We start from the raw sequence: 54,619 nt of genomic DNA, 5'->3' as shown, positions 1-54,619 counted from the left end.
GAGCCAGTGGGTGGACAAGGGGTCCACGTGGCCCGGGAGAAGTCCTGTGCTCCCCACAGATCACCAGACTCAGCCTCCCAAGTCTGCTCCCAGGGTCCCCGCACCTTTTCAAAAGGCACAGAGCCCGCTCCCCTCCCTCTGGCTGATGGGGTGGCCTGGGACATAGCCTCTATACCCTGAGAGTCTCCTCACCTACCTCCAGGTCTGGCCTCATGGGCTTACCGTCAGGGCTGTGATCCCTGCTGTGCTTGGGAACCGCTGCCATGGTGGGGGTGGAGGGTACACTTGGTTTCCAGGCTCTTTTGAACAAGGAACCTGGCATTGTCCTTTCACGCTGGGCCCCACAAATCGGGAGCCTGTCCCCCCCACTTCCCCTAGCTCTCCCAGTCAGGTGGCAGTCAGGACACATTCCCTGCTCCTCTCTCACTAGCACCTCCCATTTGTATAGCTCTGCATTATCCATTCCCCCTCCTCCCCCCATCATCCGTACCTGTCACTACAGCTTGTGACAGCTAAGACCACCAACTCACCGCTGAGGAAAAGGCCTTATGGGAGTATTTGTCCCTTCACCATAGGCTCCTTGATGCCACCCCTTTGTTCTCCTTGAGAAACAAAAGTGCTACCTGCTGGCATTATCTGTGACCCCCCTCCTGCTTAAGGGTGGGTAATTTGCAAGTCCAAAGCTGATCCTGCTCTTTGCTCTAAAGAGCTACCAAACCCTTTGAGGGCCCTTAATAAATACTGACTAGTGAGCCTCAGCTGCTGCTCCTTTGGCTAATTAAATCTAAATAAGTCACAGACTTTAAATTATGCAACAAGGCTTGGCCAAAACAGCTGAAAAAATGCGGGAGCCCTAGCTTTGCTGCTGTGCCCTGTGGAAAAATCCCATCTTTTAATCATGCTTAACCTTCCTGAAGGAACAGTGGCAACCTTTAAATAATGAATGAATGCATATTAGCAAGATTTTCCCAAGCTACACGTGTAGAAGCTAGATCAAAAAAGGGACAGAGGCAGAGACAGGCCTGGGGGGATTCCGGAAGTTTCTGGTAAATCCCTGAGTGCTGGGATAAATCATTTGGTTCCTCAGAAGCCCAGAGCCAGGGCTCATGAAAAGGCACAGAGGGAGGAGGGGCGGACACAAGGCCAGATGTTGGTGGCCTGCCCCGCTCCCCCTCAGCACTTCTAGGGGCTACAGGCTCAGCCGTCCTCTTTCTCCTTCCCATCTTGCCTCCACATCCCCTTCTGGAAGATCCTCCAGGCCAAGAGCAGTATCTTCATAACAGAGGACAGGTTGAATTGAATTGAATTGCATCACCTACAGTAATACTTCCCCTGAGAATCCCTGGGGATATTGTCAAATGGAGCAGTTAACAGTGGGGTCTGGGCAGCTGGGGCTGGGATGCTGCATTTTTACGATGCCCCAGGCAATGCTGAAGCTGCCCATCTTCAGATCACAGGTAGAGCAGCCAGAAGTTGGCTTTTACAATACGGCTGCACATTGCAATCAACTGGAGCACTTTTGAAGCGACTGAACCCAGATCGTTTCAGTTAAATCAGAATTCTGAAGTCAGACCCTAGGATTTGGTCCTTTTCTCCCTCACTAAGAGTTTCGGTAATTTACAGGTCATCCAAATGAAGCCTAGAAACCTTAACCAGCTTGCTTGCAGTCACCTGCTCAAGTGAGATTAGAAAAAGAGGCCAGGAAGTGGCCTTTGGAACCAAGCCTGTTCCCTCTTCCCTCCTGCAGATTCCAGCTGTCTTCAGGATTCTGCTTTTGTCCTTGGGCTTGGGGTAGTGACTTGTGTGATTCCATCTGGGGAGCAGGAAAGATTCTTCTATCTTTCCCTCCGGAAGCCTGCCTGAAAGTTAACTATTAGTGTTTGATTGTTTGGACTAAAGCTGAGTGGCCCTTTATAAGGCGTAGGATCTGTCATACCCTCAGTCTTTGGCAGCTTGGAGTGAGGGGACTGACCGGAGAGACGAGACGGGGAGTGGGGGCACTGGGCTCAGTTCTGTGGAATCTGGGACTTGGGGGGGGAATCTAGGAGCAAACTTGCATCTTGTAGCTGTGCTGAGGGCACTCAGCACAGAGGGGTGTACCGTCTAGTGCCCCGGCCCCAGTCAGGGCTGCTGTCCTGGATGTGTAGGGCTTTGAGGCCTCAGGCAGAGGTCAGGAAGATGAAGGCAGAGCTGCTCCAGCCGCCCGTCCAGAGGAGAGGTCTGTGACCTTCCTGCTGTGGTATGTGAATGCCGCCTTAGGGCAGTAGTGCTGCAGTGCGCCAGGCCCGGACTGGCCACAACTGTGCCCCCAACCCATGTCTCAACCCCACTAAGACCAGCGCAGGGCTGGGAATGGAAGCTGGGTCTAAGAAAGCAGACTATGCTAGACATAGTTATTTGATTCTTCAATATCCATCTCTCCCTCCCCCACACTAATTCTCCCTCCCCAGAATCCTAATTTTGTTCAAGGCTGCAACGGTGCACAGGTAAGAAACTTCCCATCTCAGAAAACATGCAGCTAAGAGCAGCCACATGACCCAGTCTGACCAATGAGACGTAAACAGAAGTCTCTGGGTGAGTCTTTCTAGAAAGCTTTTAAAAGCTGCCCCTTTTCTTTCCTCTCTTTTCTGAACTGGAGTTGTGGATGTGGTACTTGGGGCAGCCGCAACCATTTTATAATCATGGGGCTGAAGGCCATAGGGTGAGGAGGATAAAAGCTGAGTGCTAAGGATGGGGGAGGAAAAAGCAGCCTGGGTCCCCTCTGATTTCCTAGAGCAATTTCACCAGTCACAGACTGTCTTACCTGGGACTTCTGAGTATGTGAGAAATATAAGTCACTATATGGTTAAGCCACTTTGGTTGAGTTTCTTTTACAGCTGAATGCAGTCCTCCATGTGGTCAAGGCAAGAACACAGGAGAGAGGGGGAAAGGAAGTCTTTTTTTTTTTTTTTTTTTTTTTTTTTTTTTTTTTTTTTGAGGGAGGTTTCTATCTCACACTACACTCTTCAGGGATTCTCTGTTTCCCAAGGGATTAAGTTCATATTCCTCAGACCAACATTCAAGACCATAACATTTGGCCTCCTATCAATTTTCTAGGCCTCTTACCCTTCACACCATTTATTGGAGCAGAATGAGCCTTCTCTTTCTTCTGTACACTGTGTATACACTCCCGTCCTGACCTTAGTTTGTGTGAATTCCCTCTCCTCCTTTCTGCCTATCCCGGGCTTACCTGCTCTTGTGGGCTGCTCTTTTGAGAGGTCTTCCTATCACCCTGGGTTCCAGGAAACTCTCCTTTGATTTCCTTCACCACTAAGGTCTGTGTGCGACATTTTCATGTATGTTAACCTCATCCTGCCAGCAAGGCTGTGAAATCCTTCAAGGCAGGATCATGGGAGCATAGTCATGTAGGAAGATCACGTGTTTAGGAGTCAGACTTGAGATCTAAGACGATTTCGGGTAAGTTATTTAACCTCTCTGAGCCTCAGTATCCTTATCTGTGAAATGGAGGTAGTAAACCCTTCCAGGGTTTGAAGAGCGTCTCCATAAAGCATTTAGCAAAGTGCCTGGCACGTTGGAGGTGTTCGAGATATTCTTGGATGTTGTCTGTTTGCAACCCCTTGACTGTGCCTTCTTCCTATGTTGTACAGCTCTCTCCACGTTCATCTCTCTCCCTTCTGATTTTCTGCTCTGAATTTGAACCAGGAGAACTTTACCACGTTTGGGGAGTGACCATGAGCTGTTCTCATTTTCCCAGAGGGCAGATCTGACACTACCAGCTTCAGTCTTCAGTCACAGGACGAGGAATAGAGGGGAGATTTCATGCCTCTTCTAAGGATGGGATGCTAACTTAACTGTTCGAGGGAGTTAATTAAGTCTTTCTCTGAAGATTTGCAAGGAAAATGGATGTATTTAAGTCCAATTTACCTGGCAACAGGGCAAAGAACTAAATGGCCTTTTAGCACTTGGTATTTTTCTTTCTTTTTTTTTTTTCAAATGTTTATTTATTTTTGAGAGAGAGAGAGACAGACCATGAGCAGGGGAGGGGCAGAGAGAGAGGGAGACACAGAATCCGAAGCAGGCTCCAGGCTCCGAGCTGTCAGCACGGAGCCCAACACGGGGCTCGAACTCACAAACTGTGAGATCATGACCTGAGCCGAAGTCAGACACTCAACTGACTGAGCCACCCAGGCACCCCAGCACTTGGTATTTTTCACAAACTCCCAGTTCCGTCTGCTATAACAAATACCTGGACCTTAAATCTTTTTGATACCCTGATTTCCTTCTCCTCTTACTTCAGTTCCACCCCAGATCAAATAAGATGAGTGTGAGAGAGGACCCATAGCAAAAACACCTATCATTCGAAGTTTAATGAGAAAGGAGAGTTTTCCTACTTTCAGGTAAATACGTGGCACATGCAACTATGAATGGGAGTGGTACCCCGAGCTGGGCGGGAAATGATGAGTCACTGCAGACTCACGTGGCTCGATAATGTGTTCGGACATCGAGTCCCAGGGCAGTGCTCTTTTTTTCATGTGTCTTCACTGAGTATCTCTCACAGAGCCCGATGAGACAGAACCGTATTCTTTCGTCCGTCTCAAGGCTGAGATCTATGCCCCAGAAAAAGCGGGGTTATGACAGACTTGACTGATTACAGAACTGTCCACCCTCGTTCAGTTTGCTGCATTTTCCTGAGGGCCTCCTGTGCCTTAGCCAGGTGCCAGTCCTCCCCGGGTAGGGCTGGTGGGGCCGGAGCAGCTGATGGCCTGCTAGCAGTGTGGTGTGTGTGTGTGTGTGTGTGTGTGTGTGTGTGAGAGAGAGAGGGGGGGGTAGGGTATTGGCGATGGGGGAGTTGAACTCTTTGTTACATACATACCGGGAACCCCATTTTGTGCCTACTCTGGACCCTCTAATGTTCAAAGTCGGCTCCTTTTCATTGCTGTTGCCTGTTTATTTGGGGGTGGGGGGACTGTGTGTGTCGCTGTTATGGACAACTGCTTATTTGCTATGCATCTGCGTGTGTGTATATGTGTGCGTGTGTGTGTTTGGGATTTGAGGGTTGAGCTGTGTGGCCTGTTTTTTTTTTTCTCCTCCTACTTTTCACTAATGAGCACTGTGGACTTGCTGTGGGCCCTGTCAGGCATTAGAGCCTCCCTTCCCCAGTCCCCTGGGAGCAGGCAGGGACTATGCTCTCGAAGTCTCACCCAGGCAAGCACTGCTCAGAGGTAGGGATAGCCTTTGCCTATCAGATTCTGACAGGCCTGTCCTGGGCTCCCTGGGGCTTCAGAGGCTTTCTCTGAACTGCCTGTTGCCTGAGGGTAGGGTTCGCCTACGTGACTGACTGTACAGTCCTGCTCATGCCCAGTGTTAAACCAACTCTTGCCCATGGCCTGGCGCTGCTCTCCTGACATGTGTGCGGAGCTGGAAAGAGCTCGGGGAGTCTTGGCTCCTGTATTAGTTCTGTGTTGCTGCTGTAACACTGTACTACCCACTTAGTGGCTTAAAGCAACTCAGATTTATTCTCTTTACAGTTATGGCGGTCTACAGGTCTGTCTAAAATGGGTTGGCAGAGTTATGTTCTTTCTGGCGGCTCTCAGAGAAAATTCATTTTTGTGCTTCTTCTAGTTTCTAAAGGGTTCTTGCATTCCTTGGCTCGTTCCAACCTCCACTTCTCCGAGGTCACATCCCCTTCTCTCTCACCCTCCTGTCTCCCTCTTGCAAAACCCTTGTGATTACGTTGGACCCGTGGAATAGTCCAGGCTTATCTCCCCATTGGGAGGCCTTTAATCACATCCCAGAGCCTCTTTTACTCTGTTAAGGTGAATTCACAGGTTCTGAGGATTGGGACAGGCACATCTTTGGGGGGGCTTATCCCCGAGCCTACCACAGCATCCTCCACCTCAGAGAAGATCTGTGCAAATGAATAGATGTGGTGGATCCCGAACCAATCTGGTCATAGTATGATTCCTGTGATTCTAACAAGGCTTTCCAAACCCCTTCTCCCTCTAGAAACCTCCCTAGCTTGATAACTTCTGAAGTCCTCCTCTTAGGGCGTAAAGTATCCTCAACCACACTCTCAGTGTTAGAACGAGGCCTGAACGCGTTTCTTCACACTAATATGTAAATGGTTGACAACAGAGCCTTTCCTAACAGCCAGTTCTGATTGGAGGGAGGCTCGTATGAGGGAAGGAGGAGGCAGGGAGGCCACAGGCCGACTTGGATCATGTCCTAATTACCCATGGAGGTTCCCAGTGATGGAGGGAGCGAAAGCACCTAGAAGTATGACCATAAAGTTTTAATCAAACAGAGCAGAATGGCCGCGATGCAGAACAGGTAGTGCTTGGAGAAGAGGAAGAAGACCATCTCCTTGGTGACATAGATTATGTGTATAAAGATGAAGCAGTACAGGAACATGGCAAACTGGTTCTGGGGGAGCAGGAGATCCTGGAGGCCTCCGGAGAACTGTGGGGGAAAGAAGAGAGTGGAGCTGGCCAACCCGGGCTCGGGTGCCAGGCAGGTCTGTGTGTCAGTCCTGCTCTTGTCCCCTCCAGAATGGGACCTGGGGCAGGTTGTCTTCCTCATCCCCCGGTCACAAGACCGCAAGAGGAAGAGCGGACCGAGAACCGAAACATTCCTAGTCAGGTCACTGGCACGTGGAGGAACTCATGGGTTTTCACTTCTTGAGTCTGCCTTTAGCCTTCCTGAGCCAGGCTCCAGGTGACACCTTCCCTTCTCTGTGCGTTCTGTGCTGTGTCTGAGTCACACAGGTGGCAGTCTCTCTCTGACTCTGAGGTCCCCAGATCTGGATGCTGGGTTCTTGGGAATGTTCTCTGTATGGTTTGCCCTGACACTCAGCCTTGTTTTCTGGACAGCGGCACAATGAGAGGATGTCCCTTGGGCGCAAGTGACTGTTTCTGACCTCTTGTACTGGCATATGTCTCACAGGGTCAGTCTGTGGTCTATCAGTCTAAGGTTGGGTCTCCCTGGGGGATAGGTGGTGAGAGACAGGTGATAGAGCCTCCCTAAACCCTCACGGTATTGAGGAGGAGGAAAGCAGCTCAAGTTAGTTCTGGCTGATTCTGCCTGTGTTCTTGCTGCTCATTTCTGGAATCTATAGAATTGAGATCCAACAAGCCTCCATTTTAACTGTAGAAAGCATCAACATCGAAGTACAGCAAAAAAGCTGATATAACTATTTTGATCTGTAGTTAAGAAGGCATCACCCATGGTTTATTCTTTAAAATATCTTTTAAAATCATGCCATGTTTTTTTGTAAGCAGGCAGATGGCAGGAGCTGTGATACCCCAAGCTGGCTAGAAACAGACAGAGATACTTTTCAATACAATGAAATCGATCTACCCACCCATTCATCCAGAAAAAGAGAGTGGGGAGGGGCTTAAAAATCAAGTCAGCTCTCTACCTGTCAATAAATGCACAACACGTTAAATACTTTTGTAAACGATTATGAAAGACAGCAGTTTCGGACACACCATTGTTGGAGTAACCACATACAATGTGAGGGCAAATAAATAAACCCGAGGGGGCAGAAAATGACTCCAGGAATGCCATTTCCAAAATGAATAGCAAGGCAGGTTGAAGAGCAGAGGAAGAAACCCAGTGTTCTAGAGGGAGGGGTGGCTGCATGGGCCCTACTGGGCACCTATGGACCTGCTATGGCTCTGGGTCCATGGATTTCCAGCGGCCCCAAAGCAGCCAGCATATGCTTTCAGTCTAAAATGCTGATGGGTGATAATTATGATATTGACAACCAGACATGCATTTGTGAAACCTTTTAGACTTTTCACAACACTTTCCACGGTCTATCTTTTGAGCAGAAGACAGACAGCAGATAGGACCATACACCCAGGGTTTCAGCTCATCCAACAAGAGTAAGCTTTTCAAACTAAAAAAAGGGAAAACAAATATGGTTAGAAGGAAGCATAGAGCAAAGGCACAGTACCTTAACCACAGGTGCTTTAAGTAGTTTCAGTGTCCAACTCGGGACACATTTTATCCCAGGATACTGAGAATAAAACCCCAAGCCTGGACATGGAACTTACCTGTGAGAAATCAAAAATCTGAGGAATGTGCCAGAATCTTAGAGACAAGCAAATGTTTGTTCTATTTTTTCTTTAAAGAGGGAGTAAAAAAGATGGGATTCTGGAGATCCCACTTCCATCAGCTTGACTTGGCTTAGCAAAACTATTCGGTGTATAATTAAGCAGGCATTTTGTGAGCAAGAAAAAAATGATTAATTGTTAAAAGCCAGCATGTGTTCATTGAAAACAAATCATGCAAAACCAATCTCATTTTCTTAGGGAAAAAAAATTGACCCGTCAATTAGGGAAATTCTATAGGTAGTGTAATAACAATTATGGGAAACTGTTTGACAGTGTGTCTGTCTCAAGATAGTTTTTCTGGACAAGGTAGAGAAATGTGAGCTGGATAAAATGTGACGCAAGGGTGGTGATTAATGGAACATTGCTAACCTGTAGGGAGATCTTTTAGTGGTATTTACTTTAGGTCATATCCTCCTCAACAATTACAGTGATGACTTGGATAAAGACAGAAGGCAAGTTTCTCAGAATTGAGGATGACCCAGAGCTGGGAAGCATGGCTCATACATTACATCCCAATAAAATTGCCAAGTGATGAATGTAAGTTGTTGCATTTGGGTCAAGAAGTGAATTGCGTGAGTGCATAAAAACGGTAATAGCTAACATTTATTGAGCGCTTACCTAATCTGCCAGGCTCATTGCAAGGCACCTCACATGCAGCCTATCACTGAATTCTCACGGCAACCCTATGAGGTAGGTACTGCTTTCCAGATGCGCAGAGCGAGGCTCGAGGAGGATTCGTAACTCACCCAACGCCATGCAGTTCATACACGGGAGAAACAGAGTTTTAACCAATCCTGTCTGATTTTAAAGCCCGGGCAACCTGCTTTAAACAATGGTGTCTTGTGTAATTTAGGACTTATGGTGGCCCAATCACACAGTGCTAAGTCCTTCACATCCCATTTAATCAAGAATAGGCTTTTTTATCCCCATTGAGTACAGGTTAGGGGAGAGCAGCCCATTTCTTGCCACAAGACGTCTCAGCCTTCGATGGCAACAAGGCAGAGCGAACAGAACCAATGCAGCTCTGATAAGGGGAAGGTGATGGTTTTATCAAAATCCACTGGCCAGACTGCAGGAGGGCTCACATCTCTTACACAACAGGCAGAGAGGAATAGAGAGTGGTGAAAAGATGTTGAAGACTTTTCCCTGAGGAGGGAAGCTGCGGACAGGTGGGTGGACAGGTGGTTCTGGGGCCCCCTCCAGGGTCAGGGTCAACTCTCCTTAAAGAGTTGATCTCAGCCGAGCAGGGCAGCTCTAAAGCAGCCGGCAACCCATCTCTAGACCCGGGGCAGGGTGCAGGGGTGAAGCAGGTCAGGCGGGCTCCCCATGCAGGCAGCCCCCAGCCCTCGGGCGGGGGGCACCTGAGGGCCTCTGGCCAGCGCCCCCACCCTCCCGGCACCTACCAGGCGGGGCATGGCCTGCTGCTGCAACTGCTCCATCACCTCCTCGTGCTGCCGCTGGCGCTCGTTCTCGTCATGCAGGTACCTGAGCCGCGTCAGCTCAAACTCCATGCGCACCTTCTCCAGCTCCATCTCGGCGTTGCGCTCGGTCCCCGGGGTCCCGGGGGTGGCCGGGGCCGGAGGCAGCTCTTCGAGTTCGGGTGCGTCGCCCGCCTGGCCCTTGGCGGTGGGACCGGCCTTGGAGCACAGTGACTTGGGCGGCCCTGGACAGCCTCCGTCCTCGCGAGCTTCCATCTCCTCCAGGTAGTGGTAGGAAGAGTCTGGCTTCGGGGACTCCGCCTCCTGGAGCAGCAGCGAAGGGGCAATTCAGGGGCCTGGGGCTGCCCACATTCCCCCACAGCACATCTACAGCCCCAGGCCACAGTGGGCGGGTGGGGGGGGGGGCGTGTGAAAGAGGGCTATGACCTGTAAGGATCTAGAGTTCTAACCAGAGGAGCACTTACCTGGAGTTACACGGAAGGACAGGGCACACTGACGGGAAGGAATGGCACCCTGGAGTTGCAGGGGGAGGCTTGGGGCGTTGAGGTAGAAGTCTGACTTCCTGATGACTTTCCAATCACCACTGGTGAAACTTTCCCACCCCCCACTCTATGTAACTCTGAGGCCAGTTATACACCCGGTCCTCTCTGGGCTACAGAGAGAGGAACCTCCACATAGAGGACCAACAAAAAAGGGCTACGGGGGAGCCAGATCCCAGTCATAGAGGGAGGAAAAGGCCCTGAATGGGGCGCTAGACGGGAGAGACCAAAGCCAGCTTCCAGTGACTTCACAATCTCATCAAGGACTACCTGGTCCCTGGTGACAGCTGGGGGCCAGTTGTGGGGGTGGGGTGCACATCACCTGCTCTTGTTAGCAGCTCTCTGGGATCCCCTAGCACTTAGCTCCGATCCTATGTTCCCTCAACACTGTCCTCCCTGTGTAGGGACAGGCTGGGGCAGTGAAATGAGGCACCCCCCCCCCCTTACCAAAGAAGGCCTTGACTTCCCTTCAGACATGGGGTCATCAGGCACCACCTTGGGGAAGGCTGGGCCGCTTTCTCCTGCTCCCCGGGCTTCCACTGATTCCCTGTCCTCTGCTGCCATCCAGAAAACTACAATGCTGTCAACCGCAGCCAAAGGACATCTTTTGAGGTGCTGACATTTGGTCTCGCTGGATTCCACAGGTGGGCCACCATCACAATCCCCTGCCCTCATAATAACCCACATTCTATTAGTTGCTAGGGCCCCTTTGGCAGAGGGTGTGACACACCTTTGAGGTCCAGTATGAAGAACTGCAGGATGAGTCTTTGCCACCCTAGGGACTGCTTTAGAAACTAGAATTCCACCACTTGAAACCCAGAGTTCCATCATTTGAAATGTCTTCCCTTGGGTCCCTCTTTTATTTGTATGTATGTATGTGTGGCTATTGATTGAGGAGGGGAGGGGAGAGGGAGAGAGAATCCTAAACAGGCTCCATGCTCATCACAGAGCCCAACGCAGGGCTCGAGCTCACAAACCATAAGATCGTGACTTGAGCCGAAATCAAGAGTCAGACGCTTAACTGACTGAGCCACACAGGCGGCCCCCCATCCCCCGCTAGGGTCCCTCTTTTAAAAGCAGACTGTATTGGGATGAGTTACAGTTGGTTCCACAAACCCTGTTATAGGCTGAATTGTGTCTCCCCTCCAAATTCATATGTTGAAGCCCTACCCCTCAGTTCCTTAGAATGTGCCCTTATTTAGAGATAGGGCCTTTAAAGAAGTGATTATGTTAACATGAGGTCATTAGGGTAGGTTCTAATCCAGTATGACTGATGTCCTTATATGAAGAGGAGATCTGGGCACAGACACGCACAGAAGGAAGGTGGTGTGAACGTAAGGGAGAAGAAGCCCATCTACAAGCCAAGAAGAGAGGCCTTGTGTTAGTAGTCAGTGTTCTCCAGAGAAACAGAACCAATAGGGGCCATACATATATATGATCTATTATAAGGAATTGGCTCACGTGAAGAAGTGGCATGATCTGCTGGCTGCCAGTGGGACCTCCAGGAAAGCTGGTGGTGTGAATTCCAGTCCCAGTCCATGGCCAGGAGAAGACCGATGTCTCAGCTCAAGCATTCAGGCAGAGAGAACCAATTTAGTTTTCTCCCACTTTTTTCTACTCAGGCCCTCAAAGGATGAGATGATGCCCATGCACAACGGGTAGGGCCTTCTGCTTTACTCAGCCCTCCAATTTAAATGCTAATCTCTTCCAGAAATACCCTCACACACACTGAGAAGTTGGGTATCCCACGGCCCAGTCAGGTGCAGACAAAATTAGCCACTACAGGGCTGGAACAGACCCTTTCCTTACAGCCTTCAGAAGGAACCAGCCCTGCTGGCACCTTGATCTTGGACTTCCAGCCTCCAGAAGTGAGAAAATACATTTCTGTTGTTCAGGTCACCCAGTGACTTTGCACTTTGTCGTGGGAGACCTAGCACACTGGTACAACTCCCATTATTCATAGAATGGATTGAGGGAGACCAGCAAAGAAACTGGGGGACTGGGTAATGTACTTTGCCCTCTTCAGTTTTGTGAAAATGACAAAAAGCATTTTTGGTAGCTGGAGGCAAAATTGCATTAAGGAAAGAGAAAGGATTGTGTTTGAGTTTTAGCTTTACTACTCTCCCTAGCTGTTGTCCAAGGGAAAGTTATTTTATCTGTCTGTTGCTCGGTGTACTCATTTAGAAATGGGGGTAAGATTTAGCCACTTCCCTACACTGTGGCACTGACATGAAGACAAGAAAGTATATTTGCCCACTACCTGCCTCTATAGGGGCTAAGGCAATGGTCATCATCATCACCATGATCATAGTGGGTTTGTCACTGGAGAGGAGAAAGTGCTTAAGTTCTGCCATCTTGCAAATCTTACAGTTTGAAAGCCATGGCTCTTCCCTCCCAGCACTTTAATGGTGACCAGGAGAACTATGTCAAGATTATTGTGTAAGATGTTGATACTGCCTTAAGCACTAGAAGTAGGATTGCTAGATAAATAGAGGATGCCCAGTTAAATTTGAATTTTAGATAGTTTTTAGTATCAATATGTTCTAAAAATTACATGGGACACCCTTATATTAAAAAATGATTCCTTGTTTTTCTGAACTTCAAATTTAACTGGGGATCCTGCAGTTTTATTTGCTAAATCTGGCGATCTTAACTAGGAGAGAGCTACCCAAAGAAACAATTATGTGTGACCAAATAATGAACTGTCATTAAAAGTCACCAAGTACTGGGGTGCCTGGGTGGCTCAGTCAGTTAAGTGTCTGACTCTAGATTTCAGCTCAGGTCATGATCTCATAGTTCATGAGTTCGAGCCCCATATCAGGCTCCATGCTAGCAGTGTGAGCCTGCTTGGGATTCTTTCTCTCTCTCTCTCTCTCTCTCTCTCTCTCTCTGCCCCTCCCCAGCTCTCTCTCTGTCTCTCAAATAAATTTTTTAAAAATCACCAAGTACTAAAAAGCATAATAAGGGTTATGGGTAGTTGTATTAGCTATCTATCAAAGAACCATAGAATCTCAGTGGTATAAAACAATAAACATGCATTTAGCTCAGGCATCTAAGAATTGGCTGATCTAGGCTGGGCTCAACCAGGGGGCTTGCCCAAGGCAACTTGCTTCCACATGTCCCTCATCCTCTTCTTGGGAACAGTGGGTTAGCCTGTGCATGCTCGTTTCATGGCAATGGAAGAAGCACAAGGGTCCTTGGAACTGGCACATCATCACCTCCATCTTGAGCTATTGGCATTGGCCAATAATATAAGGTGGTCATATGGCCAAACCCATGTGGTTTGCCCACTACCTGCAAAGGTGGGAGTCAAAGGTGGGAGAAATGTACTCTGCCTTTTTAGTGGGAAGAACTGGAAAGACATACAGTAAAAGGTATGGTAAAAAACATATGCGGTATGGCTAGAGGGCAAGATGAAGAGTTGGGGCCCTTAAGGCAATGTAGTCATGTTAGTAAGAAGACCAATGCTAATATGGTTGGAGCGGCTAGGGAGGGCTTAGTGGAAGAGGTGACATGAAGGGTGGGTGGAATTCAGGCAAGAGGGAAGGATCTGCATGAGCAAAATCTCAATTGCTAATTATTATCCATTTTCCTCTCCATTTCTGCTCTCTGCCCCTCTCCACTCTGACCTTTTCCCAGGAGGCTGACTTCCATGTAGCTGCATCAATTTCAGCAAAGCAGTATATTCTAAAGCAAAATGGAATCTATGACTCCCATTTCCCCTGCCCTGAGGTAAGATCTTCACACACCTGTCCTTTAGGGGACTCTGCAGGAAGCTGGGGTATGGGTCTCACAAGCCTTGGCCTGGTTTCACACTCCTGGCAGCACGAAGAGGGTCTTTCCTCCTCTGCTGTGCCCAGGGAAAGGCAGGGTATGGTAAAGTCACATGAGGGAGCAAGGGAGACAGGATCATACGGGAGCTCAACAGGGACTTGGATGACGGGGCCTCACCAGGGCCTTGTCATGTTGGCTTCAGCAGCTGAGCTGGTCACTGTTAGAATGCTTTGGTTCTGGTGGTTCTGCTTCTCTGTGTCCTCTTTTTACCAGCATTCTCCACTTTTTTCCTACCTCATAGCTTCCGCATATTCAGCTAACTCGTTTCAGGAACTGTGGCCCTCCAGGGCCCTGACTGCACGGCCTCTCACTGTGTATTCTGTCTTATGTTTGTCCTAACTATCTTAGTCACTCATGACTTCCTAGTAGACTTTTCCAAAGACAAGAGTCAGAATGAGTTGGGTTGTCTGGGCACCGCTTCTCATTGTAGCCACTGGGGAGCCTGTGGTCAGTGTGCCTCAGCCGCGTTCAGTCCCGAGGTGAAGTGGAAGCTTGGGGAGAGCAGGGACACACAGTGCACAGCAGCCTAGGGTTGTCCGTAAGCAGGAGCTGTGTGTGGGGGGGTGGGGTGGGGTGGGAGGGTACGTTTCCTTTAGAGGGAGCACTGGGTGCCCCAGGCAGCATGTTGAGGATTTATGGGCACAGTCCTCCAGCAACATATCAACTGTAGGTTTGGCCAATAACCTGGTTAGAGGCTTGTGGATTAGCACAGTGCTTACCAGCTTTCATGCACCTTGTCTCATTTGGTCCTCAGAATGCCCTTGTGAGGCCATTGAACGCAGGTACCACTATTGCCTGACAAGCAAGGAACCTGAGTGACACAGGGAGGTGAAGAAATTGGTGCCCGGGTGTGAAGGACATGATTAGTTGAGATGGGTCTGGAATGCAGGTTCTCAGCTCCTAACATGGTCATGTTAGACCATAAGGATGGCCTTTGGATCTCCAACTCTAAGAGGTGAGATGATATTTCTACCTCATAAAAATAAAGAAGTCATTATGTACAGTAGATAACTTTTGACAACATTGTTTATGACGGGAAAAGACCGGGGAGAAATAAAATTTCCACCAGAAGGGCTCTGGTTAAATACTTAGTGCTGTATCCATATCAAGAATACTATGCACATTTAAAAAAGAATAAGATGAAAGAAAAAAATGAATAAGGGAGCTGCATCAGTGCAAATATGGAATGCTCTCCAAGATATCTTATTCAGTGGAAAAGCAAAAATGGTGTTCCCGTATGTATTAAAATATGAAAACATATTATATTTGTATATGCCTAAAATATGCCTGGAAATACACATAGTAAATTGGCTCATGGTGACTGTCTCTGAGGTGGGAGAGATGACGGACTGGGGGTTTGGTGTGGGAGGGAGACATTCTTGACTGCATAGCATTTTGTACTCTGACGTTTAAAAAAATCATATGCATATATTACATTTTCAATTAAAAATTTAAAAAGGAATCTGGGTGACAGAGCTGTGCTCAGTGTATGTGAAGGAAGTTTAGGGTATAAAACTCGTTCTGGTTGAGGACAGGCAGGGATTGGAGCCAATGGGGCATATCCAGGCTACACATCATCCTCTTACCCTCTGACTCCCTCCCCAGTCTTTACTTCAACTGGGGATGGAAGTCTTACTGCTGAAATGTCTTCTTCCCTTCTTGGCTGCCTCAGATACAGTGATGTGGCTTTGGGACCCTTCAGCTCAGATGTGCTGGAACATTTAGAGGATTATAATAGTGACACTAATAATAGCTTATAGTTCTTGGGCACTAACCATGTACCAGGCCCTGGGAGTTTTTCATGGACTATTTTACATAAGTTTTCAGAGGTACCATATGAGTTAGGTGTTATTTTTATCTCTATCCTTATAGAAGTGGTAACTGAGTTTCAGAGAGGCCAAGTCACCTGCCCACAGGGACAGTTAGGAACAGGCGGAGACTGTTAAGCACCAGAGTCCCTGTATTAAATTCCTTCCTGCTTGAAATACTTGGGATGGTTCCTGTCTTCCTGGTGGAAGCCTGATTGATACCAGGGATATTCAAGAGGAGGAGGTGACTCAAGATGCTCAGAGGATTTACGAGGGGGGAGAATCCATCTGAGGAGGGAGCAAGGAGCCCCTCCAAAGAGTCTGTATATATGTGTGTGAGTGTTTTATCCATCGGGGCCTAATCAGGAGACAGAAACCACATGGTAATTCCAACAGGGAAGGTAGACTATCAAGAATTATTACCTAGTGACAGGAGATTGACTACTTAGAGCTAAAAAGAACTCTAAACATATAGGAAGGAATAAAATGGGAGAGGTGTCTCTCTAAAGCTGAGATTCAGGTCTCATTGGAGAGGGTGTGGCTGGTGCCACTGAACAGTATAAAAGTTCACTAAAGCCAAGGTCAAGTAGGTCAAGGCTGGTAAGCAGGAAACTGCCTAGTGGGGGGCCAACAAAACTCACCACTCACCTAGGGTTCAGTGTTGCACTCACCAGGATGTCACTGGAGAGAACCTCAGCTTGTTGTGAAGCTGTCCCTTAGGTGCCTCTGAGACTCTCGAGAGGTTAGTGTCACCGGATGTGCCCACGAGCGAGCATTGCAGCATTGAGGGATCAAGAAAAGAGAAGACTCACCTTTTCCTGTGACGTCTCTCCGTCGCCCTCTACTGACAAAGCATAACATCGCGCACGGGCAAGAGGAATGTTTATAAACTCTGGCTTCATTGCCAAGACCAAGGCAATGAAGAGTAGAATTGCAGCCCAGAGGCAGTAACACTGCAGTGTGTGCAGTTCCAGGAATTCAGTTCCCTTTCAACATAGCTACTCCAATGCCCTGGGGGAATGTCCTGTCTTTTGAGAAGTTCACCCAAAACAATAACTGGCCCCTTCCAGGTTCCTGACCCTGTGCTAGTTACTGATGGGAGCACTAAAGATCATCATATGCAGTTCTTATCTTTGTGGAATACATAATCTGGATGGAGACAGAAGGGGTGCTTCTCTCTCTTCCCTAAAAACACCCTAGCCTTCCTACCTTCCAGGCTTTTTGCTGGCACTTTTGTCAGCCTATAAAATGCTCTCTCCTTTATCTCTGACTATGAAAGTCCCTGCAACCTTTGGGGTCCATCCCAGCCACTGCCACCTGTGAAACTGTGTGCTTTGTGTCTCTGGCTGCTTGGTGTTAACATGATCTGGTGTTTGTTTCACCTCTCCCCCTAGATTAGAGGCTTGGTGAGGGCAGGGCATACTGCTTCACTCACGGTAGGCACCGAATGGGTTAGTGTGGCCCCTGGCCCCTGGCCAGGCTGTGGCTCCCTTCTGGCTAGTGAGCGTAACATAGACAGGCAGACCAGAAGGTCAAGGAACTATATCATTTCCTGTTTGTCTCTACACGCCCAGTCGAACCAGAGGCCTCACTTCCTACCCACTTTTCCTGTTTGATCCCTCGACTTTGATGTGGGTGAGTTAGCAATCGAGGGATTCACACACAGCTGGGTGTAAATTAAACCCTTGTCCCTTTAACTCTATTTTAAATGCTTGGGAAGTAGGATGATGGGTGCAGGAACTGTGCCATTTCAAGGAATTTTGTGCATCATTTCACAAAGCTCCTTTCCCCCAATCTACAACATATGCAAATCCAATGGCCATTCATATACTGGGCTTGTTCAAGCAAAGCCCACCTGTGGTGACCTCAGAGAAACCAAAATATAGGTGCTCTTGTGCTCTAACCAGGTTCGAGCTCTTGATGGGAGGAATATTCCAATGGAGAACCTTCTTAAGGCTGAGATTCTGGATTTTCATCATTCAGAGCTGAAAGGGCTATGGAGACCCTACAGCCTGGGCCACAGTGGCTCTCAATAACAACGAGAATCCATTTGGGGTCAGAGAAGAGGACCAGTGGAGTGCAGTGGAAAATGTTCTGCACTGGTGAATAGGGGTCCTGGGGTTCTGGCCCAAGCTGTGCCACTGGCTAAGCCACGATCTCAGTAAGTCATTGAAACACTCCAAAGATGCAGCTTCTGTGTGTAAAAACGGGGGCAATTTAGGCCTGCCCTGCTTCCTACAGGCCCATTATCCTTGTTTCCACTTGACGACAGGTGGGCTTGCAGGTGGTGGTGCCTCTGCTATTAGAACTGCCCCCAGCTGGCCTTTTGGAGCATGCCGAATGAGGTGATGGAAGGTCTCCCCTCACATTGTTGAAGTTGCTCTCAAAAATCCTCCTTGAATGTTTCATCTGATACTCTTCTTTAGTTTCACGTAAGTTAACATAAAACAAATTTATTCCGGGAAAGACCTTTACTCTCCTCATCTTTGTCCCCCTCCATCCTCCTCCTCCCTGGCGACAAGAGGTGGGGAACCAACTCTGTGAAGCAGGGGTTGGCCAATACTGCCCCCTTGTGGTCCAGCTTGTCCTCACTGGGTGGCTTTCAGCTAGCTCCGTTCTCCAGAGATTCCTAATTCTGACCATTTGCAGAATTATCAGAAGGCCACCCAGAAAAGCTGACCCACAAGACCCTTGGAAGGGGTTCCAGATCCAGAGAATTCCTGGTGGCAACCCAAATGTCTACACTGGCTTTGTGGATGTCTGTGTTCCAGGGAGGACTTTGGGGGTGGAGAGGGAAGGAATACATCATAAATATCTGGCAGGTGTAAGGGTGCCTCTGGGAACAATTGAGCACAGAGCTCTACAGAGCCATACTAGGACCTTGGCACTATGCCCTGCCACCACCACAGCCAGTCATTTATGAAGGGCTGTGTGTGCTAGGCCTGGGCTGGGGCTCCGCATGTGTGCATTGCCACATTTAATTCCCCTCTGGAGGGATTATTATCATCACCCCTATTTGTGTGGGAGGCAACTGTGGCTCACAGAAGTTCAGCGATTTGCCCATGTTGCGGCTATGAAGTGGTAAACTGATGACCAAAGCCAATCTGGTGTCTTACTTCCTCTTGGCCCTAGGGCTCACTGTCCCACACCCGCGGGCTGAGCCGGGGGCCTAATAGCCCCCCCAAGTCATCTCCAACCCGACCCCATAACTTTCCATCTCTCCCCTTCTCTAGACACCCTGCAAGGGTCCCGGTCACCAGGGTCCTACTAACAGTGCTGCCTACCATGATGGGGAGTGAAGGCAGTGGTAGGACTCAGCAAGACATGCTTGAGCCCTCTCTGCCCTCCCTTTCTGCTGACCACCCCCAAGTGTCACCTTCTCTGTTCCCATGGGAACATTTCCTCTCTCTGCTCCCAGAAGATTTTTCTCTTTTGAGTATTGTGTCCCGTGGTACATCTCCCTCATGACACTAATCACAGTGAAATGTTACTATTGGCTCTCGTGTTTCTGGACTTCTGAAACTCAGGCTTTTTTATTTTTTATTTTTTTAACTTAATTTTTTAAGAGACATTTTACGTTCATAGAAAAAGACTTTAGGTTTTTTTTTTTTTTCTTTTCTAGGACAGAAACTATCCAACTTATCTCCACCCCATCACCTAGCATGGAATCTGGCACATAGTAGGTGCTCAACTATGAGCTTGTTGAGCGATGAGTAAGGGCAAAACACACGGGACATGGGTAAAAAACAACAGCGAAGTGTATCATTCAATGCATCTTTGCTGTAGCACGTGAAATCAATTACTGGTTTCTTGGCAGTTAAAAGTGATTTTTTTTTCACGGCCCTCCCCTGGTTGATTTTCAAGTTTGCTCCAGAAGCTGCTGTGACCAAGGAGAGGCCTCTCCCTGGCGGCAGTACCACCTTTGTCCAGAAGATGGCGGTCAAGGCCAGGAGAACACACCTTGCAGCCCTCCAGAGCCAGGCCTGCGCAGGTGTGACCCCTTTTTGTAAAAGATGCGGGGATCTGAACCTAGTTGCCAACCCTATAAATGCGCATGGGCGATAAGAATTGGCTTTCGAGGTGGGTTCTCTGGCTGATCCCTGTGAAAAGGAGCTTTTTTTTGAAGACGTCTTTAAAGGGAAAATGTGGAAACTGGCTGTGAGGGGACTGCTCCTCATAAACCCTCTTTCAGTAGTTTCTTGAAACACTGTGGAAAATGAACATAAAGCAGACACAGTCCTCAAACTCTAAATGACTCAGGACAGCATCTTTTTTTTTGCCTCTTAGAGCTCATTTCTTTGGAGATCCTTCCCAGCTCTGTGGCCACCTCTCCAGTTGACTGGAAGCTTCTCTCCTGCCACGTCTCGGCAAGTCTTCACCCTTAAGAGAGGTAAGTAAAGGCTTTCTGACTCGAACTGACTGAAAAGAGGTTAACAGCCTAACAAAACAGCCTCGGTCTTTCTAGCACGATGGGAGGTTGCCAAACAGCTTTTTGGCAGAATTAATAAGACCTACCAATATTTTCTCCTCAGATTCAGCATAATTACTAAGGTAAGGCCAGGCCTCCCCTTCCCCCTGCTCCAGGGGACATGGGTGTGACCGTGGGAAGAGGGAAACATCTCCCTAATCTTGTGCTAAAACAGATTTTAAGTCTGCGGCCACCCCCACCCCCATTTTCCTTCTGACCTAAATCCTCCCCTGAATCTGAGCTGGGCTCTGGGCCAGGGTGTCAGCTGTGGACAAAGGCGCCCTGTTTGGGAGGCCTGGCTACTGTGTTTTCCTACCCAGTCTAACAAACGGTGTTGAACTCCCCCAAGTCAATGTGATAACACAGAGACATGCAAAGATAGGCAGTGGCCTCAGTGCTACCTCCCAGGAAACCAGAAACACTGTCCCCTCATATTTCTACCACCTGGCAACAGGGCTGTTCCTATGAAGCCGCCCACTCCTCTGCCCTGGGTGTGGCTGCTTACATGGAGGGCGCTGTGCTGGAGGCCTCCTCAGGCCAAGCTTGCCCTATTTTTTCTGGCTGACTGGGGAGCCAACGGTTACTCATTGCTTCTCCTCAGGGTCTTTGGAGCGTGAGTGCTGTCCCCCCTCCTCCCCATCTCTTTCTCTTTTCAGCACCCTGGCTCCTCTGCCTCTGGTATTGCAGGAGTGGTTGGGGAGGGCTGGGCTGGGCACCGGGACCAGCTCTGCTCAAACAACCCATTGCCTTGCAAACTTGAGGGGACAGATCTTTTACTTCTGTAGGCATCGCTCCTGCTTCGGCAACGTGGGCATAACACACAGGCCCTAACTTGCCAGTTGGCCAGATGCCACTTTCATGTAGATGGTGCCGATGACAAATGGGGTGTTCGTTCGAGATGGACAGGGCTCTCTGTGGGCCTGGAAGGAAGACCAAGATGGAAGGAGGAGGGAGGGTCAGAAGGATGAGAGGGATTTTGACCTGTGTTCGTTTGGTGGGACGGTATGCCAGGTGGGGAAATGGTGGGAACGGCGGCACAGTGGCAGGAATCCACGGGACACTTCCTAGGAACAGGGACCACATCATTCTGGCTTAATCAGAAGTTGTGTGTGTACACGCATGCAAGTCTGCCCGTGGTGGGAACTTGGTGTGAGATCCAATTATGGAAGGCCTTGAGGTCCTGGCTCAATACTTTGGGGAATATTGCAAGTTTATGAGCAAGGTTCACCTGTCAAGTAGCATGAGGAAGATGAATGTGGCCATTTATGTATGAGAGAGGGTTGGAGAGACCGAAGGTAGCCGTTTGGGACAGAGAGGAGAGTGTGTGAGACCAAGATGGCACCCAAGGGACCATTATAAGGGCCATTATGCACGAAGATCAGTAGGACTTGAGTCCAGGCCTGAGACGAGAGGCTGGTGGTACCCTGGCAGAAACTGGCAAGGCCAAGGAAGAAAGCCTGGTGTGGGCAGAAAGTTCAGCTTTCAGGTCTTCCACCTGAGGGGACTGGGTTCCTTTGGCCAAATAGAAGTGGTGACCGTGAGAAGGAGGGCAGAAGCTTCCAATGGCCCTGCTTGAATGAGCTCTCTCTACCACTCTGGGTGCCTTGTCCTTTCAGAACGTGCTCTCCACCCTGACCCTGTGTCTGGACTTGGCCTCTACCAACAATCAGTTTAAGAAACTGGGCCTGCTGACCTCTGACCTGGGCCTAGGTGGAAAGATCTTTGGCTATGGCTGGGCTTAGCGTCACTAAGGAGCTGGTGTCCTCTCCCTGCAAAGCCAGGCTTCAGCTGTTTTTTTCTGGGTCTAGCCACATTTGGCAGGCTCTATATGGGAAATAGAGGCTAGGAGTTCTGCCGAAGAAGGAGGAGAGAAACAACAATGATCATTTTCTGGGAAAGAGCAAAAGGCAGAAGGGGGCATTTTGTTTCTCCAATTCAGGCCCTTTAGGACAGCCGCTCATATGATTGATGGAGACATTTATTTGCAGCAGTTTTCTTGGAATCCCTAATCTCTAGTAAATGCTCAGCACCGTGCAGGAGAACACTGGTAGTTTTGTAAGGTATGCATTTCAATTCTGAGGGAGTCACAGATGCAGTCAGGACATGGACAGAGCAGTGGCAGTAGAAGGTAGGTGTGAGCACCCACAAGGAGGAGTCTGGTGGAGAGGGAGAGCCCGCCCAGCTCTGCGGCAGACTAGTCCCTCCCTCCCTCCTGACCTCCATCTTCTCATCTGTAAAGTGACGGCACTGGGCTGGAGGACCTCCAAGCCCCTTCTGTACCCTGACATTTTGTGACTTCTTTTGTGTCGCGGTCTCAGCCTGGACCTGGGCTCTGTGGGCAGTGCTGGAGAACAATGCACCGACTGTGCTATCTGGAAAAGACCCCATCAAAACTGGCCGTCTCCAGCCTCTCAAAAGCTTTTGAATCAGTCTTGATCAGCTGAACAGAATTCTGGTCTTGTGAGCCAGTATCAAAGCTCACTCTGCCCATGGTGTGGCCCCTCCCACAAGCTGACCATAAGAAATAATTTTTATGACAGATGGTCAAAGACTAATTTTCAAACATTTTAAAAAGCAATTAAATCCTTGTTTTCAAAGGACTTGTTTTATGTGGACTCGAGACAAGAAGATAAAACTCTGGCTGCTCTAGTGGCAAGAACTTGCGGTCCCCAGGCCTCTGCAAACCCACAGGCTCTGAGCAGTGTGGTTTGAAAGGGGCCGACCGAGGGGGCAATCTAATGACAGATACGGGGACAAGCAAGGTCCTCATCCATGTTCATGTCCTGCCTTTGCATTTTAGCAAAAGCCGCTTTGAGGACCAGCCATGAATGCTCCCCTGCTTTAGAATGCTCTAAAGCTTTCATTGAAGACACTGCACGTATAACATCACACGATGTCCACTAAGGAATGCCACCACGTGAGAAATGGCTTTCAGCAGTTCAGAGTAGGAAAAACTTTATCTTTTCCCCAGGAACTCCGATGTCCTTTAGTTCTTTGTTCTAAAACAAACAACCAACAGGCAAACAATCACTTTGTCTCCCCTGAGAGGAACTTCGCCATAATAAGATATGTATCATTTATTGCATCCCCCCCCCCCCCGTGCTGTCTGGTGGATATGGTAGATGGGCACTTGGCATCCATCTCCAACTCCTTCCCTGTGCCTTCCTGTACCTGAGGGGCTGGAAAGCTAACAATGGCATTTCCCGGATTCCCCTGCTCTGAGGGTTCTGGATTTAAAGCAGTTTCTGTCCGTAGGGCACTAATGCACTCTCTGGACGTGAAAGTGGAGGGGAGACCATTTTCACTCTGTTCTGGCTCTTGCTGGGAACCAGCATGGTTTTGGGGTGTGGACGTTCCTGCAGTCGTGACTTGACGTCCAGCCACAACCTCCAAGAGTGGTCTTGGCACATTGGTGGGGTGGCAGTGCCTCCCTGATCCTGGGGTTGGAGGTTAGATGGTGTGTTCTTGACTTCAATAATTCTGTGTGATGGTCTTTGGTTCTCTGTCATCCTGATGACGGCAGAGGTGGGAGCTCCCTTGGCAGGCAGGTTGCATGGCGAGATTCTGATCATCCTGTCTGACAGCCCAGCCTGGAGCCTTTTTATCCCCCGCTCTTTCCATGACCCATTCTGTAAGCACAAATTCCTTGTGTTACACTGTCTTTGTTTAATAAACAAATGAGCAAGAAGGGATTGTTTCCTTTTTTAAAAAATTCTTTTTTAATGTTTATTTCTGACAGAGCGCACATGAGTGTGCGCGCACCAGCAGGGGAAGGGCAGAGAGAGCGAGGGAGACACAGACTCTGAGGCAGGCTCCAGGCTCTGAGCTGTTGGCACAGAACCCAACACAGGGCTTGAACTCACGAACTGTGAGATTGTGACCTGAGCTGAAGTCAGATGCCCAACTGACTGAGCCACCCAGGCGCCCCTTCCTATTCTTGATCTCTGACTAATACTCCTCGGTTACCAGCATATGCTTGGATCCAAGTCATCTTGCCCTTTGCTCCTCAGTGAAGCTTGAAGGGTCTGAGCCTCAGTTTCCACATGTATAGCTCTGTGATAGTAGTAATCTCATTGTATTGTATCCTTGAATCCCTCACTATGGGCTCCAGTCTCCTTCCATGACTAACATCTGTTTGAGGTTTTACAGCTTGTCAAGCCTTTCCCCTGTTATCACTTGACCCTCACAACCACCCTAGGAGGTCAATAGGGAATGTTGTTAGAATTACAAGACTACAAGGTAATTGCCAAGGCAGAGAGAGGCATGTGCAAAATGTGGCCAGAGAATGGGTGGAATGCTTCGGGTTGCTTGGGGCAATCAGACAAGGCTTTAGGAGGACCTGGTGCCTGAGCAAACTTTGAAGAATGAGATGTCTAAAGGGAGATAGGCAGGGGAAGACTTTACCAGCAGAGGGAAAGCATGTGCAAAGGCCGGTGGGGTGCACATTCAGGGGAGTCTGTGAGTGTGAGTTCAGGGCTGTTGGAGTGGAGAGTAGGAGGGATGGGCTAGAGGCGAGGCAGGTGTGGAGGACCCATGTGAAGTCCTGGCATTCCTGACTGAAAGGGCTCAGATTTGCCCTGTAGATGGCTGAGAAGCAGGGGAACAACCTGATGGAGCAACCATGTTGGGACAGCATCGAGGGTGGGCTAGAGGGGTGAGACCAGTATGGGTGGAAACAAGGGGGCTGGTGAATGATCTGATGTGGAGCATGAGAGAGGGAGGGGTGATGTGGGTTCCTCCCTGTTTCTGGCTTTGATGGTTGGGCAGGTAGTGCTCACTGAGAAAGGGAACTCTGGAAGAGGAGCAGATTTGGACATATTGAATTTGAGATTATCTGGTAACTAGCTAGCTACATGGCTCTGAAACTTGGGGGAGAGAGTTCTGTCTGAATGTATGAAGTTTAGGTAAGTCTATGTTCAGGTGGTGGTCAGAGCCTTGAGTGGATGACCTTGTTTAAGGAGAGTGAGAGGACAAGGGAAGAGGGGGAATTAAAGATAGAGCTGGGAGGACCATCCGTACTTAATGGGAGAGAAACCTGTAAATAAGCAGGGATGAGTGGCCAGAGATGAAGAGGGGAGAAAACTGAAGGAGAGAGGTTCAAGGAAGATGCAGTGGTCAGCAGTGTCCCAGTTGCAGAGAGATCCAAAAAGGTGAAGACTAGAATGTTCCCTTTGGACCTGGCAGAAATTCACTGGTGACCTTGGTGATTCAATTCATTTGTAACAAATACTTACTGAATGCTTACTATGTGGCAGGCACTGTTCTTAGACTTTGGGGTATTATCAGTAAATGATCTCATTCTAGTGAGGGGAGATAGCTAATAAAGAACGAACATAACAAATAAGTATTTTTATAGCATGCCAAGAAGGTGGTAAGTGCTATAAAGGAAAAAAAAAAAAAGCTGAAAATATAAGGGGAAAATCAGGAATGTTGGACAGAGGCTGCAATTTTAAATATGGTGGTCAGAAAGTTACATGTGAGCAAAGACTTGAAAGTGGTGAAAAGTTGACCATGTAACGATCTGGGGGAAAAGTATTTCAGATGAAAGGCATAGCCAGTGAATAGGCCTTAAGGTGGGATGTGCCTGACATGTTCTAGGAATAGCGTAGAAGCCAGCATGGCTGGAGGGAAGGGAGTGAGGGGAAAATAGTGGGAGATAACATCAAGGAGATAAGGTGTAGGGTGGAGGCCTCTTTCAGGACTTAGCAGACGTGGGGAGGACTTTGACTTTGAGGAGCCACTGGGGGCTTTTGAGCCAAAGAATGACACAGTCTAACTTACACTTTTAAAAAGATAATTCTGGGGTGCCTGGGTGGCTCATTCGGTTAAAGCGTCCGACTTCGGCTCAGGTCATCATCTCACAATCTGTGAGTTCAAGCCCCATGTTGAGCTCTATGCTCACAGCTCAGAGCCTGGAGCCTGCTTTGGATTCTGTGTCTCCCCCTCTCTGACTCTGCCCTGCTCATGCTCTGTCTCTCTCAGAAAGCGAATAAACGTTAAAAAAAATTAAAAAATTTCTGGCTACTGCATTGACAACAAACTATAGGGAGGGTAGGGTAGCAGCAGGGAAACCTGTTGCAATGACCCAGGCAAGAGACGATGGTATCTTAAGTCAGGATGGTGGCACTGGCAGTGGTCAAATGGGTCATATTCTGGATATATGTTGAAGGTAGAGCCAACGGAATGCCTGATAAATTGGGCCGTGGGGTATGGGAGAAAGAAAAGGATTACTTCAAATCTCTCGTCATGTTACCAGTTCCTCATGCTGTTTCCCTCAACTGAGATGGTGGGAATCATAGGGGAAGAAGGTTTGGGTTCAAAGATCGGAAGTTTAATTTGGGGCATGTTGAGTTTGAACTGCCCACTACACACTTGAATGTGGATATTGACTAGGCATTTTCAGTGGTGTGGGAGGACGTGGAAGCCAGATTATCCCCCTTGGGGGAGTGGATTGGAGTTGTGTAAGTGGAGGCTGAAATAGAGACTGTATGTCCTAGAAACCTGGGTATGGGAGGAAAGTGTATTGTATGTGAACGTGAGGGGATGGATAGGTAGAAGAATTTTTTTTTTCTTTTAAGAGGTGTAAGTGTGTTCACAGAAGTGAAGAATCGAGTGAGAACCCATAGGTTTTTGATCCTAGAAGAGAAATTGTTCCTGATGGCTCCAACTCCTTAAAGAAGTCAGTGATAATGGGTACATCTGGGCATCAGGAATACCTTTTCTTCTGAGAAGGGGTAATGCTGAGCACAGATGTAGATAGATAGGTTTCTTGGTAGTAGCAAGGAAGCTGAGAGATTTTAATTTACGTTTCTGCAAAAGAAGAATTTGGTTCAACAAGGAGAGAAGGGAGTGGAGCTGGGGACTGGGGGGTGGGGGGGAACAGGAAGTCGGAAGAGACCCTGAGGGGAGAAGTTGGGGAGGGGGTTGCTGACAGTGGTGAGGGTGTAGCTGAGGCTATTGCCAGAAAGACAAACAGATGATTGAGCTGAGGTAGTTGAAGTGAAGCTCTGGAGGGTCCCCGCTAGATGGGGGAGGAAGCGAAGTCAGGAGATGCTGATAGATAGGGAGGACCAGGTGGAATCAGGAACTCAGAGGTCAAGGTGAGGTCAGAGAGTAGGTGTGGTGGGAGGACCTGAGTGAGAGCTGGAGGAATTGATTGTGACCTGGGAGTGGGGTATTGAGGTTAAAGTGGGGTATTGGGGTCAAAGATGAAATGGTTCTGGGTGGCTGTAATCAAGAAGGTGGGACCTCCAGGGGGATGGGCAGTTCAACCTAGACAGGAGATGAAGGTCACTGGAGCTGAGAATGTTAAGGACCTGGAGACTGGGATGTTAGATATCATTCACACATATGTGAAATTCTCTTGAGATGATTCTGGGAATTGGGGTGAAAAGGAAGTCAGTGGGTCTGGATGATAAACTTTTCAATCTAAGTTGGGGGAAGTTCAGGCGGTACCTAAAAAATCATGATAATGGGGAGTTGGGGACAATGAGATGCTTGGCTTAGTACCAAGGAGAGGGGGATGTTGCCCAAAAGCTGAAGAGGAATTTGTTTCTCTTTCTGAAGTTTCTCTGCACATTTTCGGCACCTGTATAGATAGGCTATGTTTCATATGGCCTCCTGCTATAACTGACCTCTTTTCAGTGTCTTTGTTTTACAACATTGTTAGGTCCTTGGGGACAGGTATAATATACTCTCACATTGAAGGTACTTAATAAATGCTGGTCTAAAAATGGAGAGTTGGACAGATTGGGACTTGTGTTGGGTGCATTACCTGAAACAAATTGGTGAGAGCTGTATTTTTTTCTCCACCAGTTTGTGTTTTCAATGGGAATACCCCATCCCCTAAATTCAAGGTCTGAGGATGGCTGGCCTCACCTGGAAAATACCAGAAATGTTAGATTCCCATATGTATCACTGCCTGGGACCTTGGGGTCTGGAAGTGTCCCTGAAACCTGAGTGTGTTCAGGCTCTTGGTGACCTGACACCTGATGGGGAAACACAAGGAAGTGGAAAAGAAGCCAAACCCAGAAGTGGCTGCTGAAAACCAGAGACTCCAACAGAAGATGAGTTGTACAATGAACAGCAAACTGTATACAAAGGCAAATATTTAATTTGAGGCGGAGCCTTATTTTCCTTACATCAAAATAATACAGACCTTGGATCAAAGCTTCTGGGATTAATGACAAAAAAATTAAATTAAGTGTAATTATATGCCACTCAAAGACTCCTGGGAAGCCATTCAAATATGCAAGAGTCCTTTGTGAAAGGTGGTGTTAGTTCTTCCTGATTGGGAAGGGCAAACTGAGGAGGAGGTTGGTTGAGTAGAGGTAATTATGTTTGATAAACTCAATTACCACTTCTCAGCAGCTGTAATGGGTTCTGCTCAAACAATGGAAAAATGATTATGTACCCTGTCCCTTTGATGATCCAAGTGAATAAAAGAAGAAATCACAGAGTTTCTAGAACCTGGCAACTTCAAGGCAAGACCAGATCTTAAATTTTGAAAGCTACTTCAGGACTCGTTAGTACACAGGGGACTGACCCATTTAGCCAGCTGGTGGATAGCAGGTATTGGATGCCAGGGATGTTGGTAGCCCCATGTAGGCAGGTACTATGTTTAACACTCTTTGGTATTCTGCACATGGCGTGGGCATTGGCCACAGTTGGTTTGGGAATGCTCTGTTTTGCTCCCCTGAATAAGGAGGGATGGATGTTTTGTTTGTTTTTTGATATAGTTGGTTGCACATTTTTCCCTTTGTGGTGGCTGTAAGAGGCAGCTTTAGTTCACACCTTGATTCTATGGTTAGCCCTTAGAGAATTAGGTCTGTAAAAATAAAAACAAAAGCTAGCTTTAGCCATGAACGAGTTAAGAGTTGCCTGGATTCATAGTAGTCTTTTCGTATCACTATGAGTGAGTGCCCCAAAATGTTTTGCCTTCCCGATTTGTTTACCCCATCTTTCTTTTAACCTTCTGACCCACATGTCCAGTGGTTTACGGACACCTTACACAGGTATTTGAGATTCAATCCTCCCCTTCTCTACCCTGTGCCTAGCTATCCTCCCCTGGCACCCCTGCCCAAGCCCTCAGGGTGACCTAGGGACCCCTTTCTCTCTCTCAGTTCGATTGTGACTTTCCAAGTTGTCTTCTGCCAACTTCCCTCTAAAGTCTGTCCTCTTTCCTCCAACCCCCTTGACACAGTCCTAACTCCTGCCCTTGGTACTTGTCACATTGATGGGGGCAGCCCATCTCTAGCTGTCCTCCCTGACTGTCCTCCTGCTGAACTATCCTCTGTGATGTTGCTGGAATACTCTTTGAAAACAAAGGGGAACAAAAGACAAATGGATCACACTGCTCATGGCCTATTGGTGGAGGATGCAGACTCTGGATTAAGAGGCCCGCTCCACCATGTCCTGGTTGCAAAACCTACTTGTAAAGCCAGGCTCAAAAACGATCCCGACTTACTGTGACAGTTCAGTGAACAAACCTTTCTTGGCTAAGAAAATGAAGCTTGAGACGTTGCCATTTTATGAAGTTTCTCACATGCATATAACCCTCGGAGCAAGCTGTGGCAGCTTCAGATAAAAATCAGGTGAGCCAAACCAGCCACAGTTTATACATGAGTATGTCTTGGGGGAAGGAAACTGGCCTTCAAAAGGTAAGGGGGAAAAAAAAGATGATGTTAAAATGATTGTTTGCATGGCAAGTAATAACTTAAATAATTTTAAGTTATTAATGAAAATTTTGTTTTTTAAATGTTTACTATTTATTTAGAGAGAGAGCAAGCGAGTATGGGGGAGGGGTGGAGAGAGAGAATTCAAAGCAGACTTTGTGCTGTCAGTGCAGAGCCTGACGCAGGGCTTGATCTCAGGTACCAGGAGATCATGACCTGAGCCAAAATCAAGAGTCGGACTTTTAACTGACTGAGCCACCCAGGCACCCCTGCTGTGACATCTTTACATGTAGCTTCATGGATTTAATGATTCTTGCTCAGGGCTGTGTAATATTGCAATGAACGGGCAGCTCATAGTTTAACAAAATAGTCCCCTTTCATTGGAAAGCTAGGTTGTCTCTGTTTAAATTTGACATGGCAACACTGGTGATAATGAGTTTCTGAAAAAGAAATGTCTTGAGGGCTAACTAGGGAACAGTTTACGAAGGGAAAACTAAGCTGAGGACCCCAAAGGTGGTCAAGAAAATGACACCGGCATAAGAGTGGACCATTGTCCGTCTGTCTCCCCAGATGATGCTTGAGGTGTTATGTTCTTCTGGATGCGGTGGAGTTCTGAATACCTGTCACTGTACTGTGTTAGGTCCACTCAGATGCTGTGTAGAAGTGACTGTATTTTATCAATCTCTGCACAGCAGGAGAAGGGTGGGCCTTTCTCTATATAATAGTCTGATCCTAAAAATCCAAGCACCACATTTTTGCTTTGCATAAGGATAATTCCCTTTACAAGACCTGTACCTAATTATCTCTAACTAAAATGTTTTATTCCTGATTACATTGGTGGGGCTTCTGATTGGGAAAGGAGATGGAAAGTAGGGAGACTTTAAGCTAAAAGCCTGGGATTCCCTGTCTCCTTAAAGATTGATGGAAAAACAGTAAATTAAAAACAAACAAACAGCTAGAAAGTAAGGTGAACCACATTTACTAAACTTCAGAGTCCACTGTGGTAGATTCTGAGAATCTCAGCCTTGGAAAGGACACTTGGTCCCTCACTCTGCTGAGTGTATGCTCTCTGAGGTCTCTTGAAGGATGGCATGGAGCCTTTGGGGCTAGAACATTTGCTGGGGTGGGGAGGTCACTACCTCCATGAGATGCTCTAATTGCAGGCAGGCTCTTCTTCCAGTGGTGATGTCTTCTGCCTCCCTTGGAGCTTCCTGTGGTGGTCCTTGGTTCTGCCCTGTGTGGCGGCCCCAAGCAAACCTGTTTCCTCTCTCCACCTTCCAGCTGTTTGTGGCAGCTATTATGCCTGTCTGGAGTCAGCTCCTGTCCAGTCTAAATACCCTCATTCCTACTTGTTCTTCAGCAGATGAGGTTCCCAGCTTGCCATTCTGCTCTGTCTCCTCAGGGAAAAGGCCATCCCGTCAATGTCTAGCAAAGGAGTGGTACTCATGAGGTTTCTGGGACTTGGACTTGAGTAATCCCACCCGATGAGAGTAAAGCCTCATTGGATAGAAGAAACCTTCCTGCAGTGATTTTTTTTTTTCTTCTTTGTGGGACAGTGAGAGTAAGAAACAGGAAAAACAGACCTACTGATTCCACCCAAATTTAGTTATTCATGGGCTCTCTCCAATGATGAGGCCAGTTACTTCTCTGGGTCACTAGAGGTCATGAGGGGGAGGATGGATAAAGGTGTATCAGAAAAGAAGAGGTAGACTTGATCCATTTCTTCCCAGAACAGAAAAAAGAATCTCTTTTATTTGTGGTCCTAGAACATAAGAGCTGGAAAATTCTTAGACGCCATATCCACCAATCTCTAGATGTTCATACAACAAAACTGATACCAGACTGATCTGCCCAAGGTCACAGAGAGATTTAACAACAGGCCTGAAACTATAGCCCAAATCTCTAGGGTACTTTCCATCAATTTCTGCTGCCTCTTCATCTCTCCTCTACCTGCTCTCAGATTGTACCTTTGTGGGCAATCCCCCAGTCCCCAAACCTCTTTGTCCCTCTGACCATTATTTTTATCTGAAAACTTCATTGTGAAAACACAAGCACCAAAGTAAAAAGATGCCTTGGCACCTCCCCCCCCCCCCCATGAGAATCTTTTGCACTGTGGTTTGTGGAGGAAGCTGACGTTAGCAATGTAGGTGACGTGGTGGTTATCAAGAGAGAACAGTGGCCGTTGAGATAATGTATGTGTCTAAATATGTCAGCAGGTGCAAGAGCTGTCTTGTCCCACTGGGGCTACAGGAAATGTATACACCCAAATATTCGGGTCACAGATAGGTCAGAGAGATAGCATAGTACCAGGGGTCAAACCAACCACAGTGTGGTTTTGATAGACACATAGCCTTCCCAGAGCCAGGGAAACAGAAATGCCCATCTCTAGAAAATGTCTTGAGTGTTCATATGGGCACCCAGAAGGAGAAAACTCATTTAAATGGGAATTTTTGCAGAGTCAAGGTCCATGTTTAATTTTAATCTGTGGTCTACTCACTGCCGCTAGAATATATCTTGGACATTACAATTTGTTCTTTTGTTTCTCCAGGCTTTGCATTCATTCTCTTATCCAATAATTATTTCAAGTGAACCCTTTAAGATTCACCTGGAATTCTAAGTCCTTTGGGATGCCTCTGTTGTCCACCCCAGCCCTCAGGGTTCTCTCTCTGCTCTTCACACTGCCTATACTCCCATCTGCTTTGGACACTTACTGCTCTCATGGGTAGGCTTGAACTCACTAACTGGATAACCAAACCAAACATTTGTTTAGCCATTGGTAGCCAATCAAGTTCATGTCTATCTTCATATTTCATTGCCAGAGCATTAGGTAGATATTATTATCATTCTCATTGCAAAAGTGACAACATTGAGGGCTCCGAGAGATCGAGAAACTTGCTGGTCACATGGCTGGAAGTGATGGTGCAAGACTCAAAACTCAGCTTTGTCTGGCTGAAATCTTCTACTTTTTCTTCTTTTTTAAAAATTTTTTTAAATGTTTTTATTTATTTTTGAGACAGAGAGAGACAGAGCATGAGCAGGGGAGGGGCAGAGAGAGAGGGAGACACAGAATCTGAAACGGGCTCCAGGCTCTGAGCTGTCAGCACAGAGCCTGATGCGGGGCTCAAACTCATGAATCGCGAGATCATGACCTGAGCCAAAGTCAGATGCTTAACTGACTGAGCCACCCAGGCGCCCCTACGTTTTCTTCTTAACCACATTATACTTGTCTTTTTATGGACTATGTTTTAGACACTTTTATTGTGAAATATACACTGAAAAAGTGCATAAAGTGCATCTGTATATATAGTTTGTTATAAAGTGAATGTCTGTATAATGAAATAGCCAACACTCCACACACCTCTGTGTATCTTTTTCTAGTATAATCCAGCCCCTCTGGTCCCCCTACAGGTAGCCATTAGCCTGAGTTTCTGTGTATATAAAGCTAAACAAAAAATTAGTTTGCTTGTTTCTGAACTTTATTGAAATGAAATTAAACTATATTCTTTCTGGCCTTGCTTTTCTTGTTTGACATGATATCAGGAATATTTTTCCATGATCACATGTACAGTTGCAACCTGCTCACTTTCACCACTTTATAATATCCCCTTGCATGAATATAGTAAGAAGAATTCATTCACACTATACTTGTCTTAAACTTCCTTTTTTTCTGTTGATTCTTACACACCGTACCCAACTACGTTCTCACTGATTGAATTGTTCCGATGTTTTTCTACTCTAGTTTGATAGTTATAGAAGGACATATTCACTTGGAAACTGTCATGGAAATATGGAAATGTTGGATTGTACTTGTGGCCATTTTTGTTTCTAGTGTTATGCTAATTGCTTGGGCTGAGCCTGGCAGAAGATGAAATATATACATTGCCACCATAAAGCAACTTGTTAGTACACAGCAATCACATTATGCCCTACCCTCCAAAACAGAAGTCAGTTTCTGGGGCAGAGGAGGAGAAGAAGAGGGCTACTGAGGTGGCCTAAACAGAACAGAGGACTTGGTATCTGAGATCTAGTGAAATCTCTGAGTTTTCATCTATGTGTCTTAGGATCCATATCAATTCAGTTCAAGTTTTCTATTTAAACTGGGAGTTTGGTTTTGTTTGTTTCTCGGTTTTTTTGTTTTTTTTTTTTTAATGTGGGCTCTGGTTGGGCTCTAGGATGAACTTGAAAAAAGAGTTCCAACTTCTTAATTTGAAATTATGTTACCAAATTAGTAAGAGTCCGTCTTATACTGGGTGCCAGATCTGATAGGCAGTCTTGCTAACTGTGAATGAAGATCATTTCATTTCTTTTTTTTTTTTTTTTTACCCCATCTGTATACTTATTATTTTCTTTTCTTACTGCAGTAGCTAGACTTCCAGTGTGATTGTGAAGAGGAGAGATGATGGGGCACATCTCTGCGTTGTTACTGATCTTAGGGGGAAAGCAACCCATTTATCCCCATTAAATGTGATGTTAGCTATAGGTTTCTTGTAGATGTTGTATATCAGGTTGATGAAGTTGCCCTCTATTCCTAGTTTGCTGAGCGTTTCCTTTTTTTAAAACCACAAATGGGTGTTGGATTCTGTCAAATGCCTTTTCTGAATCAATTAATATGACTATATGATTTTACTTCTTTAGCCTGGTGATGTGGGTCACATTGACTTTTGGATATTGAACCAGCCTTGCATACCTGGGATAAATTCTGCTGGATCATGGTATACAATTCTTTTTATACATTGTTGGATTGTATTTGTTAATATTTTATTGAGTATTCACCTTGATTGATTTAAGCCCCAGCCGTGAATAAATCATTCCCTTGTTCAAAAGCCTCAACGGCTCTTAATTTCAAGCAACTAAAATCTAGATTTCTTACTCATTCAATGCCCTCTATAATCTGGCCTCATATTACCCTTCTGTGCTTCCTCTCTGCCACTACTTTCCATGATATACTATTTCTGTAAACATTTTCCTTTTCTTTCTTTTTTTTCAAGCTTTTATTGAAATTCTACTTAGTTAACATATAGTTTCAGGAGTAGAAATTAGTGATTTATCACTTACATAAAACATCTACTGCACATTACAACAAGTACCCTCTTTAATACCCATCACACATTTAGCCCTTTCCCCTGCCCACCTCCCCTCCAGCAACCCTCGATGTGTTCTCTGTAGTTAAGAGTCTGTTTTATGGCTTGTCTCTCTTTTTTCCCCCATGTTCATCTGTTTTGTTTCTTAAATTGCACATATGACTATCCCTAAACATCTTCTATACTTTCTTATCATCCTGTGCCGAATTATCTTATTCCCTTCATTTGGGACTAGGCATAACGTTCAACATTTTCCCACTCCCATTTTTTAAAATCCCATTTTTCTTCAATACCCAGCTCAAATTACATTGGGAATTGTGTCTTTTCATCTCTGTACCTCCTGAAACACAGTGTCTCCTATATAAGGTGCTTAGGAAAGGATCCTGGAATTCAACTTTGCTTCATTTCTCAGAATCTGGCTTTCAGTCTTTGTTTTTTGATCTCAGATATTGAGGTCATCTAGTTCAGCAGTTCATGCAAAGTGGCGATCCCCCTCTCTATTATCTCAGAAAACTCATTTCTGTGATGAAGCATCCACTACCTCATGGCTGGTTCTGTTGCTGGATTTTGTAACTGTGAGAAAGTTTACATGATATTGAGCCAAGTTTTGCCCACTTACGACTTCTGTCATTGGTGTAGCAATCACTAACTTTCATGAAGTGGTTTCAGGGAGACAGCTTGGTGGAATGGAAAGGGCCTAGGATTTAGCATTGGGTGGTCAGAGTCCACTCTGCTGCTTACTAACTGTACTGTCTTTGATGAGTCCAGGGATTTGCCAGTGCCTCTGTTTTCCCATCTTTAAAATGGGGGTAGTGCTACTTTTTGTAGAATTGTCAGAACAACAAAATGTATGTGTGAAATAAATGATGTAAAGCTTCAAGCATAGCAGCTGGAATAAAGTACTCACCAATTCAGCAATTATCGAGCTCCTACAGTACACACAATACTAGGTGTCATGAGGAATCAAACATGTATAAACTTTTCCTCCTCACTTAAGGCTAGTTTGAGTTAAATTAAATTTGGTTTCAAATTTGTTGCTCCAGATGAATAACAGGAGAAACTTAGTTCCTTCACTTGCCTGTGGGATGAGGCCAGCTTGGTAGATGAGGATTGTGATTTCTGTTGGGGGCAATGTCATAGTTTCTTGGCATCAGGAATGAATCAGAATTAATTGATCCATGATCAGTTTAATTTAAATCGCCAGTGGCAGGTTTGGAAAGGCCCAACTGTCAGTATGATGCCTGTGTGGAAAGGAAAAAGTGAGACAGACCCTCAGGGTGTTTGGTGAGTTGAGTGAGCTGTGGACAGTTGAGCAAGGGAGGGGGGAGGGACAAGTGAGAATTCCTTAGAACTTTCTTTTCACGTCATCAGAAGACTTTGTGGTGACAAGTGTCTATTTTCATAGACAATAATTCATAGTGATGTCCAAACCTTTTTTTCATTTTAGCATTGGTATATTCTTCCCCCTTCTTTCTCACGCTAGCGTTCTCATTTTTTTTTTAATGTCTTGTAAAGATAACTGCGTGTGTAGCTCATTTTAGTTAGATCCTGCAGTGTTTCTTGTTTGTTTGTTTGTTCGTTTTTTAAATCCATGAGCTGGTATTAAGGTTCTAAGTGTCCTGGGCACTTCATTAAATGTTTTGTGGTCTTCGTGGGCAATTGGTAATGGCTGTTTTGAACATTTCCTAGGCTAATGTGCTAGTGGTCACTCTCTATGACATTTAGCTTTTGGGACCTTGCCACAGGTTGGAAGAGATGCAGAACCAATTCCTGTGGGAAACTTTGCTGCTGGTCTTGGCCCTGTTCTGGGTAGGGGTTCAGTGGATTTTTATGCTGGCTCCAATCCTGATTAGGCTCCATAACTTGGCAAAAGAGGACACTGGCTCCATCCTCCACTTGGCTTATGGCCAGAGCATATTCAGCCATCCTTTAAGAAGAAAAATAAAGCTTTTGCCTGATAGTATAACTTCAAACTCTGCAGCTATCTTCTTATCAGTAGCTCATCTTTAAAAAATGTTTATGGAGGATTACTTGAAGGATAAACCATTCGTCTGTTTCTCTATATTCTAAATATTATCCTTGGGTCAAAGGCTACCATCAGGTGTCTGTAGGCTTGGACTGCAATGTCCTGGTCTTTCAAATAATTCAGTCTGATGATTTGAACTTTGGCCTGTGCCATTAATCTATACTGAAGGATAGCCCCTTGAAACCTGCTGTTGTATTCATTATGGGTCATTCTTTTTATTATTACTATTTTTTGGATACTGTTTTTAATTTTTTTTCTTAATATATATCCAAATTAGTTAGCATATAGTGCAACAATGATTTCAGGAGTAGATTCCTTAATGCTGCTTACCCATTTAGCCCATTATGGGTCATTCTTGAAGGTAGAATTCATTCCAAACAACTACCTTTGGGGCAGGGAGAAGATTCTCCCTGATTTCAGTACCAGCATAAGCTATGCTTCATCTAGGCACCTATTTTTATCTTTTAGAAGCCAGGAAACTTGTAACTAATGTTATCCTCTGTATTTGCCCTGGGGAGCGTACTGTCAAATTTGTGGTCCTCTCTCTACCTAGCATTGTGTCTTACTCCTTTGCTTTATCTCTTTTGCCTACTTTATTTTTCCTTCAGGCCAATTTTCTCATTGAAACAAAACTCTCATTGTGTTGTATGGATGTCTGTACCTGGTAACTGGCACAAATCCCTCCATGAGCAGGTCAGGGCAAGTCTAAATCTTTAAAAGACTACTCTCCTTTGACGAAGGTCAGCACAGCATATGGGAAATTCCAGAGGAAAGAGCAAAGGGAGGCACTCTTTAGAGAACAGAGGTCAGCATTTGCTTGCATCTCAGTTCTGCAGAACTCTCATCTGTCATTTGTTGCATGCAGTAAACTCAGGCCGCAAGGTTCGGCTTTCTCAGGAAATCATGGAGATGCTGCAGAAATGAAAGTCTGGGCCCACTGACCAGAAATGCAGTTATACTGGGTGGGTGTTTGGGGCCACAACCAAACCAAACACACCCTTTGTCAGAACCCCACAGCCCCAGCCTGCCTCACCTCTCGGGTGACCAGCAGCTGCTGTGAATACCCACCTACTCTCTGCATGGCGGAGTCTTCAGAGTTCCGTGTGTCTGTGTATCTGCCTGCATCTGCGGGCCTCTGATTAATTTCTTTAATTAATCCTTTCACCTGCCAAACAGACAGATGGGCCAGTGAGCTCTGTGTAATCCTGGCAAAGAGGTAGATGACCCCTAGAAGAAGGCATGGACTCCTTAAGGTGAGAATGTCTTCCTCAGCCATCGCCTCTTTCCTTGAGATGCCCTCCCTCCTGTGCTCTGTGCCCACCACTCAGGCCGTTGTAGGCTATGCTCTGCATATGTGTGCTATGGCGTCCTTCAAGCTCACTCAAGTTCTTTAAGTTCAGTCCACACCACTAACAGCCCCCCACACCTGGCATTATTCCGGACTTAGGTCTGGAGCATGCTTGGCCCTTAAATTCTGCTGTCCCTGTGGCTAGGCCATTTCATTTGTCCATGGCTCTACTCTAACTAGATTTGAAACTTCTAGAGGGCAGCATGTATACCCAGACCTTGATCTTCTATTTCTCACAGACATTAACATGGTTCGAAGCACCAGTAGGTACTCAAAAATGTCTCCTCCTCTCCTCCTGCTGTTCCACATCGTCCTCTTCTCTTCCTCCTGTTTCTCCTTCTGCTTGTGGGTCTCTCTCTGTAGGGACAGTTCTGCTGTGGTAACATGTAATTCCCAAATCTCAGTGGCTTATAAAACATAGGTTTGTTTCTGCGTCATGAAGGCCACTCTGGCTCTGCCCCATGTGTCTTCTCTTCTAGGAACCCTGCTGAAGGGGTGCCCTGATTTGAGATGAGCCATGGCTGTAGGAAAGAGTGAGAGAGAACTGGAAGAAATTCCCATTGTCCTTAATGCTTCTGTCCTTCCCGTTCACATCTCATTGTCCCAAGCCACGTCATGCGGCCCAACCTGACTTAGGTGGAGACTGTGAACTCCACCTGCAGGAAGGCAATGGTGGGATGTATGATCAATTTTCAAGGAAGGGAGCCAACAGTTGGGCACGATGAGACATTTTACCATAGACTTCTTCTAGGTGCCTGGCCCTCCTGGGAGCATCACATAAAGCATGTATGACTATCTCCAGGCACAGTAGTTTTATGGCATGTGACAATTTTAGACCTGTTTTTTTTAAGTTTATTTATTTATTTTGAGAGAGAGAGAGAGAGTGAGCAAGCAGGAGTGGGGGCAGAGAGAGAGAATTCCAAGCAGGCTCTGCACTGTCAGTGCAGATCCTGATGCGGGGCTGGAACTGTGAGATCATGACCTGTGCTGAAACCAAGAGTCAGATGCTTAACCGACTGAGCCACCCAGGCACCTCAGCCCTGTTTTATAACAAGGACACAGAGGCTCAAGTAATTTATTTAAGCAGCTCTGAAATGAATGAATGAATGAATGAATGAGTGTCCACATTACTTTCAGCTTTTCTTGGCAACTGCTAATGCACAGGTCCCATCAGCACTTTTCTTCTCCAGATGAGGCTACCATTATCACTCTTACAGTTCTCCGTGTGATCCTGTAGAAGAGCACCCCATAGGTCTCAGGATGTTATTTGTTATCTCTCCAGATTAAGTTATTTTCATTTCAGTGGGGATTTCTAAAGATGCCTCAGTCCCCAGTGGTGAGTCTAGTGGTGGAAACTTCAAGTACTAGCCACATGTAAGACTAAGGGAAGCTTGTTGATAATATCTGTTAAGCCTCTCTCTCTCTCTCTCTCTCTTTTAATGTTTGTATTTAAATTCCAACTAGTTAACATACAGTGTAATATCAGTTTCATGTATATAATATAGTGATTCAACACTTCCATACAACACCCAGTACTCATCACATCAAGTACACTTCTTAATCCCTATCACCTATTTCACCCATCCCCCCACCCTGCTCCCCTCCGGGAACCATGAGTTCATTCTCTATTATAGTTAAGAGTCTGTTTCTTGGTTTGTACCCCCTCTTTTTTTCCTCTTTCCTCATTTGTTTCTTAAATTCTACATATGAGTGAAATCATCGTATTTGTCTTTCTCTGACTGACTTATCGCACTTAGCATAATATTCTCTAGCTCCATTCACATTGTTGTAAGTGGCAAGATTTCATTCTTTTTTAATGGCTGAATAATATTTCATTGTGTGTGTGTGCGTGTGCGCACGTAAGGCCTCTTCTTTATTCATGCATCAGTCGATGGACCCTGGGCTGTTTCCTTAATTTGACTATTGCAGACAATGCTGCTATAAAGATCAGGGCGCATGTATCCCATTGAATTAGTGTTTTTGTATTCTTTGGATAAATATCCAGTACTGCAATTGCTTGATGGTAGGGTAGTTCTATTTTTAACTTTTTGAGGAAATTTCATACTGTTTTCCATTGTGGCTGCATCCATTTGCATTCCCACCACAAGGGGATTCTCCTTTCCCCACATCCTTGCTAACACCTGTTGGTTCTGGCGTTGTTATTAGCCATTCTGACATGTGTGAGCTATTATTTCATTGTGGTTTTGATTGGCATTTCCCTGATGATCAATGATACTGAGTATCTTTTCATGTCTCCATTGGCTATCTGTATGTCTTCTTTGGAAAAATGTCTATTCATGTCTTCTCATTTTTCCTCTCTCTCTCTCTCTCTCTCTCTCTCTCTCTCTCTCTCTCTCTCTTTAAAGCTTATTTTATTTTGAGAGAGATGGAGAGCAAGCAGGGGTGGGACAGAGAGAGAGGGAGACAGAACTCCAAACAGGCCCTGCCTCATCAGCAGAGCCCAATGCAGGGCTCAAATTCATGAACTGCGAGATCATGACCTGAGCTGAAATCAAGAGTCAGAATCTTAACCAACTGAGCCACCAGGCACCCCAAAAAGGTGATTTTATTAAAGCATAGGGACAGGACCCATGGGCAGGGAGAGCTGCCTCATTTTTCCTCTTAATAAATGTTCCTAATTGCTGGTCTCAAATAATTAATGGGTCTTGACTTGAAAGCATTTTCATGGGTGATCAAAGATGTATTTTAAAACATGAAATAAAATAGAATGGGGTGAAGAGTATCAGATTGCATCACGTACAATAAGGCTAAGTTTCATCAAACTACTGTCTCTATTATGTATGTGTATGTGTTATATGTATGCAGAATTGCAATGTAAAACATATTTTTTGTTGTTGTTGAGTTTACATCAAAAAAGCTTTGAAAGCCATTGCTTTAAACAATGTCTTTTTCAGTTGATTCACTGGGTCTATCCTGAGATCCAGTTCAATGAATATCCTTCAAGGCCAAAGTTCACCTTCATTGTGCTGTTTCACCATGGAGGTCTAACCTGGATGACAAGGATGGCTTCTCCCTCTCTTCCAGGTGTCCAGACCCTAACCTACAAATAGGATGCTGTAGGCTTCTAGAAAAAGATGTGTTTATTAGGTTACCTTATATCTGCAAGAATGAAGTGGTTGATCAAGACACTCCTTAAAAAAATTTTTTTTTAAGTTTTTTTTTATTTTTGAGAGAGACAGAGCATGAGGAGGGGAGGGGAAGAGAGAGAGGGAGACACAGAATCCAAAGCAGGCTCCAGGCTCTGCGCTGTCAGCACAGAGCCTGACACGGGGTTCGAGCCCATGAACTATGAGATCATGACCTGAGCCAAAGTCAGATGCTAAACCAGGCACCCCTGATCAAGACACTCTTTAAGGCCACTTTCAGCTCTATGATTCCACAATCCTACATGTTTTGTTGCAGAAAAGGGCAATCCACCACAATGTTATGGTTTGATAATGTGGAACCCAAAACATTTTGTATCTTTTGGACTGTGACCTCCTACCTCACTCCTATGTCTGTGTCACCAGATGTTTTCAAATACCCAAATGTTTGCCAATTCATAGGGATAGTGGACATTTGTTGTTTTTGTCTAACCCCCTTTCCTGCCAGTTCTGCTCTTACTCTCTGTTAACCACATTGAACCCTGACAATTAGACAATGGATAAGTGTGTGGCCCAAACAAAGCCAGCCAGAAACTTTCCTTGAGGTCTTTCTCTGATGAAGCGGAGATAATTTTCTCTTGTTCTGGACTCCTAGATGGACACTCAGAATGATGTTAAGCCCAGGGCCTGATGTGCCTCTCCTGTCCCCCATCTCCACGAGGAGGTTGTATGCAGTAGAGGATGAGGGCCACACTCAGAGAATGGATACGTGGTGGTAGCTTGAGAGTGAAAGACGGACTCATCAGAGCATCCTGGGTTGAAGATAACATGGTTTGAGCTCTTGGATCCATCTGACCTCCTGCCAGACCTATGTCCTTTTTCTGTGTCACATGTACCAACGTATTTCTCTTTTGGGTGTAAACTAGTTTCAGTTTGGTCTCTGTCCCTTGCATCAGAAGGAGTCCAGATCAAACAGTGGATTACAACATTTGGGTGATTTTCTAAAAATATCACTTTTGATCCAATCTGTTCACATGGCTTTCGTTAAAAACCCTCCCTTCTTTCCAAAAGTGTTGAAGCACAAAACATGTGCTCTAAACAATGTTAGATCTAGATAATAATGACTGCAACTGCTGTGTGTAGCAAGTTGTGCTTCAGTGTTTTTTTCTGACGTTTGCTTAGTGCAAAAAATAACGTGACATGGCTCAAGAGAACCTTCCGGAGAGTAAGATTTATCTCTATTTCTGCCAAAGTAGTTTTTCTGTTTTCCATCTTTTCACGTAGTATTCCCTGCTATGCAAGATAGTATTCCATGATGAAAATCATGGTGTACTCCAAGTTTAGATTTCTATTTTTTTCTCTTAACATAAAATAGAGTCTTCATATCAATCATGATTTCTGTATAACAGAGTTTCTCAACCTCTGCCCTATTGACATTTGGAGGCCTGTCCTATGCATTGTGGCCAGTTTAGCCACTCCTCTGGCTAGAGGGGTGCCCTTAGGTACCTATAGAACTCATTCCCTTCCCCCTCTCCCATTAGGACCACCAAAAATGTCTTCAGACACTGCCAAATGTCCCTGGGCAGGGAAAAATTGTTTCTAGTTGAGAACCATTGCTCTACATTAGTCCTTTGACTCCACACCATGGTCTTCTTAAGTAGGCTCCTATGTTTGGATGTTGAGATTACTCCCAATGAATTGCTGTTACAAATAATGCAGCAATGTATCCCCTGGGCATGCACCTTTTTCTATTACAAAACTGATTTCCTGAAAAGAAATTCATCAAGATCAGGTCGTAAGAACACTTTTAGGAGCTTTCAACCTGATCTTCAAAATACTTCCACTAGTGTGTACTTTCCTGTAGGAGGTACAATGTTAATTAATGAATGTAATTCTTTCCCTGCCATCTTGCTAGTATAGAGTCGAATATGCTGCAATTTCAGCTTCATGTGGTAAATGGAATCTAGAATTTGGAGTTAGCCTGGTCTGGACCCAAACCTAACATTAGCACTGACAGCAAGTTGACCTCGGGTAGTTTCCTCATCTTTCAGCCCCTATGTCTCATTTGTAAAATGTGCTCAAAAACAACTATTTACTGTCTTTGCCTTTTATCACCTTGGATGCTTGAAGTACCTCTGCCTATGAGTAGTATGCACTGAAAAATATCATTTCTGTTTTACAAAGGCCGTAAAGGGGCAGGACTTTACCATGATCAGACCTGTGCTTCCGAGGTGGAGGTTTATTGCATCCGTCAGTTTCCTGCTTCATTTCAGCCATCTGTATGTGCTATGCCGGGTGCCTGCCCTCCTGTAGGCTGTGGGGCCCGCAGAGAAAGGGGTGGGAGGGATCACTGTCTGACACCTGAGATTATAGGGACGGTAGGCAGAAACAGCAAAGCCAGGGGCTAAATGGGGCAGAAGCCTTTGGTAAGAGCTATGGGTGTGCCCAGGCGGATGGGAGCACCAGGGGCCATAGGGCAGGGGTGGAAGGCTTTATGGGGACCTGGGATGGGCTGCAGGTAAGAGGTATGCTATGGAGACAGAGGAGGACACACAGAGATGGAAATGGGTGTGGCAGTTAGCGGGGACAGCTAGAAGCCAAGAAGGGCCAGGAACCTGAGCCAGCACAGAGGGGAGGATGAGTGTCCTTGGAGCCAGTGGGATGGGGTGGTAAAGAGGGGGCAGGTAGGGTAGAGCTCGGGGCGAATCAGGACAAGGCAATATAACTGGCCCTGTCCTGTCCTGCTCCTGCTGTTTGGGTGGGTTGGACCAGGTATTTCCAAAGGAATTGCTGAGTGGACCAGAAATCTGGTTTGAGCCCCTAACAGCAGGACTCTTCTTGATGAAAGTGACAGAAATATGATGTGTGCAACTTTCAGTAAAAAGAAGATACTATTGGCGGTTCCTTAAAAAGTTGAAAAGAATTCCTGTATGACTCAGCAATTCTAGCCCAACGTGTATGCCCATCCCCCAAATGAAAATAGATTCAAAAACTTGCACGTGCACACTCGTGGCAGCACTACCCACAGTAGCCAAAGGTGGGGACCACTCAAACGTCCACCAGTGGGTGACTGGATAAACCAAGTGTGGTATATGCATACCATGGAATATGGTCCAGCCACAAAATGAAATTCTGATACAGGCTTCAAGGATGAAACTTGAAGACCTTATGCTCAGTGAAGAAGCCAGAGACAAAAGTCAACATGTTGTAGGTCTGTTTATAGGAAATGTCCACAACAGGTAAATCCATAGAGGCAGAAAACAGACTAGTGGTTGCTAGGGGGCAGCAAGGAGGATAGAGAGTGACTGCTTAATGGTATGGGGTTTTCTCTTGGGATGATGCAAGTGTGTTTGGAATGAGCAGTAGTGGTTGCACAACACTGTAAGTGTGCTAAATGCCACTAAATTGTTCTTTCTTTTCTTTTTCTTTTCTTCCTTTCTCTTTCTTTCTTTTTCTCTTTCTTTCCTTCTCTCTCTCTCTCTCTTTCCCTCCCTCTTTCCCTTCCTTCCTTCCTTTTTGAGAGAGTATGTGCGAGTTGGGTAGAGAGGCAGAGGGAGAGAATCTTAAGCAGTCTCCATGCTCAGCACGGAGCTTGACCTCGGGCCCATAGGATCATGACCTGAGCCAAAATCAAGAATCGGGACACTCCGTGGACTGAGCCACCCAGGGGTCCTTAAATTGTACACTTTAAAGTGGTTGCTTTTATGCCATGTGAATTTCACCTCCTTAAGAGTCACTCCCATAGCCTCAGGAAGGGCAGGCTCATGGCTGGTCCTCAGGAACAGCCGGAAGCAGGGGGTTCCAAGGCCTCTAGGAGGTTTCTCTCTGTGGTTCTCTGTGTGTCTGTGTCATGCTCACTCTTCATGGAGGAAATGTGGCAGCGGACAGTTCCAGGGTGCCCTGAGCACACAGCCTCCCAGCTTCTCCAGCTTTATGACAGTGTTCCCTTATTGGCCCAGCACTGACCAACGGCCCGGTCCTGTGTCCTTCAAATGCAGCAGAGATAGGGTCAAAAGAGCCTTGGGGGAGTGGAGGAACAGAGGGAGCCAGCAACGGTGCTGTAAGGTTAGCTCTGGGGCCCATGCATAGATTAGATTTCCAAGGGAGCATTAAAAGGTCTCACCAAACTAAGTCCACCTTGCAAATGTAATGTGAAGGTTCAGAGTAAATGTCCCCTTTCACCTTTCTGAGGAGCAGCGCCCTTCCTCAGCCTGTGTGCAGTATACGTCCTGATTCTCCGTACTCTCTCTCACTGGTAGGACCTAACTAGGGCTCCTGCCTCTGCTGTCACCTCTCTATAGTTTGTTTTCCACAAAGCACCAGCCCTTAAAAGGCCAATCAGATCACGTCACACCTTTCCCTAAACCCATCGATGCCTTCCTACTGCATTTAAAATAAATGCAAACCTTCTTCTGGGTGGTACCTCAGTGGCTCTCAACACTGCCTACACTTTAGAATCACCTGGAGTGGTTTTTAAAAGTCCTGATTCTTGGCTTTCCATAGACTAATTGAATAGGAACCTCAAAGTGAGCACATGGGCAGCTGGGCATGAATATTTTCTACAAGCTGTAGAGCTGTTTCTCTATTGCAGTCAGAATTGAGAGCTACTGCCCCACATGGTCTGGTCGCTGGCTACCTGCCTCCCTGAAGTCTCCCTTATCACTATTTCCTTCATTCCAACACTCCTGCCACATTGGCTTTCTTTCTGCTGTGCAAGCTCAGACAAGTTCATCCTGACTGCAGGGCATTTGCGCTGACTCGTTGGCTTGGAATGCCTCACGCTCATGTCTTCACTTGACTGGCTCCTTTTTGCTTTTGCAGATCTGTGCTCGGATTTCACCTTCTGACCCTCTGCCTGTTTTATCTGAAGTTGTTTCTACCTTTTCCTCTTCAGTTGCTTTCTGTCAGGTTACTCTGTTTCCCCTTTTTCACAGCACTTGTTACCAGCTGAAGTAAACTTAAAAGGAAATCTGTCCATGCCCTGTGTCTCCCATGGAAATGTCAATTTCATGAGAAAAGGGGCCTTTCATGATTTATCCTCAGAATCTATAACTGTGCCTGACATTTAGTGTATGGCTGGACCCTTGCATCTCAAATTCCACATCGTGTAGACATGGGCTATCTACATGGCTATTGAGCACTTGATATACGGCTAGTTCGAATAGAGATTAAAAGTAAAATACACACTAAATGTTAAAGTCTTAGTGTGAAAGAATGTAAAGTACCTTATTAATAGTTGATCATTTCAATACGTAATAAGTTTTTAATGTTTCTGATAAACTGAGTTAACTAAAACATTGAAATTAATCTCACCCGTTTCTTTTTACTTTTTGTAATGTGGTTATTAGAGAACATTACATTATACTCAGTTCAGATTAGGTTTCTATTGGCCCACTAAGGAGTTGAAGGGGCACTTTGTCCAGGGTTCATCTCCACTGGCCCCCACAATTTCATAGCCCTGCACTTGGAGTTCTGGTTCCAAGAAGCCTCGTGGGTTTCTGGTTTCTGCATACAACATCCATGGAGCTGCCAGGCTAAGGACATTTATCACCTTGGCTTGAGTCCCCTCCCTTGCCTCTGGTGTTTCCTCCCTTTCTCACTGTTAGTCCCTCATTATACTCTTTTGAATTTTTACTGTAATCTTTTCTATCAAAATCAATGCCATGCTACTTGGCAATCATGTTTTCTGTTTTTCATTATATCTTTATTCATCTTTATAAAGTTCATTTATTTTGAGAGAGTGCGCATGAGCAGGGGAGGGACAGTTAGGGAGAGAGCATCCCAAGCAGGCTCCACGATGTCAGCTCAGAGCCTGACACGGGGTTCGAACTTATGAACTATGAAATCATGACCTGGGGCCAAAATCAAGAGTTGGACGGTTAACCGACTGAGCCACCCAGGCGCCCCTTCTGTCTTTAAAAGGGCCACAAAAAACTATTCAAAAAAGAACCAGAGTTGTGAGCTGGATGGGACTGTAGGGAAAATTTTATAAATTATGAGACTTGACTTCAACGAGGCTTCACTTAAGGTCACCAGGAGATCATCAGGGAGTCCAGACTCAAGTGCAGAGGTCAGTAAGGTGTGTAAATTAAGAAGTGATGTATGAGCTGCAGCCCCTGTGCTCTGGAGACCTTCAGTACAGGTGGACAGGCAGGTGTGAACAGATGAGGACATAATAATACACTTGCCCCAGGACATGAGAAGGAGGGGGCTTGCTGGGGATCCAAGGGTTGGGGCTGGTGCACAAGGGAGATTCATAACAGGAGGGAGCTCAGGAGATGGAAGACATCTACTTAAAGAGAGCGGTTTGGCTCCTTCCCAAGCCCCGTTGTGACCCAGGCCACAGGATTGTGGTTTGCCTAGACTTAGACAATTTTCTGAGGGAGTCCATCATCTTTGTGTCCAGGGGTTTCTGAGGATATGAACCAAGGCTTTAAAATCCTTACTTTGTCAGTCTGATGGGACTTCTAAGTCTATGAAAAACCATGAAATAAACCCATTCACTCATTCATTCATTCTCCAAGGACACTTGGAGAACCTGCTATGTATTGGACACTGTGCACACAGAGTTGACTGAGACATGGTCATGTGGCACCACAAGGGAGGTCATCTGAGGACAAGGTGAGGGATGGAAAGAACCCGGGTCCTCAGTGGTTGTCTGAATGAGCCAGTCCTGCACTTTGCTCTGTGTCTGGATCTTCTTATTTTAAGGCATTGTCAGTCAAGCTTCCTTGTTGCTTAAGCTGAAGCTGTCCTGATGGGACCAGTGTTTCTCTGGTGACATTTTTACCCCTGGCTGTGTCCCTAGGAGCCTTCTTCATCTCTCTTGTAGATCCCCATTGCTCTGAGGGAGATAAGCTATAAAAGGTACAGAATTAAGTGAGAAAGATGAAAAGACATGGTTTTCTGTGGGACATTCACTTTTCATTGATTTCTTTCCTACCTTCCAGCTCACCAGCATCCCCATTCCTCGTGTCCTTTTAATCCAGCTTAGACACTCCCGCCTGTCATTGCAGAACCCTGAAACCCCACCTGGGTCAGTTTTACTGGCCACTGTCTTTGTACACTCATGCTTTCCAATCTCAAGTAGACTCTTGGGACTGGTCAGCAGTTGTACTACATTTCTCTTGTCAACTCATTCTCTCATATCCCACAAGGGCTACTTTTAAAACCCTTTATTTTTGCAAAATTCCATTTCACTCTTCAGCATCTCTGATATTGCTAGGAAAATTCAATTCCCACACCAAATCTACAAACCAATTAGTATTTTTACCCCCCCCTTCCCCTTTCTATTCTTATAAACAAGGTGCTCCCTTTTCTTTCTAAAGCCATCCATTCCTCTTTGCTTGGCTTTTACCCCTTGCACCAATTATCAATCATTTCTCACTTTTGTAAGCATTTTAAATTTTCTCCTATCTTAAGAAAAAAAAAAAAACCCAAGCCCTCCTTCCTTGATCCCATGACCTATTATAGCTATCACCCTATTTTTTACCCTCTCCCCGCCCCCATACAACCAAACCTCTTGCAAGAGTTGTCTGCCCTTGTTGCAAGACTGTTGGGATTTTGAGCCAACTGCTTCGGTTGGGCTCCCCTCTTTCTTGGCCTGAGGCACTGAGTAGGCCCAAGGGCAGAACATGATGGCTGGCTGTAGGACAGCCTCGCTGGCACTCTCCTCCCTCCTGCCTTCACTGCTGCTCTTCATGGAGATGCAGATGTACAGCCCTCAGGTGGCCTCCACCGAGTGACTCACCATCCAGGGCACCCTGCTGGGCTCTGGCCTTTTCATCTTCTCTCTTACTGCCTTCAGTAATCTGGAAAATCTTGTCTTTGGCAAAGATTCCAAGCAAAGATCTTCCCTGAGATTCTTCTCTGCCTCCTGTTGGCTCTCTGCATCTAGCCTCATCCACCGAGTCTGCGTCACCACCTGCTTCGTCTTCTCCAGGGTTGGCCTGTGCTACGTCAACAAGATCTCCTCCACTGTGTATCAGGCAACAGCTCCAGGGCTCACACTGGCCAAGGTCACTAGGAAGGGCAAAAAGAGAAACTGTACTTGAATGTCCAATAAAGTTGATTCTTTGTTTAAAAAAAAAAATATTGTTGGGATTTTGACTGGGATTGCATTGAATCTATAGATCAATATGGGGAGAAATAATCTTTTCAATATTGTCATCAAACCACGAATGTTTTCATCTTTCCTTTGTTTTCATCTTTAATTTTTCTATTTTATACTTTACTGTGTGGAAGTCTTACTGTGTGGAATTTGTGTTGCATCCCAGAAATTTCATATTTCTTTTTGCTACCGGATATGGTATTTAAAATTTTTTATTTTCTGTTTCTTGCTTATATATAGAAATATAGATGAAACTTGTTTGTTGACTCTGTGGCAGCATTCTTGCCCAATTTACTTATAAATTGCAATGATATGTCTGTAGATGCCTTTGGATTTTTTCACGCACACAATTATATCATCTGCAAATAATATTTCTTGTTTTCCAGTCGTTACTGACTTACGTACTTGCTTAGTACCTCCAGTGCAATGGTGACTCGGAATAGTGATAGTGTGAAAACTTGACTCATGTTTTGCTTTTTAAAATGGAAGTATAATTGACACACAGTATTATATTAGTTTCAGGTGTATGACATAGTGATTCAATATTTATATAAATTATGAAATGATCACCATAATATGTCTAGTTACCATCTATCATCATACATACTTAGTACAATATTATTGACTATATTTTCTTTACATGCCCATGACTTATAACTGGACGTTTGTACCTCTTAACCCCCTTCACCTATTTTGCCCATCCCTCTACCACTTTCCCCTCTTGCAGCCACTGGTATGTTATCTATGTGACTCTGTTTCTGTTTTATTCATTTGTTTTGTTTTTTTTTATATCCCCCATATAAGTGAAATCATAATGGTGTTTGTCTTTCTCTGACTTATCTCACTTAGCATAATACCCTTCATGTCCATCCATGTTGTTGCAAATGGTAAAATTTTATTATTTTATGGCTGAGTGATGTGTATGTATGTATGCATATGTGTATATGTATGTGTGTGTGTGTGTGTCTGTGTATATATATATATATATATATATATATATATATATTAGCAAATCTTTGTGTGTGTGTGTGTGTATAGCAAATCTTTATCCATCCGTCAGTGGACACTTAAGTTACTTCCATATCTTGGTTATTGTAAATAATGCTGTAATGAATATAGGGGTGCATATATATCTTTTCCAATTGGTGTTTTCACTTTGTTTTTTATTTTTATTTTTTTTAATGTTTACTTTGAGCGAGAGAGAGAGAGAGAGAGCGCGTGAGCAAGTGGGGAAGGGTCAGAGAGAGAAGGAGAAAGAAGACAGAATCCCAAGCATGTTCTATGCAATCAGCACAGAGCATGAAGTGGGGCTCCATCTCACGAACCATGAGATCATGATCTGAGCCAAAATCAAGAGTCTGATGATGGACTGAGCCACCCTGTGGCCTCTTCACTTGGCATAAATACCCAGAAGTGGAATTGTTATGTGGTGGTGTCATATGAGAGTTCCTTTTTTAATTTTTTGAGGAACAGCCATACTGTTTTCACAGTGGCTGTGCCAATTTACATTCCTACTGACAGAGCACAAAGTTTCCCTTTACTCCTCATCCTCACCAACACTGGATATCTCTTGTCTTTTTGATGATAGCCATACCGACCATGTACCGTGATATATCATTGTGGTTTTCTTTTGCATTTCTCTGATGATGAGTGATGTTGAGCATCTTTTTGTTATCTGTATGTCTCCTTTGGAAAATGTCCGTTCAGGCTCTCTGCCCAGGGTTTAAACTGTTTGTGGTTCTTTTGGTGTTGAGTTGTAGAAGTTCTTTATATAGTTTGCATATTAATTCCTTATTGAATGTATCATTTGCAAATATCTTCTTCCATTCAGTAGGCTGCATTTTCATTTTGTCGATGGTTTCCTTCATTGTACAAAAAGTTTTTTAGTTTGATCTAGTTCTATTTATTTATTTTTGCTTTTGCTCTTGCACGAGGAGATAGATCCAAAAAATTATTGCTAAGACTGGCACCCAAGAGTTTACTGCCTATGTTTTCTTTGAGGAGTTTTATGGTTTCAGATCTTACATTCAGGTCTTTGTTCCATTTTGAGTTTATTTTTATATATGGTGTAAGAAAGTTGTCCTGTTTCATTCTTTTGCATGTATCTGTCCAGTTTTTCCAACACCATTTATTGAAGAGATGGTCTTTTCCCCATTGTATATGCTTGCCTCCTTTGTCATAGATAATTGACCATGGAAGTGTGGGTTTATATCTGGGCTTTCTACTCTGTCCCATTGATCTATGTTTCTATTTTTGTGCCAGTATCATCCTATTTTGATTACTGTAGTTTGAGTGTAGTTTAAAATCAGGGTCCCGGGGCGCCTGGGTGGCGCAGTCAGTTAAGCGACCGACTTCAGCCAGGTCATGATCTCGCGGTCCGGGAGTTCGAGCCCCGCATAGGGCTCTGTGCTGACAGCTCAGAGCCTGGAGCCTGTTTCCGATTCTGTGTCTCCCTCTCTCTCTGCCCCTCCCCCATTCATATTCTGTCTCTCTCTGTCCCAAAAATAAATAAACGTTGAAAAAAAAATAAAAAAAAAATAAAAAAAAATCAGGGTCGCTTGATACCTCCAGCTGTGTTCTTCTTTCTCAAGATTACTTTGGCTATTCAGAGTCTTTTGTGGTTCCATACAAATTTAGGATTATTTGCTATAGTTCTTTGGAGAATGCTATTGGTATTTTGATAGGGCTTTCATTGAATCTGTAGGTTGCTTTGGGTATATGGACATTTTAACAATACGAATTCTTCTACTCCATGAGCATGGAATATCTTTTCATTTATTTGTGTCATCTTCACTTTCTTTCATCAATGTCTTCTAGTTTTTAGAGTAGTGGTGTTTAACCTCCTAGATTAAATTTATTCCTAGGTATTGTATTCTTTTTGATGTAATTGAAAATGGGATTATTTTTTAATTTTAATTATTTTAATTTTAATTGTTTTTTAAATTTCTCTGTTATTGTATAATGATAATAGTAATTGTTGTATATAGAAACACAACAGATTTCTTTCTTTTTTTTACTGAAGTGTAGTTGATATACAAGATTACATTGGTTTCGGATGTACAACATAGTGGGTCAGCAAGTCTACACATTATGCTATGCTCACCACAAGTGCAGCTGCCATCTGTCCCCACACAATGGTATTACAATACCATTAACTATATTCCCTATGCTGTATGTTATTCCATAACTGGAAGCCTGTATCTCCCATACCTATTTACTCATTTTGCCCATACCTGCACCCCCCACCCCCTCTTTCTGGCAACTATCATTTGTTCTAGGTCTATTTCTGCTTTTGTTTGTTTTGCCTTTTAGATTCTACATATAAGTGAGATCATATGATACTTACCTTACTCTGTCTGACTTATGTCACTTAGCATAACACCCTTGACGTTCATCCATGTTGTTGCAATGGCAAGATCTCATCCTTTTTTTTTATGGTTGAATAATACTCCATTATAGAATATCTGTATATATGTACACACACACACACACACACACACACACACACCCTAAATCTTCATCCATTCATCTATTGAAGGATACTTGGACTGCTTCCATATGTTGATTATTATAAATAATGTCGCAATAAACATGGGGGTGTATATTTTTTTTTAATTTGTTTTGGTTTTCTTTGGATAAATCCCTAGTAGTGGCATTACTGAATCATATGCTATTTCTGTTTTGTATTTTTGAGGAAACTCCATACTGTTTCCCACATCAATTTATGCTCCCACCAACAGTGCATGCACAAGGGTTCCTTTTTCTCTACATCCTTACCAACAACTTGTCCTTTCTTGTCTTTTTGATCCTAGCTATTCTAACAGGTGTAAAGTGATATCTCTTTATGGTTTTGACTTGCATTTCCCTGATGAGTGACATTGAGCATCTTTTCATGTATCTGTCGGCCATCTGTATGTCTTCTTTGGAAAAATGTCTGTTAAATTCCTCTGCCTATTTTTAATTAGATTATTATTATTATTTGTGTGTGTGTGTGTGTGTGTGTGTCTGTGTGTCTGTGTGTGTGTTGAGTTGTATAAATTCTTCATATATTTTGGATATCAACCTTTAATTGGATATATCATTTGCAATATCTTCTCTCATTCAGTAGGTTCCCTTTTCATTTTGTTGACATTCTCCTTTGCTGTGCAAAAGCTTTTATTTTGGTGTAGTCTCAGTATTTATTTTTGCTTTTGTTTGCCTCACCTGAGAAGATGTAGCCATAAATAAGTTGCGAAGGCTGATATTAAAGTGATTACTACCTATGTTTTCTTCTAGGAATCTTATGGTTTCAGGTATTACATTTAGGTATTTTATCCATTCCAAGTTGACTTTTGTGTATGGTATTAAGAAAGTATCCCACTTTCATTCTTTTGCATGTAGCTTACCAGTTTTTCCAAAGCCATTTGTTGAAGAACTGTCTTTTGCCCATTATATATCCTTGCCTCCTTTGTCCTAGATTAATTGACCATATAAGCTTGGATTTATTTCCAGGCTTTTTATTCTGTTCTAATGATTTAGGTATCTATTTTTGTGTTAGTAACATACTGTTTTGATATTATAGCTTTGTAGTATATCCTGAAATTTACAATTGTGATACCTTGAGCTTGTTCTTTCTCAAGATAGCTTTGGTTATTCAGGGTCTTTTTGTGGTTCCATACAAATTTTGTATTGTTTGTTCTCATTCTGCGTTTTGTATTTTTATAGGCATGACTTTGCTTTGGGTACTATGGACATTTTAGCAACAGTAATTCTTCTAATCAATGAACATAGAATATCTTTTCATTCGTTTGTGTTGTCTTCAATTTCTTTCATCAATGTTTAGAGTTATAGTTTTCAGAGTATAGGTCTCTCACCTCCTTGGTTAAGTTTACTCATAGATATTTTATTCTTTTTGGTTCATTTGTAAATTGAATTGTTTCTTATTTTCTCTTCTGATAGTTTGTTATTAGTATATAGAAACACAACAGATTTCTGTATATTCACTGTGTATCTGGCAACTTGACTGAATTCATTTATTGCTTCTAATAGTGTTTTTTGGTGGAGTCTTTAGGGTTTTCTATGTATAGTACTA

General features: G+C 45.2%; 1 protein-coding gene, 1 long non-coding RNA gene and 1 pseudogene across 3 annotated transcripts; 2 read left to right on the top strand and 1 right to left on the bottom strand.

Moving 5' to 3' along the window:
• Positions 1–6,240: 6,240 nt before the first annotated feature.
• Positions 6,241–10,735, bottom strand: TMEM247 (transmembrane protein 247). The gene is made up of 3 exons (XM_047854289.1): positions 10,543–10,735; positions 9,521–9,859; positions 6,241–6,459 (listed from the first exon to the last, which is right to left on the bottom strand). Exons 1-3 carry the CDS (start codon positions 10,657–10,659, stop codon positions 6,271–6,273), a joined length of 645 nt encoding a protein of 214 aa, XP_047710245.1. The 5' UTR covers positions 10,660–10,735; the 3' UTR covers positions 6,241–6,270.
• On the top strand, positions 10,572–20,121 carry LOC125162837 (uncharacterized). 2 transcript variants are annotated; one of them, XR_007151192.1, is made up of 5 exons: positions 10,572–10,739; positions 13,735–13,827; positions 14,684–14,884; positions 18,010–18,169; positions 20,025–20,121. It is a non-coding gene; the product is annotated as an uncharacterized LOC125162837 (long non-coding RNA). The 2 variants fall into 2 exon arrangements; XR_007151193.1 differs by lacking the exon at positions 18,010–18,169.
• Positions 20,122–49,072: 28,951 nt separating this feature from the next.
• LOC125162927 (keratinocyte-associated protein 2-like) lies at positions 49,073–49,492 on the top strand (annotated as a pseudogene).
• Positions 49,493–54,619: the final 5,127 nt, after the last annotated feature.

The sequence above is a fragment of the Prionailurus viverrinus genome, chromosome A3 (assembly GCF_022837055.1).
Source record: "Prionailurus viverrinus isolate Anna chromosome A3, UM_Priviv_1.0, whole genome shotgun sequence".
In the NCBI taxonomy this organism is placed as follows: domain Eukaryota; kingdom Metazoa; phylum Chordata; class Mammalia; order Carnivora; family Felidae; genus Prionailurus; species Prionailurus viverrinus.
The sequence above is the reverse complement of the archived record's forward strand: the minus strand, read 5'-3'. Positions and strand labels throughout refer to the sequence as shown.

Excerpts from the sequence above, each read along its gene's own strand:
- TMEM247 (XM_047854289.1), bottom strand. The coding sequence starts at position 10,659 with ATGGCAGCAGAGGACAGGGAATCAGTGGAAGCCCGGGGAGCAGGAGAA. Across the intron at positions 9,860-10,542 it reads GGAAGTCAAGGCCTTCTTTG|GAGGCGGAGTCCCCGAAGCC; the intron begins GTAAGGGGGGGG and ends CTGCTGCTCCAG. Across the intron at positions 6,460-9,520 it reads AGCAGGCCATGCCCCGCCTG|TTCTCCGGAGGCCTCCAGGA; the intron begins GTAGGTGCCGGG and ends TTTCCCCCACAG.